Source organism: Nicotiana tabacum, chromosome 1 (genome assembly GCF_000715075.1).
Source record: "Nicotiana tabacum cultivar K326 chromosome 1, ASM71507v2, whole genome shotgun sequence".
Classification (NCBI taxonomy): Eukaryota; Viridiplantae; Streptophyta; class Magnoliopsida; order Solanales; family Solanaceae; genus Nicotiana; species Nicotiana tabacum.
In genome coordinates, this window is record NC_134080.1 from 158,592,530 (window position 1) to 158,664,618 (window position 72,089).

Genomic DNA, 72,089 nt, shown 5'->3' on the forward strand with positions numbered 1-72,089 from the left:
TTTGGGTTCATCCGCCCTCGAATAGGGTATTTTGGGTTCATCCGCCCTCGAATAGGGTATTTTGGGTTCATCCGCCCTCGAATAGGATATTTTGGGTTCATCCGCCCTCGAATAGGATATTTTGGGTTCATCCGCCCTCGAATAGGGTATTTTGGGTTCATCCGCCCTCGAATAGGGTATTTTGGGTTCATCCGCCCTCGAATAGGGTATTCTGGGTTCATCCGCCCTCGAATAGGGTATTCTGGGTTCATCCGCCCTCGAATAGGGTATTCTGGGTTCATCCGCCCTCGAATAGGGTATTTTGGGTTCATCCGCCCTCGACTAGGGTATTTTGGGTTCATCCGCCCTCGACTAGGATATTTTGGGTTCATCCGCCCTCGAATAGGATATTTTGGGTTCATCCGCCCTCGAATAGGATATTTTGGGTTCATCCGCCCTCGAATAGGATATTTTGGGTTCATCCGCCCTCGAATAGGATATTTTGGGTTCATCCGCCCTCGAATAGGATATTTTGGGTTCATCCGCCCTCGAATAGGATATTTGGGTTCATCCGCCCTCGAATAGGATATTTTGGGTTCATCCGCCCTCGAATAGGATATTTTGGGTTCATCCGCCCTCGAATAGGATTTTATTTTCTAAATTGTTGTTGAAGCCAGGCGCCCACCTGTATAACGAGAGGAATACTTTTTGTCTGTCCATTTCATATTTTAGGCGCCCACCTGTATAACAAGGGAATATATTCCACGCCTTTACCAATAGGAGACGCATTTCCTCCTAAGTTCATTTTACCCATAGGAGATGCATTTCCTCCTAAGTTTACTTTTACCCATAGGAGACGCATTTCCTCATAAGTTTAGTTTTACCCATAGGAGATGCATTTCCTCCTAAGTTTAGTTTTACCCATAGGAGACACATTTCCTCCTAAAGTTTAGTTTTACCCACATGAGATACATTTCCTCCTAAAGTTTATTTTATCCATAGGAGAGATATTTCCTCATAAGTTTAGTTTTACCCATAGGAGAGGCATTTCCTCCTAAGTTAGTATTGAAGTTGGGAGCCCGCCCATATAACAGAGGCATACATTTCTGTCCTTTCATTCTGTTCTAGGTCGCCCACCAGTAAAATGCGGGAATACTTTCTGTTCTAGGTCGCCCACCAGTAAAATGCGGGAATACATTCTGTTCTAGGTCGCCCACCAGTAAAATGCGGGAATACATTCATGTTCTAGGTCGCCCACCAGTATAATGCGGGAATACATTCAGTCTTTTTCATTACAAGCGTTGAAGTTGGGAGCCCGCCCATATAATAGAGGCATACATTTCAAGATCAAGTCAGAAAACAATAAAATAGAGGGTTACAACAAGAATCCCCAGCAGGAAACAATAAAAATCCCCAGCACCGGGAAACAGAAGGTTGCAACAAGATGTCCCAGCACAAATTCAGGCGCATGAGTCAAAAGGAAGAAATGACGCGTCTTGAAAGAAGCAGCTGGTGAACATTAAATCATGCCCAACATAACAAGTCTGATGAAGAAAGCCGTACCCACCAGAGGAACCACCGAAAAGCTTGATGAAGAAAGCCATGTCCCCAGCGGACCGAGCAAAATGATGAAAACTGGTATTCAGAAAAGCAAAGGGCCAGTATCATTCCAAAATTCAAGGAAGAAAAGCACCGAAGGAAACACAAGCCGACAAGAAAGCAAGGCAACAAGAAGAAATTTTAGTCTAGCCTAGCTTCTTGTTTTCTTTTAAGCACGGTGTAACAAGGAGATCGGTAAGCAGTGATAACAGCATGCAACAACAGTAACATCGCAGTCCCACGGTAGTCCCAGCTACCAAAAACTTCCCGAACTACATTGACCTGATTCCTGTTCAGCCCAGGATATGTAGAAAACCTTTGAAGCAAAGGTTCGGTCAAATTTTTTTCAAAAAAAAAAAAATGCTTCACACGGAGTACTCGGATGGGCAAAAATCGCTCGCTTTATCTTTGCACGAAAACCCTTCGTGTCTCCGGGCAAAGAGGGGCAGCTGTAAGCACGTGATTTTTGCCCTATATGAGAATTACTCCCAAAAAATTCAAAAATAAAATAATTTTTCTTGGTGTGCAATTTTTGTGATATTTTGTGATATTTTGTGTAACTATTTGTATGTTTGTCTATGCATGTTTATTTGATTAATAAAAAATACAAAATATGTCGCATTTTTGCATGTAGGATTTAATTCTACAATTGTTAGTAATTAAATTTGTTTACAAAAATTAAAACTTACAAAAATAGGCATCTTTTGCATTTTTAGCATTTAATGTCCAAATGAACAATTTTATGCTTAATTATTACTTAATTGTGTGTTAATTGTTATTGGAAGTTAATTTGCTTTTTTATAACTTAATTTAGTTCTTAATAATAATTTAAGTACTTTTATAATTTAGTTTTAGAAAAATAAAAGAAGAAAAGAGAACAAAAATACAAAGAAAAATCGGATTGGGCCACTTCTTCAATTTCAAACCACAGGCCCAAATAATTGCCCAACTTTCCCCATGACCCGGTCCACTTCAAACCGGGTCGACCCGGTCCGCTCCATTAACCCAACACCCCTTCTTCATTTTTGTCCAACACAAAACAAAACCAAAAAAATAAAAAATAAAAGGTGAATTATCACTATTAATAGTTTTATTTTTTGTTTTTTTTATATATAAAAAATCCGAATTTATTTTATTTATATATTTATTTTTATTTTTTTAAAAAATATATAATAATTTCGGGAATGATTTAAAAAAAATAAGAAAAAGGGAAGTATTGAATAAAAAAATATAAAAGTAAAAATAGGTGAAATTCTCTTTTTTTTAAAAAAAAAAAAAAAAGTAAAAGAATGTAGAAAATTTTAAAAAAAAATAAAAAGTTTTGTGGAAATTTTTAAAAAAATTTAAAAGTAAAAGAAGGTTGGAATTAAAAAATAAATATAAAGGTATCTGAAAATTTAAAAAATTTAAAGTAATTGAAAGTAGCATTTTTAAAAGAAAAAGAAAAGATAGTGATTTGTTTTTTAAAGAAAAGTTAAATAAAGTGAGATTCTCTTTTAAAAAAATAAAAAGTGGGATTTTAAATAAGATAAAGTAATTAAAGTTGGAATTTTAAAAATAAAAGTAAATAAAGGTGAGATTTCTTTTTCTAAAAAAATAAAAGCAATTTGTAAGTGGGATTTCTTTTAATTAAAAAATAATAAAATAATAAAAAACAAATCTGAAAATTTCGAAAATTTTGCTATAAATAGAAGAGAAAATTTAGGAAGAAGGGGAGAAAAAAAGAGGAAAAACTAGATAAGAGAGAAGAAGAAAAGAGGGGGCGGAGAGAGCAGTATACACTCGATATACACTCTGGATACACAGAATATACAGGGACAGAATTCATTTTGGAGAGAGTAAAAAAGATAGAAACAAATTTTCTGAAATATTGAGAGTGGAAGAACACCATAGAGAGTTCAAATCTAGAAAGAAAAAATAAAGAGAGATTTCCGCACTATTTGTCTTCTCCATTTTTACTAGTTTTCTCCGTATTGCTGGGATTTCTGGACTGAGGTGTTGAAGCTACTGTGTTGGGCTTTCTGCTGCTGTATGTTGCTGTGTTACATACTACTCTCCTACTTCTTTTCTTCTTGTACTGCCATTTCCAGGTACACATTTGTACACTCTTGGCTTGAAACAGAAAAAATGAAATATTAATCAGGCTTTGTTTCTGTTGAACTCCTCCTGTTTAGATTTGTGTTTGAATATTAATTTTCCTCTCTTTGTATAAAAATGTAGTTAATTGATTAATGAGTAATTAGGTTACATATGTATAACTTCTTCATATAATAATGTTCGTTTAAATTAATCGAAAAATAGTTAATCTGTTTTGATATTATGGTGTGTCAATCTCATGTTCTAGTATTATTGAATAAAAGAATATAGAATGAAAGCAGTTTTTCTTTGAACAAACTCGATCGCAATTTTCCATTCGCATTAACCGTAAACTAATAACTAATAAGTTACATCTTTTCAGCATGTAATTAATTGAGGTATTTTCTTTTGTTTTAGAGACAAACTTAATAGAAAAAATGTAGTCACTGTAGGTTTATCCTTAAAAATAAAAATGAGATGAGCCTCGCCGTAAAATACAAAAATCGCGGGGCCCTCAGTAAATATTTGCTTTAAAATTGCTTAGACTTCGGGATGGACCGTTTAGCGAAATTCCACGGCCTTCCTAAAATAATGATACGCTAGTCACTTTAGGCGCGTATTTAATAACGTTATCTCTTTAAACTCGGGTGCACATTTATGTGACCCAAATCCAAATCTCAACGGAATCGAAATGTGTCTCTAATCACGGGTACATTGATTGTGACGTGGTCTGAGATGCACTTCCATGACGTTGCAATTTTTTTTTTTTTAAATAATGGATGAGACGAGCCTCGACAAACAAAAATGCACAAGTTGCGGGGCCCTCTAAATGTATATATTAAAATACTTAGAATTCGGGACAGGCCGTTTAGCGAATTTTACGGTCTTCCCAAAATGACTATACGCTAGTTGCTTTAGGCGCGCCTTTAATAATTTATTTTCCTTAACTCGGGTGCACATTTATGTGACCCAAATCCAAATCTCAATCGAGTCGAGATATGTCAATAACCACGGGTGCATTGATGTAATGTGGTTCGAGATATGTTTTCACGACGTTGCAATTCTCGTAAAATAATAATTATGAAAGCGGTAAAAAGATAAAATTTGCACATAAGTTCACATTTGTATAAAATCAGATAATCAAGCCGAATATGACAGTTGAGCGACCGTGCTAGAACCACGTAACTCGGGAATACCTAACACCTTCTCCCGGGTTAACAGAATTCCTTATCCAGATTTCTGGTACGCAGACTGTAATATAGAGTCATTCTTTTCCTCGATTGGGGATTAAATTGGTGACTTGGGACACCCTAAATCTCCCAAGTGGCGACTCTGAAATAAATAAATAAATCCCGTTTCGATTGTCCTTTAATTGGAAAAAACTCCCTTGTACCCTCTCAGGTACGGAAAAAGGAGGTGTGACATATCCCATATCCGGTGGGAATCAAACTTGCGTAGTTCGGGAAATTTTGACGCAACAGAAAAACATAAAATATTTTTTGAAACAATTTTCCTTTTTCTCTTTTCCTTTTCTCTCTCTTTCTTTTTTTTTCAAAATTTCGGCAGAGTTTCGGTATATTTTTGACACCAGATTTTCCAAAGACGGGTAATTTGCTCTTGCATACCTCAATTTGATTTTTCCAACTTTTCTCCCTTATTCTAGAAGTCGGTCAACATGCAATCCGCAGCAAATAAGTGTACAAGCAGCAAGTACAACGCATCAAGATGGTCTTTTTATTTCAGGTACACCTGTCCTAGACGGACCCAACTCCTGTGTTGAGTCCCCAAAGTCAAATGCACGTGATGCAAACAAGCATTCCTACTAGGGATCCGGCATGAGGCTGTGTTATACTAGGTTTAAAAACCTGGATGTATTGTTCTAGACCTAGCTTACCCGAGCGGACAGCTCGAGCCGGGGGGCAGCGTACCGGGAATACAGAAGCTTCACCAGTGTTGAAACTTGTTTGAACCTCGTTCTAAAATTGGGATATGACTCTAACAGAAGAGAAGTCACACGAAGTGCACACTTCCCAGATGATTTAGAAGACTCAGAGAGAAGAAGGGTTTCGTAACTATTTATATACAGTCCAAACAATATCAAAGCTGTAAAAAGCGGCATTTAGCACATTAGGCTCAAACATGTAAAAATCAAAATAATAAATAAAGCCAAGTATAACAGTTATTCTAAGCTCGAATTCTTAAACCTTGAACTAGAGATTCTGGGTTCGATCCCCAGCATAGTCGCCAGAGCTGTCACACCTCCTCTTTACACCCGAGAGTATATAAGTGAGTTTTTTCAATTAAAGTGACATTATTCGAAATGGGATTATTTTATTTAATTTTTTAGAGTCGCCACTTGGAATAGTTTATTTTGGTGTCCTAAGTCACCGGTTTATTTTAAATCCCAAATCGAGGAAATTTAGACTTTATTTTTAAAGTGTACAAAAAGTAAAGAATTCTGTTAACCCGGGAGAAGGTGTTAGGCATTCCCGGGTTCCGTGATTCTAGCACGGTTGCTTAAACTATTAATAATTGGCCTGATTACCTGATTAAATATATGTTTTAAACCTATTGTGCATTTTTAACTTTATAACCGCTTTTATTTAATTCAACCACTTTTAGGATTTATGGATTTATTTCTTTAATAAGTTGTGATTGTCGTACACTTGTTTGTTTCGGAACACGCCACGAATCACGCTACATGAAATGCACCCGCGATTCACGACATATTTATTTTATTAATATTCGAAGTTGTTATGATCGGGTTACATAAAATGTACCCCCGATTTTGGGAATTAGGTATCATGACTATGCCACAGGAACCGTACCCATAGCCACGATGATTTATTATAAAATACGCCTAAAGCAAGTGATGGACGTTCAAGGGTGTTTTCGATACTAAGTTAATATTAATGTGAGGGCCAAAGCTTATGGATTTTTATTTGTGTATGGCACACCTCGATTTATTTTACAAGGTTTGTGTTTCACTTAAGCAAAACTAAGGATACTCATATTTTAATCTTAATTTGAAATTCACTAAGAAGCTTTTAATCAAAGACATGTTTAAGGTGAAAAACTAAGCCTTTTAATCTAACTTTGAAAAGGGGTTTGGGCTAGCAGTAGCCGATTAATTATTTATTTAAAGGGAATCAGCAATCTTAAAGTTGTATTGGGTTGGAGTTTGGCCCAGAAGAAAGGGACTCAGAGGCGTCTTGCTGAGTCCGAATCAAATGGCCCACATTGGGCTTATATTTAGGCGGGCCCAGTTTCTACATGTTTTCTAGATGGGCCTATCCATCTCTACCTTTAACCATACTTGCACATTTATAACAATTATATTTTTCAATTCGTTGTTTAAGTAGAAACAAAATTCAAAGATTAACACAATTCTAGTTTGAAAATTAATCACATGATTTGCAAGATAAAAGAAAAGCATACATTTATACAATGATTTATAATAAAAGGGAACTCCTACAACTGAATCAAAGTTTGGGCTTAGGGCCTAGGCCCAATGGCCTAGACCCAGATTCATCTGGGCTTCAAATTCAGCCCTATTTAATCAAGGAAACGGCCCTTTAACTCTATCGAGTGGGCTCAGAACCTGGCCCCTTTACACCACTATTGTTTATAAAAAAAAGTACAACAACAACATAATTAAAATCCTAATACAGTTGTTTTGTATCCTAGTTCACGAAATTAAAACCTAGTTCATTACAGCCTTAAGTGACATTAAAGAAAACAAACATTATTCACTTAAAAGAAATAAGAGAAGATAGCATGACTTTAATAAAACAGCATTCAGGATAAGCTTTAAAACCTAGAGCATTTGGCTAATAGAAACAGACCAAACAGTAAGAGTCTTGTTCAACAATGAATTCAATTTCATTCATAGTAAATCAATCAAACATCACATAAAAAACTCTTTCATTGTACAAGCTCATTATTAGTATATCATTTCAGAAAAGGAAACAGCAGTACATCAGGAAGAACTGAAGGTAGAACCTTGAATGAACAGCAATAAAAACCAGCAAGTATAAGATGAAAAACTGGTTGAAAACTCAAAAGAAAAGGAGCAGCAGCAGAAACCCAAACAGACCAGCAACCAAGAATCAAAATCAGATTTCAATAGCAGCTAACCAACAGAAAAACCCAAAAGAGAAAACCAGGAAAAACCCTTCACTTTCAAACCATATTTTCAGCTTATGAAGACTAGAAAAATTAAGGAGTTCTTTGAGTGTTTTTTGCTAAAAGAAAAAGAATCAGCTTCTAAGAACACAACAGTTGAACTTTTTCAGAGAGTATTTTTAGGGGTTTTTAAAATCTGATCTTTTCAGAATGAAATAGACTATATATATAGGCTACTTAGGGAGGGTATATTTTGGGAATATTCCTTATCCTAATTCTGAAAATAGTACTGTCCTTTCTCACAGCCCTTGGTGCAACTGTCCCTCTTATCCTATTTTCAGCATCTTTTTACAATAGCTAGGACAGTTGTACAGTTTCTAGAAACTTCCTCTTTCCTAGATATTCATTTTTAGGCTCTAAAGTTCCCTCAAGTTTTATTTTAACTCAATTAGGTCCCTATAAGTTTCTATTGATTTACAAACTAAGGCAAACAACATCAAACCAGAATTAAATGGAAATAAAGATCAAATGGCACAAATCCTAATTCAATTAAACCTTTAACTAAACCTAAATTCTTTTATCACGAACTGAAATCAGAAATGAGACAGAATAACAGAAACACTTGAACCTAACACTAGCATGAGTCCAAACTTAATCAATAATGAGCCATTTTCTAAGAATTAAACTCATTGAACCAAACTAACATCATTATATCATGGAATCAAAACAACAAAAGGAAACTAGCATGCTGATTTTAAATTAAATTAACTGGACACAAGCTAAACCAATTTTAAACAAATAATTCTGAATAAAATAAGAAACCTAAATCATGCAGCTACAAACAGAACAACAACATGAAGAAAGTCAAAAAAAAAACAGCAAAGAAAAGAAATTGAAACAGTGCAAGAAATGTGACGACCCGGCCGGTTGTCTTAAGAATTTATGCCCCGATCCCCTATTAACTACTTTCTCCAAGTTTATTTCTGCTATTTTGATTTGCTGGGATGTTCGGTTTTGAGTTTCGAAGAGTTTTGGGACACTTAGTCCCTAAATGAGAGCTTAAGTGTTGAAAAATTGATCGTAGTCAGAACAGTGTAAAGACGGACTTGAAATGGAAATTTGATGGTTCCGTTAGCTCCGTTTGGTGATTTCGGGCTTAGGGGCGTGCTCGGATTGTGTTTTAGAGGTCCGTAGCTAATTTAAGCTTGAGATACGAAAGGTCGAATTTTGAAGTTTCTGGTTCTATAGTGAGATTTTGATTCGAGGGTCGGAATGGAATTCCAGAAGTTGCAGTAGTTCCGTAGTGTTGAATGTGACGTGTGTGCAAAATTTTAGGTTATTCGGACGAGGTTTGATAGATATTTTGATCGAAAGCATATTTCTATAGTTTTAGAGTTCGTAGGTTTGAATCCGTGGTTGATTCATCGTTTCGATGTTGTTTTAGGTGTTTTAAAGATTGGTATAAGTTTGGACAGTGGTATTAGACTTATTGGTGCCTTTGGTTGAGGTCCCGGAAGCCTGGGGATGATTTTGGATGGTTGACGGAAGGATTTTGGAGTTTGGAGTTGCAGCTTCAGCTTCAGCTAGTTTTCTGTCATAACTGCACCTGCGGTTTAGGTTCCATAGGTGCGGAGTCGCAGAAGCGCCGGAGAGACCGCAGAAGCGGAAAAAGGGAGAACCAGCAGAGACCACAGAAGCGGGAGCTTTACCGCAGAAGTGGCCCCGCATCTGCGAAAGGTTAATCGTAGATGCGAAAGATAGGCTTTAAGTGAGAAAGTCGCAGATGCAACCATTGTTCCGCAAAAGCGGGACCGCAGATGCGGTAACAGTTGGGCAGAAATATAAAATTTCGAGGGTTTAGTTTCAAAAGTTGTAAATTTGATTTGGAGCTCGGGAGAGGGCAATTTTGAGAGGAAATTGAAGAGGATATCAGTGGGTAACAATTCTTTAACCCTTTCTAGTTATATTCCATCAATCTATAGTTAGCTTCATCATTTAATTTCGGATTGGAGATGAAAATTGGGGAAAAGTTGGAAGAAAGTTCTTAGACCTAGAATTCGACTTTTGACTAGGAATTTGACCTTAGATTTGGAGAATTTTGGTATGCATGAACTCTTGAGAGTATGCGGATTCTGAAAATATAAATTTTACCCGATTCCGAGACGTGTGCCCGAGGGGCATTTGGGTCATTTTACCTAATTTTGCGTATTAGCTTAGAATTTCTTTGTAGAATCAGTTACTTGAAGTGTTATTTACATTATCAAATTGAATTGAATAGATTTGGGCCATTTGGAGTTGAGTACTCGTGGCCAGAACGTGGTTTCGAGTTTATTTTGAGCCGGTTCGAGGTAAGTGGTTTGCCTAACCTTGTGGGGGGCCTTCCCCTTAAGATTTGGTATTACTGTTAATTGAAATGCCTTGTACGTGAGGTGACGAATGCGTACTTGTGCTAATTGTTGAAAATCTGGTTTTCATTTAGTAATTACTAGTATGGTTCTTTTCCTGTTCATATTACCTGCATTTAAAGCCTGTTGTGAGCTTAGGAAAGCATGTCTAAGTGTTCTAATTGCCTTATTTGCTCAAACTGCTTTACCTGAAGTCCGTGCAGCATGCTAGGCTAGAATTACTTGTTTGCCTCGATATGAAATTGACAGTTCTGAATATTTTCCTGATGTTGCTGTGTAATTACATTTGGGACTACGGATGTGGGATTCCAATAGATTCCCCTTGTCTGTTTATTTGGGACTACGGATGTGAGATTCTGGTAGATTCCCCTTATCTGTTTAATTGGGACTACGGATGTGGGATTCCGGTAGATACCCCTGAACAGTTATATGAAACTACAGGATTGTACCCGGTAGATTCCCCTAGTAGTGGGTATTTATATTTGGGACTACGGATCGGGATTCCGATAGATCCCCACGCACTGATAGTTGGACTATGGGACAGTATCATGGGAGATCCACTAGATAGATGTAATTGGGACTACAGGACGGTATCCTGGAAGGTACCCTGGTTATTATCTCTGTGTTGAGTTGTATTTCCTTTCCGTGATTATTTTGTCTCTGTTCTAGTTGTTGTTGTTCTTTCTATTCTATATTATTTCTTACTGTTGCACTTAATTATACTGTCTTATTCTACACTGTTATACCTTATATTTTATTTAACCTCAGTAGGGCCCTGACCTTCCTCGTCACTACCCGACCGAGGTTAGGCTTGGCACTTACTGAGTACCGTTGTGGTGTACTCATGCCCCTTCTGTGCATGTTTTTCATGTACAGATCCAGGTACTTTCACTCTGTCTTATCATCCTTGAGGCGAGGTGCTTCTGTAGAGACTTTGAGGTATATCTGCCACATCCGCAGACCGAGGAGTCCCTTTCTATCTTTCTGTAATAGTATAGCCCTTTAGTATTCCCCTTTTGGTTAGACATTTCTGGAGTTAGAGCTTCTTGTGTATCTTTTAGCTTGTGATTCATGGGTTTCCGGGTTTTGGAAAAATGTATTGGTTTTAAGAGTTAATATTGTGTATGCGAGCGTCACTTTTAAATGTTGTTTTATTACTCTATTTCTGTTTTAAATTATTTTCTTCCGCAAATTTGGTTTATGTTCTGCATTTTAGGCTTACCTAGTCGTAGAGACTAGGTGTCGTTACGATGGTTCACGGAGGGCAAACCGGGGTCGTGACAAGAAATTACCTATGCTAATGTAAGAATAACTGGACTCGGAGGACCTGGTCGGATCTTGAATGGATTAAGTCCGGTTTGAAAACAAATCAAACCCACATGAAACAATTGCACTTGTCAAAAGCAATTGACTCATGTAGGTTTGAGCCATTAAAACTTAGTGTAGCCTTTTAGTTTTTTTTTCTTTCCAGAATTTTGATCTGAAATTCCTTGAATTTAAGAAGTCTTTTGGGCAAACCAGTGGGGTATTAGGGGTGAGGGGAGTGGGGAGATGGCCTGGTGAGGTTTTGGGGTGATTTGGGTGAACTAGGGTTTTGGGGTTGAATTTTAGAGCTGAAATTTAGGGAATTTGAGGGTGTTTTTGGGGAAATAGATGATGGATTTAGGGAGATGAGGGGACAGGGGTTGTATGGTATCGATTTGGGGAGGTTTGGAGCACCGGAACCTCCGTGAGGCGATTTCCGGTGGTGGTTATCGGCGGAGGATTTTAGGGCGGCGGTTTCTAGGGTTTGGTTAGAGAAGATGAGAATGAGAGGGGTCTGAAGGGTATAGGGGAGGCGTTCGGACAGTTATAAAGGGGGAAGTGGTCAGTTCCCATACGTTCGATCAAAAGAGATCAACAGATGGGATTTGGTGGTCACAAAATGGGGTCGTGTGGTGCAGTGGGGGGAGCTTGGACCGGGTGGCTTGGTTTGGGCCTGGGTCGGAGGGAATTTGGGCTTAATATGAATTTGACCAAATCAAACTTAAACCAGCCTTCTTTTTTAATCCTTTTTTCTTTTTTTCTTTTTTTTTATTTTCCTTAATTAATAAAAATCCTAAATTAAATCTTAAATTAATATAATTTGTAAAATTAATCTAATTATCTAATTATAATATTTATAACAATTACTTGATCCTAAATTAAAAGAGAAAAATCACTAATCTAAGAATTAAAAATAAAAAATGTAAAAATGAGCCATTTTTTGTGATTTTTATTTTTAATAAAAAAAATAATTAACTAATTAATCCTAAAAATATAAAAACAAAATCTAAATGCAAGCATGATATTTTTTGATATTTTTTATGATTTTAGCAAAAGTAAACATGCACATAAATGCAAACAAGTAACGAAAAATCCTACAAAAATTCTATAAAATGGAAAATAATTGAAAAAAATCTATTTTCTTTGATTTTATAGGAGTATTTCATATAGGAAAAAAATCACATGCTCACAACAAGATGTCAAGTGATTAGAGTTCATGAATTGGGACCGTGATCTATGATTATGAGGTTTGGTACCTCGTGAGAATTCTTGAAAAAATCTGGTGTGAAAGCGGTTATTCTTATTGAGTTGTTAATTATTTTCCTTCATTTGGTTTCACTGGACTAATACTATGTTCAGATTAATCTACGGCGTTATTACCTGTTTTTTTCATGTTTCTATTTGTTGCTCTTAGTTTCCTATTACAAGCATTGTTTTGTTCTTGTTATCATGCTTAGCCCTGTATTGACATTTTCCTCTGCTAGTTCACATTTATATTTGTTCAGATTGTTTAGTTCAGTAGGTGTCTTGATTGTCCCTTGTCACTACTTCACCGAGGTTAGTCTTGAATTTTGATTCTTATTGGGTACCATTGTGGTGTACTCATGCTACGCTTTCTGCATATCTTTTTGTGCAGATTCAGGTACCTCGGATGTTTATCGGTCATTAGCTAGTTGATCGGCCATTTCTATGGAGACTCAAGGTAAACCTGATGTTGCTTTCGCAGGTCTCGAAGTCACCTTCTGAAATTTTACCTTGTACTTTTATTTTTATTTCGGAGCAGTTCTACTTAGGAATTTTTTATCAAACTCAGTAGAGCTTATGACTTGTACTACCGGTTATGGGATTGTAAGCTTGTATAGAAATTGCTATTTCATAGTTATTAGTTGCTCGTTGAATTTTGCTATTAACTCAGTAAGTGTTAGGCTTACCTTGTCTTAGAGACTAGGTGTCATCGCAACATCCTACGGAGGAAGATTGGGGTCGTGACACTACCATTGAACTTGCTCATCCCTAGATACTCAATTAAAATAAATTTTCAAAATACTCAATTACTGGAAAATATCAAGCACGTTGTTCACCCGCATACTTTCAAGTTTCTCATCATCATCTCTTTAATGAATAGTCATTGACAGCCATTAAAAAGTTTCAAATCTTTGAATTGAAAAAATTGAATTCTGCAAATTTGGTATTTGTTTAGATTGGATGTTGTTGTAAATAATTGAGAATATTTTTTGAAATTTATACCTCAACTTTGAGAGAACATGATAAAGATTTGAGGTGATTTTAGTTAAAATTTCATATTGAAATTCGAAGAAGAAGACATAAATAAATTGTATATATTTGTATGTCGGGTATAGAAAAGACATACAAAATATCTGTAACTAACATAATTATATACAGGTTGTATATAAAATATATTTGATAACTAACATAGGGTTCGCACACTAGGGTTGGATCACACCCCTAGTAGATATCTAGCTACTCATAGTAGAAATGGAAGAAAATAAAGAAGAAACACTAATTAAGGCCATAATATAAAATTAAAATGATAAACTAATGTATTTTTAACCCAAATTTATCACAAATTACCAAAAATGGTAAACTACAACGGCTACAACTAAAACAATTACAAAACTTGACCTAAAAAAATGATTCCCATTTATTTATAGTTACCCAAAATTCGCTAACAAAAATTCCCTTCGGGAAGTTCTACGGCTGCACAATTCCATGTGTGGTCCACACTTTGCTCGAGTCTGCAGGTTGAGGGATTTTTGCAGCCGCACAATTTGATCTACGGCGGCACTTCAGCTTCTACGGCCGCACAATTCCATGTGTGGTCCGCACTTCTAGCAAGATTTCAGTCTTGGATGTTTTGCACACTCTCTGAACTTTTTGAATTCTTGTTAGTGTGACCATGTTCTGCGGTCGCACAAATTGTGTGTGGTCCTCATTTCTCTTCAATCAACTTCTAAGCTTCAACATCAGATCTGTGGCCGCAGAGAGAATTCTGTGGTTCGCGTTTTCTTCTGCGGTTGCAAAAATATTTTTGTGGATTGCACTTTTGGTATGTTGTGCCCCTTCTTGCCTTATGAGTCGGAACACTCTTTTTGAGTTAGATTTCTTCATTAGATTCCAAATCTCCAACATTCCTGTAATTTGCGTACTTTCATTAGTTTTGGGAACATAAATCAACACTTTCGGACTAAAACTAAAGTAAACAAGTACTAATAAGTGGTTAAAATTCACACTTATCAACTCCTCTAAACTTAAGTCTTTGCTCGTCCTGAAGCAAATAGATTAGTGCCCACCTCCTCTGACTAAAAGGTCATTTCAGAGAGTCAATGGTAAGCCATTCATACTCAGTTGGGACCAACAATTACCCACACTACTCATGCATATCAATAAGATGACAAATCACATATCATTCCCATATAGTTCTAATGTAATATTTGAGCTTCAAGAATTGACTTTACTCATCAAGGACTCTTGTTCATCATGTAGATCATGGTAGACCCCAAACTCTTCCTCCTCTACCTTCCATTTGCTAAGCTCACTTCAAAAGTTAGCACTCAATCTTTAGATCAATGAAAGGTTCACTTTTCTCTCACAAAAGAATGTCACAAATATGGCTTCAAGTACCATAGGCTTGCCCCTCATGTATATCACCACTAATGTAAGCTCACTCGGTTCAAAATCAAGTAGGACTTCTTTCGAATTGTAATGAAGGCTTTTGGATTGGGGTAGGATATCATATGGGTAAGTGGTTACACCCTTCCGCAAGCACTCCACATTTTCATTTCGTGGCTCTCATTTACCAATTCTTAAAAATATTCTCTTTTTCTTGGGAGTTAGAGAGTTTTGACATCACTCTTTCTTGTTCATTTTATTCTTTTTCTCTCTTGATGCTCATGTTAGGGATAATTACCTCTTTTTGATTCCATCAACCCTTCCTTTTATTCTCTTTCTTGCATTTTCTTTTTGTTCTTTTTCTTTTCTTGCCTTCTCTTTTCATAGAGATCATTTCTTTTTTCTTTTTAGTGCCTTGATCTTTAAAATTCCTCACTCTCTCCCAAACTTATGCTTTACGTGAAAAAAAAATCCTTGCTCAAAGGATTAAAAATCATGATCTACCCTAGTAGGATTTCAACTCCACTAAACTGAGCAAACTTCAAATTACAACCTATTTCAATCTAGGAATTAAATTCTTGATCTCTCAACGTACCCCTTATAATAACTCTATTGTAATTACTTTGCAATAATTATATTATAAAGCAACACTCTTGACTAACTCTAGTCAAACAACCAAAACAATAATGGTTAAATGAAGTCCTACAAAATACTTCTAAAAAGCCATGTAGGAATGCAAGTAAAGAACAAAAGACAAAGACACAATAAACTTAAGGACTCAAGACATCTTTTGTGTTGGGATCTGGTCCTTGGTTTGTAGCAGCTTTGTTCTTGAGAGCGCCGGGATGAAACAGTGGCGGCTAGCACTTGAATGATAGGTTTTTCAGATTATCAAGTGTTAGGCCAAACCTTGTATAATGTTGTTTATATATGTGAGAGTATGTGTGAAGAGATAGGGACATTACAACTTTTGGTTTGGCCTCTACCAGTAGCGGTTGTGCCGATGCACTGCTGTCGGTCGGTACAGTGAAACAACTTTTACAACTATAGAGTTGATTGTACGACAGTGGAGGAACTGATCCCATCTGTCCCCTTATTTATTTCCTTATCTAGTTTCTTGAGAATTTGGCCAGACAACTGAGCATGTCTCAATAGGCGCAAAGGAACTAATTGTATTTGGTTCCTCCACGAAGTTTGACAAATCATCAAAACCGTAATCGCATAACTTATCAATTATGTTGTACGCTATCATGTCATATGTATGAAGCTTTTTACCAAGTTATATGGTGAAGATGACGAGTGATAAAGATGATGAGTGAAACGATCAAGGGTATGATAGAAGGAAAAAAAAGTTGAAAAAAATAAACAATGAGAAAATAAAAAAGATAGGATGTAATAGTGCTCTCAAACAAAAACATAAAATTAACGAGGACGTAAAGGTTGTTAACGAAATGAGGCCTAACCCTATCCAAATGGAAAAGGGAATTGATCGTGTTGTCAATAATTCAAAGAGTACATATGGTACATTTTATCCAAATGACATGACTTATAAAACACGATTACAAAACTTTATTCAAGAGAAATGGGCTAGAATTCATCTCGTGTCTCACTAATATTAAACATGTAACATTATTTTCTCCAATCTCCTACTGCGGAAGCTATATCACCTGAAACGCAAGAAATACAGCATGAAGCATTAGTATTTGGCACCCTAACCAGCTATGACAGATCCAAGATTTGGATATTCTGTATTATGAGCTGAAAAAACTGAGTTCTGAAATAAATATATTTAGCGCTACTTATACTTCTTTTTTTCTTTACATATACATAGATGTATAAGATTCGTTGGCGTCTGCTGAAGCACGACCCTATTATGTATCTGCCACTGACTCTACCAACAAATAAGGAAAAGAAATTGACAAAGAAGAAAAAGGTAGAGTGCTTACTTGCACTTTCTTACATGTATTGGTAACATCACAATAAGCCTCAAGAGTAATTAAAGCTTGATTGTCTAACTGCTCGGCATAACGATGGCAGGAACAGCTACGGCCAATAGTACTCTTGAATGTTGGGCAACACTCATCTATGGAGGTTGTGTTTGTCATGCAAGTCTTTATCTTTGCTTTATCCCCAGCACAACAGCTCCGTTGTGGTCGTGGACCACGTGGACGTGGTCGTGGATGAGGACGAGGGCATCGCCTCGTGACGGAGGAGGTGGAATCGGCGTCCTCTGTCATGTCTTCTTGCTGGTAGGTTTACATTGCCAGTATATAAAAATTAAACTAAAAAGTAAGAGAGGCAACCTACTATAATAGGTTGAAATACATTAATTTACCGTATATATATATATAAATTAAATCCTTCTAAAAAATCTACCAATAACTAACCTTTTCACACATGCATGGATTCTTGACATCACAATAACTAGCAAGAGTAATCAAAGCTTGGTTATCTAAGTAATTGGCATAACGATAGCAGGGACATTTACGACCAAGTATGCTCTTAAATGTTGGGCAGCAATCGTCTATGGAAGTTGTATTTGTCATGCATTTTTTCAGCTTATGTTTGTCACTATCACAACAGCGGGGGAATGGCCACGACCTACTGACCGAGGAGACTATCTCCGTGTCGGTAGTGGCCTCTTCTGTCGCCAATGCTTGGTGGCTGCAAAATAAAGTTGCAGCCACTAAAAACATGAGCAACACTAACTTTTTGCTCATTCTTGTGCTTCTTTTTCCTATTATATATCAATATTCAAGAGAATGCTTTTTGTTGAAATGAAAAGGTCGAAACCCTCTTATATAATTCGATCGAGAATGAATAATACTATAAAATTAATTAGAATTTATATCGCACATAGAAATGCTTAAGTCGTGTTCTTCTGTAAAATAAAAATGATTGGGGTTAGGAATCACGCTTCCCTATTTTAGATCTGGATCTAACAATTAATTAGTCCATACATTTTTCTACTATATTCAATTGATCAAGCAAATCAAATGCAGATAACTAAAAGAGATTCTCTTAATAGATGGTCAAAAGTGGCGTATTAATAGCATCAGTTGTTTTATGTGCATCTTTTCATTCTTTTACAGTTTCTAATACTTACTGGCGAAATGACTTTAGTACTGTCTTTACCGCTAGGCAAATGAGCAAGAAAAAGTTTGACAGAGAAAAGGACAAATTTTACTAAATATCCAATAGTACATGCTATTAAGTCATGAAAAATTTATAACTATTTGTTAAGTTGAATTAAAATGATATAAGTATCATATTAGCAAAAAATAAAATAAAAAGATACAGTAAGTTTGATCTTAGCTATAGTTTTGTTTTGTCACTTTTTTTTTTCTTGGTTACTGAATGAAGGAAAATTCTTAATTATGCTTTTTAAAACTGAAATGTTAAAATAATAGTCTAAGGTTTTTGACAACGGGATAAAATGTTAGTGTATCAAATTCAAACTAACCTTTGTAGAGTGGAACGGTTCTTTCACCATGGATAACTCATCATAATATGGGTAAAACTGTGGTTTAACCAGATTTGGAATTACCACCACGAATTGTGATGGAGTGATTCACCCTTCACTAGGGATTTCGGTTTTGGGCTTTGAAAGTGAAAAAAGTTTAATAAGGATCGCCATTCACCTTAATTAGCCTTACAAATTCAAGTTAGTCGAAGCCTCAAGCGAGTACCGTACATCGATTGGGAGGGAGAAATTCAAAAATAGCCAGATTTACAATTGGTCGTTCAAAAATAGCTCAGTTTCAAAAGTAATCGAAATTTAGCCACTTTTTATATAAAGATAAATCTGAGCGAAAACACTGCTAAACCAATATTACCAAAGCAATGGGGACCTCGAGCTCGATAATCTCAGGGGCCTCAAGGTGGGTCTAGAGCAAATAAGTATGAACAATAAAATAATAGCAATAAAGCTGAAGAACAGTTGTGGAGCACAGTAAATGAGGAAAGCAAGGTAGAATGTTCCTTTTTGCAGAGAATGAGATGATCTTTATGTAGGAATATATACCACAGCGGAAGCAATAACAGAATCTTATTCACGTGTAATCTAAACAACTAGCACGTATGGAGATTTTAGGATTACCTCTTGAAGCGTAAACACAACAAATCTATGTCGTTCCTCAGTTGAAAACACACCAGCAGATTTCCACAGTCTTCTACTGTGTTACCCAAACAATAACCGAAAATGGAGAATTTTGGGTGGACAAAATTCTAGTAGAAACCGCAGTCAGAATCTTGTCAAAAAACGTCCAGCCCTTATATCCATATATATAGTTGCGTTTTAGGTCAAAACAGTTTTCAAAACCTGTTAGGTTTCCTTCTCCCACTAAGGGACGGTTTCCATGTTTTCTTTCCCACTAAGTAACAGTTTCCACTATTTTCTATTGTTTAGGCACAATAGGGACCATAGAATTTAATTAACAAGGCTTCCTATTATGATATTAATTCCGAAATTCTGAAATTAATTTCCATCATAATAAATTACGAATTATTCCACTAAAAATTCGTAATTGCACTCCTTAGTTCAATTTCGAAATTCTTCCGTAAAATCTTATTTAACTCCCCATGTTAAGATTCAGATACTAATCAATCAAATTAAATTACTGACTATTTAATTTATTGATTACTTCCTTTAGACTTACACTTAACTTATTTCATGTGTCGGATACAAAATTCACCGGCCGGGTTTACACATGAAAACTTATAAGCTTTCATAAAGGAGTATCATCAATATCAAAATCGAGACATGGATTCCATCAACTAATTATTACTTCGCCAATGTATATCATTGTTATCCAATTTACCAGGCTTATTGACTCGCGAAAGAATCCCGCCTTTTAATAATCAAAACAATAAGTGACATACACAACTAATAATAATTATATCAGGATTAAGAGTATAAGTACATTAAATGGACTAGAGAAATTATTTTATAAAGTCAGTATAAAATACTCATCTCTACTTGATCCGTTCAATACATACAAAATGTACTAGCACAAGAAGTTGGAATTAAACCATTCTCATAATCAAGATAAATTATATTTAATCTTGTGCTACAATCATTCCGATGATTTGTCCAATTCCATCATTAGATTGTGAACATTAACTTTTATTTCTTATAAGAACCGATGATTTAATCTTCCGTGTATAAGCTAAACTCTATACACTAAATCATCTACTATGTAAGCAATGGACACACAAACCAACACATGATCTATTTAAAATGAAACTTTATTGAATTTAAACAAGTAAATAAATAATTGTTCATAAAGAATACTATAACAATACGCATGGCTTATAGTATATTTTAACAATCTCCCACTTAGACTAATAACCATGCGTCTACAATCTTGACACCCATTCCTTCTACATGCTTATCAAAAGTTTTCTGTGGTAAGCTCTTAGTAAATGGATCTGCCAAGTTGTTCTCTGACGCAATCTTGGTGACCACTACATCCCCTCTCTGCACTATATCACGAATTAAATGATATTTACGCTCAATGTGCTTTGCCCTCTTATGGCTTCGTGGCTCCTTTGAATTTGCAACCGCACCACTATTATCACAGTAAAGCGTAATTGGCACTTGAATCGAAGGAACCACACCCAACTCTCTCAGGAAGTTACCGAGCCAACCTGCCTCTTTGGCTGCCTCAGAGGCTGCCACATATTCGGCTTCCATGGTAGAATCAGCAACACAAGTTTGCTTGATACTCCTCCAACTTATGGCTCCACCTCCAAGAGTAAACACATTACCTGAGGTAGACTTTCTAGAATCTCTGTCTGATTGAAAATCCGAATCAGTATATCCAATAGGTACCAGGTCATCCGAATGGTAGATCAACATGTAATCTCTAGTCCTTTTCAGGTGCTTGATTATATGTTTAACCGCCGTCCAATGCTCTTTCCCAGGATTAGACTGAAATCTGCTAACAACGCCAACGACAAAGCAGATATCAGGCCTAGTGCATAACATAGCATACATGAGGCTCCCCACAGCTGATGCATAAGGGACCGCGTTCATCTTTTCTATCTCTTAATTAGTCTTAGGAGACTGATCTTTAGATAGAGAAATTCCATATCTGAAAGGAAGGAATCCTTTCTTGGAATCATGCATGCTAAACCTGGAGAGTATTGTATCAATATAAAGACCTTGGGACAAGCCTAATATCCTTTTCTTGCGATCTCGCAAGAGTTTGATCCCAAGGATATGAGCCGCTTCTCCCAAATCTTTCATATCAAAATGTGTGGACAACCACTGCTTAACTGAATTCAACATGCCCACATTATTTCCTATGAGCAGTATGTCATCTACATATAAGATCAAAAATGCCACTTTGTCCCCATCCCACTTTTTGTATACACAAGATTTGTTAAGACACTGATCAAAACCAAAAGTTTTAATCGCCTTATCAAAACAAGTGTTCCATGCCCTAGATGCCTGTTTTAGTCCATAAATGGACCTTTTAAGCTTACACAACATGTGCTCTTTGCCACTTTCCATAAAACCGTCTGGTTGTGTCATATAGATGCACTCATCAAGACTTCCATTAAGGAAAGTTGTCTTGACATCCATTTGTCAAATCTCATAATCATAATGAGCAGCAATGGATAAGAGAATCCTTATAGACTTAAGCATGGCTACCGGCAAGAAGGTTTCCTCATAGTCGATCCCTTCTTTCTGAGTAAACCTTTTCGCTACAAGCCTTGCTTTAAAAGTTTGTACTTTTCCGTCTACACCTCTCTTTTTCTTATAGATCCATTTGCATACAATGGGTTTAACCCCATCAGTTGGTTCTACAAGATCCCAGGCCTGATTAGAGTACATAGACTCCATCTCTGATTTCATAGCAGCAACCCACTTATCGGCATCCTTATCATGTGGTGCTTGGTCGTAATTGACAGGTTCGGCGGTAGGCTCCTCAGGGATCCTATCATATGATTCTCCCAAGAGCGTATAACGAACTGGCTGTCTTATTTCTCTCCCACTACGACTACGCACTACATCAGTTGCAACTACATCACTTTGATTTTGTGGTTGAACCACAACATCATCAGGAACCTGAGTCTCCATGCTATCCACAGGGATATCAACGACTTCTTCCTGTTGTGCAGTCTGCTCAACATGACTCCCACTAATTTGTGGTAGTATGACTGCGGGCACTTGTTCTTGTGGGACATTAAGTCTATTGACATTTCTCCCTCTACTAAAGTGCAATGGTATGTCAAAATCGACTTTCGGGGTTTGGATATGGTCGTTTTGATTTTTAGATAACTGAGTTTCCATTCCTTTGCTAAGTTCATGTAAAACGAGTTTACTTCTAGGAACATGGTTCATCAAATAGTCCTCTTCTAGAAACTTGGCATTTGTGCTAACAATTACCTTTTTCTCTTTAGGACAATAGAATAAACCACCTTTCGTCCCTTTTGGATAACCTATAAACACGCATACATCCGTTTTTGCCTCCAATTTATCCGTTTTCCCTTTTAGCACATGTGTCGGACAACCCCAAACTCGAATATGCCGCAGACTAGGCTTGCGCCCAGTCCACAATTCTGTAGGGGTCAAGGATAATGACTTTGAAGGAACTAAGTTCAGAACATAATTCGCCGTTTCTAAGGCATGTCCCCAAAAAGACGAAGGCAAATCGGAATAACTCATCATTGATCTTACCATTTCCATAAGAGTCCTATTTCTTCTTTCAGCTACACCATTTTGTTGTGGAGCTCCAGGTGCAGATAATTGAGATGTAATTCCACATTCTGATAAATAACCAATGAAGTCCGTAGAGAGGTACTCCCCACCACGATTAGATCGTAGTTTCTTGATATGTTTATTATGTCGTTTTTCAGTCTCAGTCTTGAATTCTTTGAACTTTTCAAAACATACAGACTTTCTACGCAACAAATAAATATATCCATATTTTGAGTAATCATCTGTGAAAGTCACAAAATACTCAAAACCACCTCTTGCTTGGACATTCATTGGACTACACAAATCAGAATGAATTAACTCTAATTTATCACTAGCCCGATTTCCTTTTGAGGGGTAATTTTGTTTTGTCATTTTTCCTTCTAAACAAGATTCACAAGTTGGTAGTGCCTCCACTTTCAATGAACTTAAAGGTCCATCCTTGACCAACCTGGAAATTCTGATTAGATTTATATGACCCAAACGCAAGTGCCATAAATATGTTTCACTCAATTCAGAAGAACGTTTTCTCTTACTTGGTAAATCAACATTATTCAGTTCTTTAGGTGGTAACGGTTTAGGAATAGAGTCAACAACAAAAAGACCATTAATCAATGTAGCCGAAGAGAGATAACGCTTATTATGAGTAATAACACATTTATCAACGTCATGACAATTAAAATCATAACCATCTCTCATAGCGCTAGAAACCGAAATTAAATTCCTTATAACGGAAGGTACATATAATGTGTCTTTTAAAGCTAAAACTCTACCACTACCAAACGAAATACTAATATTTCCTAATGCTAAAGCTGGGGCTGCTAAACCGTCTGCTTGATAAACATTGATTTCTCCTCTACTTAGCCACCGCGTTACCTGAAACCCCTGCAAATAAGTGCAGATATGATTAGTGGCTCCCGAATCTACACACCATGACATGGTAGAAACAGCCGCTAAAAATGTTTCAACGACAAGTAGATGTAAATCACCTGGTTTATTTTTCAGCTTGGCCAGATAAGTTGGACACTGCTTCTTATGATGCCCGGGCTGCTTGCAGTGATAACACTTGCCCTTAGCCTTTTTCACACCAGCAGTCGCGCCACCAACAGAGGGTTTTTGAGCCTTTTTCTTTTTCTGCCCGCCTCTCGGCTTAGAAGAAGAACCTGCCTCAAAATTCAATGCCACGGGAGGAGCTTGGGATTTGATAATAGTCTCTGCCGACTGCAGCTCATTCAACAATTTTGCAAGGGACAAATCCATTTTGTTCATGTTATAATTCAGGCGAAATTGCTGAAAACTGTCAGGCAAAGTCTGCAGGATCATTTCAACCTGCGTGTCCTTATCAATGTTAGCTCCAAGGACCTCCAGTTCATTCAGAAGACTCATCATCTTCAGAACATGGTCCCTGACCGATGAACCTTCAATCATTTTGGTATTCACAAGGGCTTTCATGGCAGTCTGCTTAGCTGCACGATTCTGATCTCCAAACATTTCTTTGAGATTTTCCAGAATGTCATAAGCAGACTCCATCGACTGATGATGATGTTGCAGAACATTCGACATGGATGCCAAAATGTAACACCGTGCCATCTCATCAACCTTAATACATTTCTGGTAAGCCTTTTGTTCATCATCTGTGGCATCATCTCCAGGTTTTTCTGGACACACCTCATCGAGCACAAATTTGTACTCTTCAGCAATTAGAACAATATCCAAATTTCGTTTCCAATCAACGTAATTTGGACCCTCAAGTTTGTTTTGGGTAAGAATGGCAGTAAGGGGATTGAAAGCAGTCATTGTCAATCTGGGAGACATTAAATATTTAAATAGATCAAATCAGTTTGTATTATGAACATTAAAATTTAAAACACATTATATATATACAATCTATGCACCTTGAACAACAAATTTCGATGGGAAAGAATCTATTCTTGCAATATACATATATAATGACAGATTTTCACTCCATAAACTTAAACAGGTCATACTCAGATGGAGAGTAAATTGTTAATTTAAGCCAAGTGAATATCAACATTCAACATATATTAGTCCCATTGAACCAGCATGCATACTCAGATGGAGAGTAAATACAAATAATCAATGACTAGTATAACATAGTGATTATTCATAATATTTTTATCCGATATGGAAGAAGACCTACGTCAACATGTAAAAACATTATATCACTAATTTTTTAAGCCCGGGGACCAAGGGAATTGATCCCCACAATTACTGGAATTAAAAACAACAAAAAACAATTTCAAAATTTTAGAAAAACAGCAAAAACACCATCTAAACGACCCCGAAAGCCCAAAAAACGACTTCAATCCTGAGAAATCCATGAGTATTGCCCACTGGGCCGTTTCGCATGGACCTGCCAAGTTTCAGGTGAATCGGAGTCCGTCATTTTTTTGACCTCCGATTTTCTGCCCTAATTCGGCAAAACTTGTTTTTCCGTTTTACATGATAAAATTCAACTTTCAGATTATTCTAAATCAACATCACCAATATTAAAAGGATACATCAAGTTTTCATAATAATCAACATAATCCATAACATATAATCACACCAAAAAACAGTGCAGGTTTTCAGAAAAACAAACTTTGCATGTAATTCAAAACTTGCATATAGAACATGATATTAATCCTTATGGTTTATCCTAATTATTTAATTAGACGTGAGTAGGCTCTGATACCAATTGTAGGAATATATACCACAGCGGAAGCAATAACAGAATCTTATTCACGTGTAATCTAAACAACTAGCACGTATGGAGATTTTAGGATTACCTCTTGAAGCGTAAACACAACAAATCTATGTCGTTCTCCAGTTCCTCAGTTGAAAACACACCAGCAGATTTCCGCAGTCTTCTACTGTGTTACTCAAACAATAACCGAAAATGGAGAATTTTGGGTGGGCAATATTCTAGTAGAAACCGCAGTCAGAATCTTGTCAAAAAACATCCAGCCCTTATATCCATATATATAGCTGCGTTTTAGGTCAAAACCGTTTTCAAAACCTGTTAGGTTTCCTTCTCCCACTAAGGGACGGTTTCCACGTTTTTTTTCCCACTAAGTAACAGTTTCCACTATTTTCTATTATTTAGGCACAATAGGGACCACAGAATTTAATTAACAAGGCTTCCTATTATGATATTAATTCAGAAATTCTGAAATTAATTTCAATCATAATAAATTACGAATTATTCCACTAAAAATTCGTAATTACACTCCTTAGTTCAATTTCGAAATTCTTCCATAAAACCTTATTTAACTCCCCATGTTAAGATTCAGATACTAATCAATCAAATTAAGTTACTGACTATTTAATTTATTGATTACTTCCTTTAGACTTACACTTAACTTATTTCATGTGTCGGATACAAAATTCACCGGCCGGGTTTACACATGAAAACTTATAAGCTTTCATAAAGGAGTATCATCAATATCAAAATCGAGACATGGATTCCATCAACTAATTATTACTTCGCCAATGTATATCATTGTTATCCAATTTACCAGGCTTATTGACTCGCGAAAGAATCTCGCCTTTTAATAATCAAAACAATAAGTGACATACACAACTAATAATAATTATATCAGGATTAAGAGTATAAGTACATTAAATGGACTAGAGAAATTATTTTATAAAGTCAGTATAAAATACTCATCTCTACTTGATTCGTTCAATACATACAAAATGTACTAGCACAAGAAGTTGGAATTAAACCATTCTCATAATCAAGATAAATTATATTTAATCTTGTGCTACAATCATTCCGATGATTTGTCCAATTCCATCATTAGATTGTGAACATTAACTTTTATGTCTTATAAGAACCGATGATTTAATCTTCCGTGTATAAGCTAAACTCTATACACTAAATCATCTACTATGTAAGCAATGGACACACAAACCAACACATGATCTATTTAAAATGAAACTTTATTGAATTTAAACAAGTAAATAAATAATTGTTCATAAAGAATACTATAACAATACGCATGGCTTATAGTATATTTTAACAATCTCCTACTTAGACTAATAACCATGCGTCTACAATCTTGACACCCATTCCTTCTACATGCTTATCAAAAGTTTTCTGTGGTAAGCTCTTAGTAAACGGATCTGCCAAGTTGTTCTCTAACGCAATCTTGGTGACCACTACATCCCCTCTCTGCACTATATCACGAATTAAATGATATTTACGCTCAATGTGCTTTGCCCTCTTATGGCTTCGTGGCTCCTTTGAATTTGCAACCGCACCACTATTATCACAGTAAAGCGTAATTGGCGCTTGAATCGAAGGAACCACACCCAACTCTCTCAGGAAGTTACCGAGCCAAACTGCCTCTTTGGCTGCCTCAGAGGCTGCCACATATTCGGCTTCCATGGTGGAATCAGCAACACAAGTTTGCTTGATACTCCTCCAACTTATGGCTCCACCTCCAAGAGTAAACACATTACCTGAGGTAGACTTTCTAGAATCTCTGTCTGATTGGAAATCCGAATCAGTATACCCAATAGGTACCAGGTCATCCGAATGGTAGATCAACATGTAATCCCTAGTCCTTTTCAGGTACTTGATTATATGTTTAACCGCCGTCCAATGCTCTTTCCCAGGATTAGACTGAAATCTGCTAACAACGCCAACGGCAAAGCAGATATCAGGCCTAGTGCATAACATAGCATACATGAGGCTCCCCACAACTGATGCATAAGGGACCGCCTTCATCTTTTCTATCTCTTCATCAGTCTTAGGAGACTGATCTTTAGATAGAGAAATTCCATGTCTGAAAGGAAGGAATCCTTTCTTGGAATCATGCATGCTAAACCTGGAGAGTATTGTATCAATATAAAGACCTTGGGACAAGCCTAATATCCTTTTTCTTGCGATCTCGCAAGAGTTTGATCCCAAGGATATGAGCCGCTTCTCCCAAATCTTTCATATCAAAATGTGTGGACAACCACTGCTTAACTGAATTCAACATGCCCACATTATTTCCTATGAGCAGTATGTCATCTACATATAAGATCAAAAATGCCACTTTGTCCCCATCCCACTTTTTGTATACACAAGATTTGTTAAGACACTGATCAAAACCAAAAGTTTTAATCGCCTTATCAAAACAAGTGTTCCATGCCCTAGATGCCTGTTTTAGTCCATAAATGGACCTTTTAAGCTTACACAACATGTGCTCTTTGCCACTTTCCATAAAACCGTCTGGTTGCATCATATAGATGAACTCATCAAGACTTCCATTAAGGAAAGTTGTCTTGACATCCATTTGTCAAATCTCATAATCATAATGAGCAGCAATGGATAAGAGAATCCTTATAGACTTAAGCATGGCTACCGGCAAGAAGGTTTCCTCATAGTCGATCCCTTCTTTCTGAGTAAACCTTTTCGCTACAAGCCTTGCTTTAAAAGTTTGTACTTTTCCGTCTACACCTCTCTTTTTCTTATAGATCCATTTGCATACAATGGGTTTAACCCCATCAGTTGGTTCTACAAGATCCCAGGCCTGATTAGAGTACATAGACTCCATCTCTGATTTCATAGCAGCAACCCACTTATCGGCATCCTTATCATGTGGTGCTTGGTCGTAATTGACAGGTTCGGCGGTAGGCTCCTCAGGGATCCTATCATATGATTCTCCCAAGAGCGTATAACGAACTGGCTGTCTTATTTCTCTCCCACTACGACTACGCACTACATCAGTTGCAACTACATCACTTTGATTTTGTGGTTGAACCACAACATCATCAGGAACCTGAGTCTCCATGCTATCCACAGGGATATCAACGACTTCTTCCTGTTGTGCAGTCTGCTCAACATGACTCCCACTAATTTGTGGTAGTATGACTGCGGGCACTTGTTCTTGTGGGACATTAAGTCTATTGACATTTCTCCCACTACTAAAGTGCAATGGTATGTCAAAATCGACTTTCGGGGTTTGGATATGGTCGTTTTGATTTTTAGATGACGAGTTTACTTCTAGAAACTTGGCATTTGTCCTAACAATTACCTTTTTCTCTTTAGGACAATAGAATAAACCACCTTTCGTCCCTTTTGGATAACCTATAAACACGCATACATCCGTTTTTGCCTCCAATTTATCCGTTTTCCCCTTTAGCACATGTGTCGGACAACCCCAAACTCGAATATGCCGCAGACTAGGCTTGCGCCCAGTCCACAATTCTGTAGGGGTCAAGGATACTGACTTTGAAGGAACTAAGTTCAGAACATAATTCGCCGTTTCTAAGGCATGTCCCCAAAAAGACGAAGGCAAATCGGAATAACTCATCATTGATCTTACCATTTCCATAAGAGCCATATTTCTTCTTTCAGCTACACCATTTTGTTGTAGAGCTCCAGGTGCATATAATTGAGATGTAATTCCACATTCTGATAAATAACCAATGAAGTCCGTAGAGAGGTACTCCCCACCACGATCAGATCGTAGTGTCTTGATATGTTTATTATGTCGCTTTTCAGTCTCAGTCTTGAATTCTTTGAACTTTTCAAAACATTCAGACTTTCGACGCAACAAATAAATATATCCATATTTTGAGTAATCATCTGTGAAAGTCACAAAATACTCAAAACCACCTCTTGCTTGGACATTCATTGGACTACACAAATCAGAATGAATTAACTCTAATTTATCACTTGCCCGATTTCCTTTTGAGGGGAAATTTTGTTTTGTCATTTTTCCTTTAAACAAGATTCACAAGTTGGTAGTGCCTCCACTTTCAATTAACTTAAAGGTCCATCCTTGACCAACCTGGAAATTCTGTTTAGATTTATATGACCCAAACGCAAGTGCCATAAATATGTTTCACTCAATTCAGAAGAACGTTTTCTCTTACTTGGTAAATCAACATTATTCAGTTCTTTAGGTGGTAACGGTTTAGGAATAGAGTCAACAACAAAAAGACCATTAATCAATGTAGCCGAAGAGAGATAATGATTATTATGAGTAATAACACATTTATCAACGTCATGACAATTAAAATCATAACCATCTCTCATAGCGCTAGAAACCGAAATTAAATTCCTTATAACGGAAGGTACATATAATATATCTTTTAAAGCTAAAACTTTACCACTACCAAACAAAATACTAATATTTCCTAATGCTAAAGCTGGGGCTGCTGAACTGTCTGCTTGATAAACATTGATTTCTCCTCTACTTAGCCGCCGCGTTACCTGAAACACCTGCAAATAAGTGCAGATATGATTAGTGGCTCCCGAATCTACACACCATGACATGGTAGAAACAGCCGCTAAAAATGTTTCAACGACAAGTAGATGTAAATCACCTGGTTTATTTTTCAGCTTGGCCAGATAAGTTGGACACTGCTTCTTATGATGCCCGGGCTGCTTGCAGTGATAACACTTGACCTTAGCCTTTTCACACCAGCAGTCGCGCCACCAACAGAGGGTTTTTGAGCCTTTTTCTTTTTCTGCCCGCCTCTCGGCTTAGAAGAAGAACCTACCTCAAAATTCAATGCCACGGGAGGAGCTTGGGACTTGATAATAGTCTTTGCCGGCTGCAGCTCATTCAACAATTTCGCAAGGGACAAATCCATTTTGTTCATGTTATAATTCAGGCGAAATTACTGAAAACTGTCAGGCAAAGTCTGCAGGATCATTTCAACCTGCGTGTCCTTATCAATGTTAGCTCCAAGGACCTCCAGTTCATTCAGAAGACTCATCATCTTCAGAACATGGTCCCTGACCGATGAACCTTCAATCATTTTGGTATTCAGAAGGGCTTTCATGGCAGTCTGCTTAGCCGCACGATTCTGATCTCCGAACATTTCTTTGAGATTTTCCAGAATGTCATAAGCAGACTCCATCGACTGATGCTGATGTTGCAGAACATTCGACATGGATGCCAAAATGTAACACTGCGCCATCTCATCAGCCTTAATCCATTTCTGGTAAGCCTTCTGTTCATCATCTGTGGCATCATCTCCAGGTTTTTCTGGACACACCTCATCGAGCACAAATTTGTACTCTTCAGCAAATAGAATAATATCCAAATTTCGTTTCCAATCAACGTAATTTGGACCCTCAAGTTTGTTTTGGGTAAGAATGGCAGTAAGGGGATTGAAAGCAGTCATTGTCAATCTCGGAGACATTAAATATTTAAATAGATAAATCAGTTTGTATTATGAACATTAAAATTCAAAACACATTATATATATACAATCTATGCACCTTGAACAACAAATTTCGATGGGAAAGAAGCTATTCTTGCAATATACATATACAATGACAGATTTTCACTCCATAAACTTAAACAGGTCATACTCAGATAGAGAGTAAACTGTTAATTTACGCCAAGTGAATATCAACATTCAACATATATTAGTCCCATTGAACCAGCATGCATACTCAGATGGAGAGTAAATACAAATAATCAATGACTAGTATAACATAGTGATTATTCATAATATTTTTATCCGATATGGAAGAAGACCTACGTCAACGTGTAAAAACATTATATCACTAATTTTTTAAACCCGGGGACCAAGGGAATTGATCCCCACAATTACTGGAATTAAAAACAACAAAAAATAATTTCAAAATTTTAGAAAAACAGCAAAAACACCATCTAAACGACCCCGAAAGCCCAAAAAACGACTTTAGTCATGATGAATCCATGAGTATTGCCCACTGGGCCGTTTCGCATGGACCTGCCAAGTTTCAGGTCAATCGGAGTCCGTCACCTTTTTGACCTCCAATTTTCTGCCCTAATTCGGCAAAACTTGTTTTTCCGTTTTACATGATAAAATTCAACTTTCAGATTATTCTAACTCAACATCACCAATATTAAAAGGATACATCAAGTTTTCAGAATAATCAACACAATCCATAACAAATAATCACACCAAAAAACAGTGCAGGTTTTCAGAAAAACAAACTTTGCATGTAATTCAAAACTTGCATATAGAACATGATATTAATCCTTATGGTTTATCCTAATTATTTAATTAGACGTGAGTAGGCTTTGATACCAATTGTAGGAATATATACCACAGCGAAAGCAATAACAGAATCTTATTCACGTGTAATCTAAACAACTAGCACGTATGGAGATTTTAGGATTACCTTTTGAAGCGTAAACACAACAAATCTATGTCGTTCTTCAGTTCCTCAGTTGAAAACACACTAGCAGATTTCCACAGTCTTCTACTATGTTACCCAAACAATAACTGAAAATAGGAGAATTTTGGGTGGGCAAAATTCTGGTAGAAACCGCAGTCAGAATCTTGTCAAAAAACGTCCAGCCCTTATATCCATATATATAGCTGCGTTTTAGGTCAAAACCATTTTCAAAACCTGTTAGGTTTTCTTCTCCCACTAAGGGACGGTTTCCACGTTTTCTTTCCCGCTAAGTAACAGTTTCCACTATTTTCTATTATTTTAATTAACAAGGCTTCATATTATGATATTAATTTCGAAATTCTGAAATTAATTTCCATCATAATAAATTACGAATTATTCCACTAAAAATTCGTAATTGCACTCCTTAGTTCAATTTCGAAATTCTTCCATAAAACCTTATTTAACTCCCCATGTTAAGATTCAGATACTAATCAATCAAATTAAATTACTGACTATTTAATTTATTGATTACTTCCTTTAGACTTACACTTAACTTATTTCATGTGTCGGATACAAAATCCACCGGCCGGGTTTACACATGAAAACTTATAAGCTTTCATAAAGGAGTATCATCAATCTCAAAATCGAGACATGGATTCCATCAACTAATTATTACTTCGCCAATGTATATCATTGTTATCCAATTTACCAGGCTTATTGACTCGCGAAAGAATCTCGCCTTTTAATAAATCAAAACAACAAGTGACATACACAGCTAATAATAATTATATCAGGATTAAGAGTATAAGTACATTAAATGGACTAGAGAAATTATTTTATAAAGTCAGTATAAAATACTCATCTCTACTTGATCCGTTCAATACATACAAAATGTACTAGCACAAGAAGTTGGAATTAAACCATTCCCATAATCAAGATAAATTATATTTAATCTTGTGCTACAATCATTCCGATGATTTGTCCAATTCCATCATTAGATTGTGAACATTAACTTTTATATCTTACAAGAACCGATGATTTAATCTTCCGTGTATAAGCTAAACTTTATACACTAAATCATCTACTATGTAAGCAATGGACGCACAAACCAACACATGATCTATTTAAAATGAAACTTTATTGAATTTAAACAAGTAAATAAATAATTGTTCATAAAGAATACTATAACAATACGCATGACTTATAGTATATTCTAACACATAATATACTGGAGTTTGGAGCACCGGTGCTCCAGTCTCCAGTATATTATTGGAGCCAGCAAAGTATACCGGTCCAGCATAATATGTTGGAGTTCATACACAGGTGCACCGAACTCCAGTATATTATGTTGGACCGGTCTCTGTTGCAGCAAAATAGTGGCTATTTTTCATTAACTTGGTAAACGCTAGCTATTTTTGAATGACCAGTTCGAAAACTGGCTATACCGTACTATTTTTACCAATTGGGATACTAAAAAAAGATTTGAAATTAAACAAGAACCAAAAAATTTGGTTGTTGGGGATGCAATAGCCAATAGAGAGGGTAGGTCCTAAATACACGGCGCACTTTGTGAAAGTAAATGTCGCCTTATTAGTATAATAAAAGAGGAATTGATATACTCATTTGTTTATGAATATTTAAAAGATAGATGTAGATAGGAAACCCCAAACCCTCCTAATGCTTGTCATAATTAACCGTCCGTCTCTGTGCAAGAATAATCACCCGTCATGTGACTGAATAAATGAAACCGTTAACCTTTTCGGAAACCTTGCTGCTGCTTCCCTTAAGTTTCATACAGATATTAGTCTAGCATTTGTGGTCCATCTCTCTTGCAGAGACATGAATTCAAAACTTAAAGAGTCATTGGGTCCAAAATAAATGTAATTTTATTATATGAACACTTTTCTTTTTGGCATATAATATATGCATTCATGTTTTGAGCTGAAAATAATAAATTTAACGATCCAGTAAACTTCGATTTGGATTCATGCACTCTCTCTAGTGTTGAGGGGAAAGGGTAATAGAATGAAGAACATCAAACGAGGAAAACTTTGCAAAAATAAGTTTGAGGCTTCCTTGAGTTGAACGCAAATAATTGTTATTTCAAGCATTATTATACCGAAAATTGTTCTTTTTGTTGTGGCTAATGTTGGTTCTTATCCTCTATGTGGGAGACTCGTTGTCCTCAAACAAGCCACATGTGTCTATATTAAATATCTACCTATAAACTAATCAAGATTAACGATAAGTTTAGATTAATCTTGATAAGGTCAGGCAAATTGATGAATCAATCAATCACCTTCATATCGTTTTCAATCTCGTTTTCCCACGAGTGGTTGAAAGTTGGGCCATTCTAGTACATATTCTGTTGAAGTCGATAATAACTGATCCTTGTCGCTGAAAAGGCCTGATTATTATTCGTAAATCTTGTTTCGGTGAACCTTGCAAAAGAGCTTATTTGGTTAGGAAGAGTAGGACTTCTGACTCCAAGCGCTATTGATGTAGCCTCAGTCTTCCTTTTATTCTCATAAACATTTACCGTAAGAGGTTTTTGTGGGGACATGCTAAATTCGAAGAAAGTTTCCTAAATACTATTTTCAAAACTAGGATAAATAATTCAGTTTAATTCGATAGGAGATCCAATCAAAATCACTTTCTTACCACACAATTTTCACTTTAGTTTGCCACATCCTCTTTTTTCCTGCTCCTAATGCGATATGTTTTCATTATCTCTACTGAAACTGTAGTTTTAAAGGACAAATTAGTTGAGAGTTCAGTTAGAAATGAGAAATGGACTCCCAATCAAGTATTTTGAATGAGACAGCGACTAAGGCTACTTAGTAGTATGTCCTATAAAGTTGCTTTTACTTTTTCTTTTATTTTTTGCACAGTCAAATTCAATGCATAAAACTTAATTCCAGTTGTGTCAACATGGATTGGAAACTAGGGCATACCTTAAGGCACGCTTATCAAACAGCAAATGAAAGAGAAAGGGGTTAAAGAGAATTTACATGGGTGGTGGATTAGTCCACCTTCTCTTCATTTCAGACTTCCATCGAACCTCCTTGAGTTTCCCATCCATTTCATAATCTCTTTCCATAACAAGATTCACGCCCTCGTCCGAATACCACCCGACTCCTATACAGAGGATGCCATCTTTGTTCACATCAACATAACTCGTGACACCTCCTGGAAGCCAAAGAACAGTTACATCCTGCATATCTAACATCTCTTCTTCTCCAAAGTTTGCTGGATTTTCTGGAAGGCTTCTCTTCTTCAGGTTTTCCGTGCATAGGTATACGTAGGGTACGTCGTCTGTTTCTTGAGTCACGCCCTCCTCACTGTATATAGGTGTTGCACTCATCTCAAACACCTTCCACGATCCAGCCAGCTCTGATGGTTGGAGTCTTCGTCTTTGAGAGAAAAGTTTCACGTCCAGCTCCGTGTCACTATAATATTTATAGGCAAGACATCAGAAAAATAATTAGAAATTTAATACTACCTTCATTTTATTTTATGTGAAGATGCTTGACTGATCACGGAGTTTAAGAAAGAAAGACTTTTGTAACCTGTGGTCTTAAACATTCTATAACATTTCTGTGGCTATATAATCATGTATTAAGGCCAAAATGGAAAGTTTAAAGTTAAATCATTTCTAAATATAAAAAGGTGTCATTCTTTCCGCAACAGAATAAACAAGAAAAAGTGTCACATAAAATGGTATAGAAGGAATAGCATTCATCGCGCAGAACAGTGTGTCAAATCAGGCTTTATCTCCACAATGTCATTAAATAAACTGCACTTTTATACATTGTCAAGAGAGCAATAAGAAAATAAAGGGGTAGCACTCCTTACAAAAACTTCGTTAATGGCAAGAGAATTTATATTAGAGAGAGAGAGAGAAAAGAACTCTTGCTCTGCATCGGGGAAAATATAACACTAAAGTGGTAGTACTCCCAAGAAAACCATCTCTTGGTGATAACCGTTGGTTGTCAATGCTAAAGCTTCCTAAGATGTATTAACCAATATATGTGTGCACATCTCCAATCTGAAGTTACACAGACACAAATGTCTTCACTTCACAGTTGAAAGGAAACACAGGAAGGAAGCTATATGAAGAATAAGTTTACCCAGACCTACAAGGAGATGAGTAGGTCTCCTAACCAGTATAGCCTGATTTCAATAGATTACCACAAATATCACTTATTGCAACCTTTTGCAGAGAACTACCAATAAACTGTTCTTATCATAAGATTGTCATACAAGAACATCCAGTTGATTTCATCCCTTCCCTCAACTTCACTACCATACCCACAATAATATTCAGTGAATCATGCCAACTCATCAACTACCGATTAGACCATCATTACCATTTCTGAATTAATTTTATCACAGGGTCATGATCACAAGTCTAATCACTCCATTACTAGATTGCATCTCAATAAACCAGTGCTCCTCTCACATCAAATAGAAAATGATCAAATGACCAAAATATGAAAATTAAAATACAACCTCCAAATATTTTAGTAGAACAAGCTATCAGTTCATTGCTACTGCCAATTTTTTTTTCTTTTAAACAAGTAGTGCTACTGCCAGTGTTGTCACTCTCACCAACAGAAACACAGTTAGAGAATCTTTTTTACTCCTACTAGAAAACTTATATTCTCATAATTAAATAGGTTTAACCAGGATTTCCATTTTCCTGTACCATTAACTACTACTACCTCCTTTTCAATTTAGGTGATGTAATTGGACTCCGCATGGAGTTTAAGAAAAAAAAAGAAGATTTTTGAAACTTGTGGTGTTAGAAGCTTAAATGGCAAAAGTTTTTGTGTTGCTATCAATTTGTATGGCTATAAAAGGATCTCATTAGAAGCGGAGCCTTTGAGTGACGGTAAAGTTGTCTCGGTGTGACCTATAGGCCAAAGGTTCGATCCACTGATGCTTGCTTGTGTCAGGATAGGCTGCCTACATTACACCTCCTTGGGGTGGAGCCCTTCCCGGACCCTCCATGAAGGCCTGATGCTTCATGCACCGGGCTGCCCTTTTTATAAAAGGATCTTATTAAGGGTAAAATAAAAAATTTATAAGTTAATGTTTTCAAATATAAAAATGTGTCCATTCTTTTTTATACAGATAAATAAGGCAGTCTTCGTACGCTACCCTCCCCTGACCCCACTACGTGGGATAACACTGGGTATATTGTTGTTTTACGAAATAAAGAAATTATGTGATATAAATTGAACGGAAGGAATAATAAGCAATAAACAAGCTCTTCATATATTGCTGAAGTTTGCTGAGGAGACAAGAGAGAATAATTCCGGGTTAGTCTAGAGCATGCCATGTTCTGTAACTCTTGTTTTTTGCAGCTATTCATTTTAATGCTTATTCCGAAATAGAGGGATAGTTGCCCTCTATATTATAAGCCACAAAATATATACATAAAAGTATAAATCTAACCCACATCCAAAAATATAAAATAGGATTCAGCAGAATTTGACAGATCGACATGGCTGAATTATAACCTATATAATCAAATATAAGATACAGATACCTCTCGTCAGATAGATTAGCAGGACTAATCCACTGTTCTTCATATACAGCAACCCTCAATATTTGGATGTCCGAACCCCCATTACTGAATTCTATTGTATGCACTATGCGGAGTCTCTTGTGACAACCTTTGACAAGACACTGTATGAGGAAATAAAGGAGACAAAGTAACTTTCCGTTCCTAGAGACATATAAACCAAAAGAAAAAATAGTACACTAGGACAAAGCCATTGATGGAAACCGATAAAGTAGGAGATTTTGTACACTTTAACGCTTAAGAAGGGAATCTGGTATATAGGAATGCTTTTAATATCTCCCTCAAAATCAAAATTACAAACAGAACATGAAGCACCAAGGCTTATACTTTGGTGGTGTTAATAAGGGTCTTTCACACAAAATGTGTGGGTTCAATTTCCACTGTCCCCTTCCCTCCATTTCCCTTCCCCTTTCCCTTCCTCTTCCCCTTCCCCTTCTCCTATGTAATAGAAAAAATTTCATTTAAAAAAAATAACAAAAAAAAAAAAACACAGCACATGAAGCTAGATAGGCAATGGTGCTAGTGTTGCTTCCAATTTTGAATTAAGGGAACCAATGAACTCATTCACTCATCCTAAAGGCGGGTTATGACAATACCAGTTGGCTTAAAGCGCTGTTTAGGTTGCGCTGACTTTAAGAATGCAGATTAAAAGCATCTCGCTCAATCCCATCTCCCCCCAAAAAGAATGAGAGAGCAAGCATGAAGTTTAGACAGCCAATGGTAGTAATAGATCTTCCAAGAATTAATTAAAATCAAAGAGCACTTACGGAAATGAGCCCATTCATCAAATCAGAGAAGCAGCTAAAGAGGTCAGTTTAAGTTTATAGAGAGTGTGGTTTTAAGAGCTAGTTACATTACCTAGATTGAACTTCAAGAGAGCATATTGCAAGCAACTAGTTGGTTACTGCATAACAGTGATGCAAAAAGAAAATCCAGTCTTTGGAAAGCCACTACTGGTCAAGAAGTACATGGACCCTGCTAGCAGTTGCCTTCATGCCTTTAAGCCAACGTTGCCAAAGGTGAAGAGTTAAATACCAAGGTTTCTTTAATCGCAAAGCGCATAAAGCGTGGTTTTCAATAAAGAAAGACGATGGTGAAAAAACTAAAAAATATGTATGTAATGCAGGAAGAAAATAATGATAAAAATAATTATCTGGAAAATAATTGAATAATCACAGTTATGTGAAATATAAAAAATTAAAATAATTTAAATCAAGTTCAAAAACGTTTTAGAATTGCTAACAACATGTTTAATTTTTTACTTCAGACTTCTTCACTAGTTTTCTTATACAAAATTTTGTTCCTGTTCTTTATCGCCAGATATTCATTCACGACATACTTTTTAACAATCTTTGTATCACTTTTCCAATTATTTTTATTTTTCCTTTCTATTTAAGACAAAGCACATAGGTGATGAAACGCACAACTTGAGGTCTTAATGCTAGTCTTAATGCTAGCTCTGAAACGCCAACTGAACGAGACAAAGCGCCTAACTTGGGTTTTACATAACTTCGGCACTTAAACACACCTTACATGAGCCTTGACAAAATTGTTTGGCACTCTATACCTAAATTAAAAACCATCTCTGAAACCCAGGTCCTTGTTCCCGGAACTAGATAATATGGACATGATCCAGAACTGAAAAGACAACTTCAATGAAGTTTTTTTGAAAATTTGATAACTCTATTTTTCCATTTTTCCATAGTGTTTGTTTGAGTTCTTTTGGAAAAGGTTAACTTTTTTAACATTTCCAACCGGCTTTTTAAATCATCAGTTTTTGAAATATATGAAAAACTGAATTTCAAAACCTGTCAAAAGAAAAAAGTCAATTTTTTTGGCAAAAAAGCAGCTCAAACAAACACTTCTTCAAGAAAGTTTTAAAAATTAAAAAATAAAATAAAATAAAAACTGAATATGAAGCTCATATTTTCAATTTTTCCAACCAAATGCCGCTTTATGATTATTGAGGTGGTTGGAGAAAACCTGCATACAAGGTATAATAGATATAGAGAATTTAACAATGTTTAGTTACAATTGCAATTGGACGCCTTTCATATAAAACTCTAGATGTTTAGTTTGCAAATGTAAATCAATGGCATTTCCAATTGTTATTGAAGATTGATAATGAGCAGCTAAAGGGGATTCTTTCATTCACCATCATAGAGAATAACAGATCATGCTTCACAAAGAAAAAATATACCTTTTCTAGTAACGAATAGGAATTACATGCTTGGCAAGAGAAATTGTGCCTCCATGTCCATTTAAGTAAAGAAATAAAATGTAAATATTAGTTCATCAATATAGCATATCCATCATTTGGCAATGTTTTCTAGATGAACTAAAAAAACTTTCTGATTCCTTTTCTTTTCTACCTGTTGTGTTACTAGGTACCATAGTCCTAAGAGCATATGCTATAATGAAGTTAACCAAGATGACATGTGGTACTCACTTGCTCAAACTTAAAAGTTGGCGAAATGTAATACTTAGACTCATCAAGTTCACCAACTGGAATATCAACTGGACCTCTTGAGAAAGAGCCGTCCTGCAAATAGATAAAAGCTTTTATTGAACTCTCCTTACTGAAGAACTAGTATGGAATTGACCAAAAGCACAAGATTCCATAATCACCTTCAATGGCATCACAATAAACAATTAAGCAAAAGAGTAGCTTTACCTCAAAGAAAACAAGACCAGGTTCCATTCCCATAATATCTTCCTCCATAATATCACTCTTCTCAAAGTCAAAAGATTCAAATTTTGGCAGTTTTTGATGTCTTGATTTTCTATCAGGTGTTTCATGCATATGGAAAGACAGATCTGCACCTGTGCGCTTCTCTATGCTTCTGTCGTCACCTCCATTAGGTTCTGGAACTTCACCATGGGGATTCAGTGTTAGCCAATTCACTTTCCTTCGGATTTGAGATTTTTGACTGGCAGAAGAAGATGGCACTACCTCAACACGAGAAGAAGTATAGCAGTCAAAGAGGTGTTCATTCTTGTTGCCGACCTCGATAGGTTCCATTTCTGCCGTGATAGGAGAAAATACAGCTCCGACTCCCTTCCATATCCCACTGAGACTACTAGCAAATGTATTCCATGCAGGTCGGATTACAGGTTCCTGAGATGAAAATGTATATCGATGAAATTGGGAAGAGAACAAAATGTTATATCCCGCATTTTCATATGTTAAAGTTTCGTCGAAAGTTAATCGACGTAAGTTCGGGAATGGGACTATTTGAAAATTATAGGTATTATGTTATTTCAAACAAGTTAGGAGTAAATTCATGAATGTGAGGGGGGAAGCAAGTCAAAGAAAATAAATTTTCGTCCAAGTTTGGCATGTCGGAATAAAATACGGGCCGAGTGTTAATACCCAGTATTTATGGACTAGTACTATACAAGGTACCATATGACCATGATAGTATGATGTGTAAAGGATATTAAAAATGAGTAAAATTTTAAGTAATTTGAGACAATCCATAATTATGCGGGTAATTGGTTAATTATCGGGTAGCGGGATATTCCCTAATTAGTTAATTAATTATTAGATAAGATCAAAATACCCACCCCACCCCCATGTGGCAGCAAGCCACCAAATCAAACAAATGACTCCCCATGTGGCAGCAAGCCACCAAATCAAACAAATGACTCCCCATGTGGCAGCAAGCCACCAAATCAAACAAATGACTCATAGTCATTGTTGATTAGGTGGCAACTTAGCATAGTGGTTAAAAGACACATTTCACTTTATTAATTTAAAATAACCAAAAATAACATTTCATTCTCAAGACTCCATAAAGAGAACGTTACCAATTCGTAGAAGTTCCAACTTTTTCATTTCCTTACAAATATTTTCCATATCAAATATTACAATCAAAGGTGACAAAGGACGTTAGCAATTCAGATGAGAGCTTTGCCATTAGGAACATAAAATGCTTACAAATTCCTACAAAGAAATACTACAACAGAAGACGTGAGAATTCCAACATGTTTCAATAATTCCAACAAAAATTATTTACACATTAGCAACGTAAAATTTTGCGGTTCTAAAGAAGTACAGTGCAACCTTTTCCAAGAACATCATATGGATTTTTCCCTACTCCAGGTATGTTAAGGCTAAACTCTTCCTTCATTTTGCATGATCTTGTAATTACACAAGTTTGATAACGAGACAAAGAAAAATTCATGTCCCGGAATTTACGTATATTTTTCCTAGTCTTGTAAGTACAAGATTTCATTGAGTATTTCCTTCTTCCAGTCAAGAGAGAAGAGAGTCTATATATACTGTATTACAATATTTTCATTACTATCGAGCTATAATCGATGGGCAGGCCCATATTGGCAACCTCTGATCAGATGGTAAATTATATACCGAGCCTACTGTGGCTGAGCGCCTATGAGCGAGCCTAGCGGCCGAGATACAGAGCCTAGTATGGCCGAGCGCCTATGAGCGAGCCTACTACGACAGAGCAGTTATATATATATATATATATATACCGAGCCTTATAGGGTCGGACAGCTATTTTACTTACTATATTGAGAGAGTTAAGTCAGCATCAGCAGGTAAGCATATCTTCATATTATCTTTGACTTCCAGTTACTTGCAGTTATTATATTATCAATTCAGTTTCAACTTTCAGTATATTGCCTTACATACTCAATACATTATTTTGTACTGACGTCCCTTTTCTGGGGGCACTACATTTTATGCGTGCAGGTTCAGACAGACAGGTAGGTAGACCTCCTCATTAAGTGTTGCCCGAGTCCAGCTTGATCGGTAAGCTCCATGCCTTTTTGGAGTTGCTGGGTCTAGAGCTTTATGTACATCTTGTGTATATATGTATATATGGTATGAGTAGGTCGGGGAGCTGTTCCGATCACAGTATATCCACCAGTAGAGGCTTGTAGACATATCATGTCAGTTAGTGCAATACGTTGGGCTTGTAAGCCCTGTATGTATATTTGTTTGGTTTGTCAGCTGTAATAATTACGGCGGCCTTGTCGACCCAGCTTTATATTGACATTTAGTCTGCATTCGCAGTTGTCTTGCAATGTGGCCCATAGACAAAGTATGACATCATATGTGCAGAGTCCCTTAATTGCAAGTTGGTACGCAAGGATAGGTAAGGCACCGGGTGCCGGTCTCACCCCCATGTTCGGGGCGTGACAGAAGTGGTATCAGAGCAGTTCTATCCTAGGGAGTCTACAAGCCATGTCTAGTAAAGTCTTGTTTATGGGTGTGTCGTGCACCACACTTATAAGCAGGAGGCTACAGGGCATTTAGGACTGTCACTCTTTCTTCTTACTCTAGATCGTGTGGTAGAGCTCACTTATAAAAATTCAAATTCCGAACTTTTATTTTATTCGTAATAAGACGATGCCTACATTCAGAAAGATGATCGATAAGAGATATAATTGTGGAAGTGTTGAATTAGAGGAACTCAATTTTGCATCTTGCTTATGATGAGTAAATGTGAGGTCTTCAGTAGTTCATGCGTGCACTAAAAGGTCTTGATAAGGAGCTTTTAGGAAAGAATACTTATCCACTCTTACGGTAAAAAGGAATAACGGAATCGGAAGTTAGACACAAGTTGTAGCAAGTAAAAAAAAGCAAGGTGAAGAAGGGTACAAGGTACCCAGTTAATAAAGATTATCATTATTTATCATTCAGGAAGGGAGATATAAGCATTTTGAATTACCTTCAACAGTAATAGATGTACGTACAATCGGCCACACCTATCTCAGTGGTTAGAGTAACGGATATGGTTTAAGAGAAGGACAGGAAAGTAGGATCCGGCAGGGGTTAGAGTAACCCAAAATGATGAACGGATGGTTTGCGTTAGTTGACATTTCCGAAGGATATTACAAAGGTGCTAATAGATCTCCTTGTGAGATACCTAGGTGATGCACTCTAGAATATTACAATTTGATGTGAATACTAGCATGATCAAAAAAATTCCGAAGATAAGCACTGAAAGCCCGGAAGGGATAAATATTACCTTAGTGTGACTCTCGTCCCTAATAAAGCAAGGAGGTTGAGCAACCCGAAGAACCGATGAATGAAGCAAGGAGAGCTAAAAGCAAAAGGATATCTTGTTGAAGTTTTCAGAATAGAGTGATAGACAGATATGTTAGCAGGAAATAAGAAGAGAACTAATGAAGCATTAAAAGTAAGATGTGATACATGGATAACGACGGTAGGTCAAAAAGATGACAGTATTACAGAATCTATAGTCAAATGAAGAAAGAGACGAGGGGTGATGGTCCTTAAGACAACAAAAGAGTATAGGCCATACAGTCACATCCTCATTTCGAGAAATAAGTTTGCAACTCTAACGTGATTAACAGAAGGAAATGTTAGACCCTAGAGTAATAGAAATCAGCATGGGGTGGTGAACAAGATAAACTAAACATAAACTGGGAACTGAATGATTTGACAATAGTCAGCATCATGAGAATTTCAGATTGCAGTCTGGCATTAATAGAACGGACAACAGAGAATGGTCATTCAGGGAGACGCTTCCCTAAAGCAAGCAATATGAGCAAAGTTAAGCTTAAGGGACTGTATGTGCCAGTTACACTAAGTGTCACCATCGCGAGTGAGGAATTTTGTTATCCTTGGTACGGAAGGATTACGGCAAGGCGAGTAAGGATCATTGATGATGCGAAAGGACGCCAAAGATGGAGAGGAAAACATCTATATGCAGGTCATCGTAGCTCCAAGTCTTAGTACTCCCCTAAAGGGGAATATGGAATGATAAAGGAAAAATGCGATAAAAATGAAAAAGGGACGAGATTGCACTTATCCAAAGGTTACAGATATGCTATGATTCCAGAACGTTATGTAAGCACGACGTCAAAAAAAAGGAAGTAAAGGTTCCTGCCCGGGATGTTATTGATAGATAAGGAGCCAGTATGTGAGGTAAGTTAAGACAAGGAAATAACCCAAGAAGGATTACGCGGAATATGGATATGAGAATGGGCCGACGAGCAGTTAGTAGTTGATTCAGGAAGAGCCCAATCATGACTAGACAAGAAGTTACAGACAAATCAGCAGATCATGCAAGATAAAGGTAGTGAACCCCAATATGGAGAATTCAGCCTCGCAGTAACATCATTATAATACTTGAGATATATTCAAATAGGAATCGGGGTAGTTAAAGGTATCGTATGCATGTTACGTGGATAAAAGAAAGTGCCACTGGGAAGGCAGTCAAAATATCAGTTCAGAAGCAACCCTACAAGCACAAGGGCACAAAGGTAAGCAACTACGGATGATTATAGGCAAGGAAGGACATCAAAAAGGTCCGTACTAAGCTCATAGCTTTTCGAGAGTCAAGGGTTCTCCCTAAGTACTACAACAGAAAACTAGATGAGGAAATAAGGAAGAAGGCTTCAACCTAAGCACAACGACCTAAAGAGGAAATGGTCGTATAACAACAGTCCTGCAACAACATTGTAAGCACTCCAAAGGAAAATGGCATCTATCGTGGCTAATGAACGGGAAGTAAAGTTAAAAGTACTATTCTAGACCATATGAGCTGTATGAAAACTCTGGCATGTGTGGGCACTAAGATAAGCTAAGTATAAACGCAACAAGGGGCAGAAAGACCAGGAAAAGTAATAGCTTACGTTGAAAAAAAGCTAAGGTGGAACGAAAGAAATTATTCGATCAATGATCTAGAGTGGTTACATTATGAACACACTTAAGGGTTCGGAGTTTATACACGCAGCATATACAGCCGTATAAGATTCTGGTATGCATTAAAAGAAAGAATTGAGCCCAGGTCATAGACAATGGATTAAATTGTTAAAGGATTGTATCAGGCATATTCCTCAACGCCCATAAAAGGCTAAACAGAATAACTAATACCATGAACCACAGATCGGGAGAAAACTTAAGCCTACATAAAGGCCGATCAGAAGAAGGAGGAAACTAAAGAGTTACATCGATGAGGTAAATCGGGAATCTGATTATTGGACCCAGAAGTTATAGGAGTCATGATTGAGAACATAGCAGAATCACTCTTAATATTAGAGGTGCAAGAGAGATAGCACAACTATATTCTATAACGGCTCTACGATAAAGCCAGTTAGAAGAAGTACCAGCCTTATAAGAAGTCAGTATGGAGCTCCCACCGAATTATATAGGCACCAGAGGTGGGAGTATTATAATAGAGCTTCAAATGGTGGATGTGATTTATACCTATGTGATAGGAAGGTTATGAAGGAAAGATAGAAGAATGTAAGGTGATATTTTAAAGTAAGTAAGGTAAAGGTAAACAACGTGCGAAATACTCAAGTATAGAAGGATGAGAGTGGTCCATACTTCAGGTAAAAGACTAGAAGTGCTGGGATTCAGTATCCAGGAATGATAGCAGCATCATCAGTGGCATACCTTCCAGCCTATGGTTTCTAAGTACCGAAAGGTTTAATTAGAGGGTAAAAGGAGAGTTAGAGACAGTGCGATGTCTCGCTTGATGTTCCAGAAAAGCATAAGAGAATCGATCGCAAGCTAAAGTACGATAGAACGACAAGATTTTAGAAAGACACGAGTAGGGATAAGAAGAAGGCAAGTGAGAAGGTGACAACAATGGATAAGTCCTCGAGATTAAACCCGTGAAAACAAAGAAGCTGATGGTCCCTCTAAGTTATAGAAAGCTCAATATAGCCTGAATGAACTCAAAGGAGTCTAAGACTAGTAGCATTTATAGCCCATTTGGCCAAGCTGCAAAAATCAACTTATTTTGAGAAGTGCTTTTTTTCAAAAGTGCTTTTCTCAAAAGTACTTTTGGTGAGAAGCAGTTTTTGTTTGGCTAATTAGTTTGAAAAGCACTTCTGAACATCAATTAGCGTTTGGCCAAGCTTTAAAAAACTGCTTCTAAGTGTATTTTTCTCAAAAGTGCTTTTGGAGAGAAGCTACTTTTTTCTGCTTCTCCAAAACTACTTCTGCTTCTCCCCAAAAGCACTTTTTTTCCTTCCAAAAGCTTGGCCAAACACCTCAATTTTTTGGCCAAAAGTGCTTTTGGCCAAAGAAAAACACTTTTGGCCAAAAAAAAGCTTGGCCAAACAGGCTATTAGAAGAGATGGAATGCTGCTCTGGTAGCAGATAATAAAGGATGACGTTTGGGCCTTCGTTGGAGTAATGATTTGAAGAAGAAAAAAAGGAAGGGGAAGGAGGATTTCATGAATTGTAAGGGACTAAAATACCCATAAGGTGAGTCACATTGGGATGCTATAAAGTACGGTAATGGAAGTATAGCATCACCCCCAGGTGGATCAATCTAATTACTCCAGATGTTCTCGATGAGACGCGAGCCCTAGCGGGATGATGAATCAACATTAAGGTGAATCAACAATAGATGGATAAAAGTTCAACAGTATGAGATGAGATTAGACCATCAGTCTTAAGGATAAACAACGAGAGTAACCTGGAGTTGGTTGCAGACCTTAGTAACGATAAATCAAAGTAAGAGTTATGGTATAGTATGACTTACCTAGGTGCAGTAAAGTCATATGGATAGTTAACCAGGTCTATGAAATAAGATATAGCCATATTCGCAAGTTCTACAAAGTACCGAGCGAAGAACTTCAGTACACTTATAGATGCCCAGAGAGGCATCCTATTAAGCCTTGTATATGTTTACAAAATAAGGCCTAGAGATTGGCTAAAAGCTGGAGGAAAAATGAGAGAAGCGTCGCATAGGCGTACTTACAAGGTCAGTATCGTACAGGCTGCATGATGAAGGTAACAACAACTACGAGATTGGAAGGATTCCGACTATAAGCCGTGGTGTGAGAAAAAGCCTAAAGGGGGAATGCCCTGACCTTTGGACTTATTCACAGAACAGTTGCCTAGATGGCAAGAGGAGCACTAAAGTATTCGTAAGAGCTATGGGTTATGAGAATGATAAATGCATCAGTGAACATTCGAGTACGAATGTTCCAAAGGGGAGAATGATGTTATATCCCGCATTTTCATATGTTAAAGTTTCGTCGAAAGTTAATCGACGTAAGTTCGGGAATGGGATTATTTTGAAATTATAGGCATTATGCTATTTCAAACAAGTTATGAGTAAATTCGTGAAGGTGAGAGGGGAAGCAAGTCAAAGAAAATAAATTTTCGTTCAAGTTTGGCATGTCGGTGTAAAATACGGGCCGAGTGTTAATACACGGTATTTATAGACTAGTACCATACAAGGTACCATATGACCATGATAGTATGATGTGTAAAGGATATTAAAAATGAGTAGAATTTTAAATAATTTGAGACAATCCTTAATTATGCGGGTAATTGATTAATTACCGAGTAGCGGGATATTACCTAATTAGTTAATTAATTATTGGATAAGATCAAAATACCAACCCCACCCCCATGTGGCAGCAAGCCACCAAATCAAACAAATGACTCTTAGCCATTGTTGATTAGGTGGCAACTTAGCATAGTGGTTAAAAGACACATTTCACTTTATTAATTTAAAATAACCAAAAATAACATTTCATTCTCAAGACTACATAAAGAGAACGTTACCAATTCGTAGAAGTTCCAACTTTTTCATTTCCTTACAAGTATTTTCCATATCAAATATTACAATCAAAGGTGACAAAGGACGTTAGCAATTCAGATGAGAGCTTTGCCTTTAGGAACATAAAATGCTTACAAATTCCTACAAAGAAATACTACAACAAAAGACGTGAAAATTCCTACATGTTTCAATAATTTCAACAAAAATTATTTATACATTAGCAACGTAAGATTTTGCGGTTCTAAAGGAGTACGGTGCAACCTTTTCCAAGAACATCATATGGATTTTTCCCTACTCCAGATATGTTAAGGCTAAACTCTTCCTTCATTTTGCATGATCTCGTAATTACACAAGTTTGATAACGAGACATAAAGAAAAATTCATGTCCCAGAATTTACGTATATTTTTCCTAGTCTTGTAAGTACAACATTCAATTGAGTATTTCCTTCTTCCAGTCAAGAGAGAAAGAGTCTATATATACAGTATTACAGTATTTTCATTACCATCGAGCTATAATCAATGGGCAGGCCCATATTGGGCAACCTCTGATCAGATGGTAAGTTATATACCGAGTCTACTGTGGCCGAACGCCTATGAGCGATCCTAGTAGCCGAGATACAGAGCCTAGTATGGTCGAGCGCCTATAAGCGAGTCTACTACAGCAGAACAGTTATATATATATATACCGAGCCTTATAGGGCCGGACAACTATTTTACTTACTATATTGAGTGAGTTGAGTCAGTATTAGCAGGTAAGCATATCTTTAGATTATCTTTGACTTCCAGTTACTTGCAGTTATGATATTATCAATTCAGTTTCAACTTTCAGTATATTGCCTTACATACTCAGTACATTATTTTGTACTGACGTCCCTTTTCTGGGGGCGCTGCATTTCATGCGTGCAGGTTCAGACAGACAGGCGGGTAGACCTCCTCATTAAGTGTTGCCCGAGTTCAGTTTGATCGGTAAGCTCCATGCCTTTCGGAGTTGTCGGGTCTAGAGCTTTATGTACATCTTGTGTATATATATGGTATGAGTAGGTCCGGGAGCTGTTTCGATCACAGTATATCCACCAGTAGAGGCTTGTAGACATATCCTGTCCGTTAGTGCAATATGTTGGGCTTGTAGGCCCTGCATGTATATTTGGTTGGTTTATCAGCTGCAATAATTACAGCGGCCTTGTTGGCCCAGCTTTATATTGACATTTAGTCTGCATTCGCAGTTGTCTTGCAATGTGGCCCATAGACAAAGTATGACATCATATGTGCAGAGTCCCTTAGTCACAAGTTGGTACGCAAGAATAGGTAAGGCATCGGGTGTCGTTCTCGCCCCCAGGTTCGGGGCATGACACAAAAGATAAGTTTAACAGACATAATTTTGATTGTCGTTTCATGAATTCATGAACATGAATATCAGTTTGGGTCAACCTATGTTGCTCGGACTCTCCGAAAATGTCAATGTTGCGTGTCGGACTCTCCAAAAGTAGTGCAATTTTGGAGGATCCAACATGGGTGCGGCAGCATTTTGGAGAGACCACGCAACATAGGAGACAATTGGAAGTAGATGTGAAGTATCCTTTCCAGGCAAAATGAGAACTCCAAAGTAATAAGTTTGATATTAGAACGTTCAGTTCCTCATTTCAAGCTAAGCTCAACCTTTCTAAACTTCAAGATACTCTTTAAACAATTTGGTAACCTACCAGTCATTAAACTTGAAAGGCTTGAAGTATCAAGTTTACAAAAAATAAGCACAGGAGCTGCATCTTAATATTTATAAGTTCTATACTATGTTCTTTCAGCAGAATTTTGATTCTTGACTGTACAATTATAGTTCAATCAAAACTTTATCATTATAAACTGTACAACCCAACAGAAAAGAAAAAAAAGAAAAAAAAAACTGTACAATATGAGTGAGCTTGCTCACATTGTTGATCTCAAGCCTGGAAACGGAAGAGGATTGTGATAGGCTGACAGCCAGTGTAAACTAGCCAATTTATAATAAATCCTCACAATACAAAATACATCAGGACATGCTCATCTGAGCACGCATTTCACCAAACTCAGGTGTGGTTGCCTCAACATGAGAAGCATAAGCAAGGGTCCCTACAAATGTCGTAAAGAGTATTAATGAAGGAGGCATCACTAGTGTGACGAGAATAGTGACAGAAAATACAAAGGAGTTGGAGGAGAGGGAAAAGAGAGGAAGGAAGAGGTGAACGGAATAGTGGTAGGGACTACAATGAGCCCATACTTGTTTAGCCTAGTTATGAATGAGCTAACTAATAGCAGCTTTGGCTCAGTCACTGTATATGTGTCAAAACACTCACTAAATAAGTACAAATAAGTGATTTGGAACCCAGTAAATCAAATGAATTGCATTAGAATACCGAACTGGAAACCATAAAGTTCAAACTCGGTATGTACCTTAATAATGTACGTTTTATAGGACTACACTACCGTTACAAAGCAATAAATAATCAACTATGCCTCAAATCCCGTATCAGTTCAGTTCGAGGATATGAATCCTCTTCATCCACTCAGCTCTATTCAAGTCTACTACACCAGTCATCACAAATTATGCTTAAACTTGCTGAAATCTTATATTTAGTCATAACATACTCAAATATCATCATTGAATCCAGATATATAGAGGTTACAAGTTACCTGAGTCTGCAAAACGGTTTCGACTTCCATTAACATAGCACCAGAGACCATAACTTTTTCACCTTTACTCTTCCTAGCAACATTTCTCATCCTTTTTCCACCTCTATTCCTCCTACTCCTCGTCTTATCTCCTTCTCTCGCAATTTCGTTGTCAATGCTCCACACATTTTCCTTCCCCTTCACTTTTACTCTCTCCTTACGATCGAATTTTCTACTGCAGGAAACGCAAGGATAGCGAGAATTTGGCTTGCTGATAGAAGGTGAAGTAGTGGAAGGGTAAGTACAAAACCCTAGGAATTGGAATTGCTGTTGTTGAAGGTTAAAGGATTTGGAAGCGTCTAGAGATGGAGATTGCATGATTGTGTGAAGCTATAAACTAATAGGTTTTTGGTTATGGAGATTGATATCAATTTGGTAGAAAATTAGCTGAGAATTTTTGGTAATTCCATTTCAGAGCGTTGGATAAACACTTGGAGTGCTACTGAACATGAAACATTTGGGATTTAGATTTTAGATTTTGGAGGATGAACTGACACGTCAGCACTGGATTAAAGTGAGAAAACGCCTTCTCAGTCCCTAAAATTCTAGACTACAATGTTTATAGCACGTGCAGGTTTTAGAAACAAGTTACACTATGTATGATGGTAATTTATTGTGCGTTTAATTTATTATATTAAAATTTTGATATATTACTATATACAATTTAAATATTTTTTATTTAAAACTGTGCGTTTGATTTATTATATTAAAAATTAGATATATTACTATATATAATTTAAATCTTGTTTATTTAAAATTGTATAAGAGCTTGAAAGAGAATTTGTGACCTTAGATTAGATGAATCATTTATATATGTATATTGATTTTATGGTATTACTAATACGATTATAACACATTAGATCTGGTAAGTTAAATTGGGGGTTATTGTTTTTTTTTTTTGCTCTTTACAAACTTGTTTTTAGTTTTATAACCCTACCTCTTTTTTTTACACATGGGAGATTTACTTTTACACGTAAGAGATCTGTCTTTACACATAAGAGATCTACAAAGGTCATTTTCTTAAATTTAAAATTGTAAAGGGTCATGATGTACAAATAGCACGTTATTTTATATATTATAAATTGAAAAAAGTTGCCAAATAACTAATACAAAATTTAGAGAGAGAAACTCTACCTTCTCACTAACCTACAGAACATCTTTCATCTTCTCAATTCAATAGCTAAATGGCTACAAACATCAACCGCCATATCCCCCTTAAACCACCTGATAAGGGCATTACCACCCAAAAAGAAGAAATTAAAAGCTTCAAAGAAAAACTGATCGAGGGAATACAGCATTCTCTAACTATTACTGAGACCCCTACAATTATGGATACTACAATTAAGGTCCAAGAATCTTTTGCTATGCCAAATTGCCAAATGATAATAGATGGCAATACAATTCAACTTAGAGAGGAAGATCAAGCACGTATATATCAACCCTGGAAGTATTCTCTCATTATCAAGCAAATTGGTAAGAAAATTCAACACCATATTCTAAAAAAGAAAATCCAGGAAGCCTGGAAAATTATAGATAATTTCCCCCTTATTGATTTGGGAGCAGACTACTACATAGCCAAATTAAAATGTGAAGAACACATGATTAAGTTTTAAATACTGGCCCATGGTTCATATTCGGCCATTTCCTCTCTATTCAAAGATGGAAGTCAAACTTTGTGGCAACAGAAGTTAAAAGCTCCCTCACAGCCATTTGGATCCGTCTGCCCCAGTTACCAATTGAGTTTTATGATGGAATCATCTTGGCAAAAATTGAAATGCCATTGGTAAATTACTAAAGGTTGATGGGTGCACCTCTTCCACTCTAAGGGGTCGCTATGCCAGATTATGCATAGAGCTTCCTCTAGAAGTTCCAGTAATCCCTTTCATCAACATTGGCCATCTTAAATAAATTATCCAATATGAGGGAGAGAATACCCTATGCAAGCAATGTGGAAGATTAAGCCATGTTGCATTGAAGTGTTTCTATGCCAAAACATCTCTGCCACCAAACCACTCTATGGGAAATAATGGTGTTATGCCTGAAGAGGTGAGCAACGACGATGTAGTAAATGAGCTAGCATGGCAAACGGTTAATTTCCAAAGAAGAAAAGGACCAATGGGAGAAATTCTGGAAAAAACCAAAACCCAGGTATTCAAGCAAAATCTTTTCATCCAATGCCAGGTAAGTATTCTTCCCCTTCCCCTAATACTAAGTATATCCCCATTAACACTCAATCGTTGAACAACAGTTAATCTACAATCAATGATTTCTATTCTTCTCAAGAAAATCTTGTGGACTGCAACAACAAATTTTCCACCTTGGTTAGTCCGCCCACAGAAATAAAAATAAAGGAAAACTATTTACAAAACCCTAATAATTCTTCTAAGTTAAACGATGTCAACAACGTGTCCTTACCTGGCTCTCCTACTCACAACGTGGATGACATGGAGATCACTAATTTAAATAACATGCAAGCCCTAAGTAACGCTATTAATCAAATTATGGTAGATAACATGGCTACTAAAAACAATATTACCCAAAATCCAATAGATATTCCTTCTGAAAAACTTCCTCTAAACCTTCATATCACTACTAATTCTCACACTAACCACTGCATGACAAGAGACCAGACCCCACAACACTTGTCCCATATGCCCCCACCTCCTAGCCAAATGGCCAATAGCGATCAATACGTGTGTATCTCTACCGATGTACCAAATTCCCTTAAAATCTATTCTCCTGCATGCAAAGAAAGCATGAAAATAGATCCAATCATTGGCACCCTAGATAACCAAACGACTACTGAAACCCTTCTATCTCCCTCTGTACAACTCATCACAAAAAATATAAATCATCCCCTAAGTAATCAAAATGCCAAGAATTCCACTATCTCAACGAAGGAGATACAGCCTTGTCCAAATCCTAAGACATCAAAGAGCTCACTTAATGGCAAATCCACCCCCATATGTGAACAACCCACAGGGAAACCAAACAGTGTTCTTCATCCAACCACCACTCCCTCAAGATCACCAACCCCTTTCGTGGTTAGAACAGGCACTGATGGGTCATGCAGTATCATTCAACATGATACTAGATGGCCAAGATATTGTGATCATCCTCCAAAACTCTCACTTCCTAGCACAACTTGTTAGCGAGGGAATGCACATGGCCATGAGCAATTACCACAATCATGTTTGGCTAAACAATATACTTCAACCTTTGGCACCCAACTTGAATGCTCAACAAACCCAAGCCATGAGGAACCAGTGGAATCTCCCCCACCACTTCAACCCTCTCCAACCTCAGAACATGAATCTGGATGTCCCATTCTTTCCTCTAGGAGAGATTCAAAACTTGAACCCAATCTTCATGCCATGGGCAGCAACCCCCCATTTTCAACAGAACCAAGCCCAAGCAGCCCCACCAGCAAACAATCCACCTCCACAAGCAGCGAATCCCAATGTACAAGAACACGCAAAGCCTATAGTAGAGAATGTAGAAGAAATCAACTTACTAGGGTCAGAAGAGATAATAGAATTCTCAAGTCTAAACAAGGTAAAGGTCTATCTCTTCAGGGAGATGCAAGAGAAGAGATATATGCTCAACTGCCCTCCAATATTGTACAAGTTCTCAATGGACATCAGACCCCCTCAAGATCCCACGGTTGGGAGCCATGCAATGATACTAGTTTCATTCATGAGGAGGAACCCAGTGCTCAATGCAAGAATGGAGAACAAATCAATCAACAACCATGTATCAATGATGTATAGGCCTACTAGTATTATCATTTGGAATATTCGTGGTGGCAACAATGACAACTTTCGTATTAACTTTAGGTAGATGGTTGATACTCACAAACCCTGTATGGTTACCTTGTAAGAAACTCGTATGGAAAACCATACCACCCTTCTTAATGATTTTTCCTTCACAAATATGGTCGAGGTGCCAGCTGAGGGCCAAGAGGGGGGTATGGTCATCACGTGGGATGCCAGTATAGTTAAAGTGCATGATTTTGTGAGGAGGAATCAAGAAATCCACGCCAATATAGAGGTAACTCCCTTTAACTCTGTTTGGTTATTTTCTTCAGTTTATGCGAGTACTAGCTTAGGGAAAAAATGTACGCTTTAGAATAATATAGAACAAATCCATTTAAATAACTCCAAGCCTTGGCTCCTAGGGGGAGAGTTTAATGATATTTTTTGTGCAAGTGATAAGTTTGGAGGGAATCCTATAAATCGTAGAAGAAGTAACACCCTTTGGAATAGTATCAACAAATGCAATCTCTTAGACCTAGGATATAAAGGTTGTAAATATATTTGGACTAATAATAGAAAAAAATCTAGAGGCCTTATAATGGAAAGATTAGATAGAATTTTTGTTAATAATGATTGGCTATCTATTTTTCCAAAAGCTATGATCACTCATTCGCCCAGAACGCACTCCGACCATAGCCCATTATTAGTTGTATTAAATCCTAGTAATATCAATTTCTCAAATAAACCATTTAGACTTGAGACTATTTGGTGTAGGCATCCGGATTTTATCAACATAGTTAAAAATTGTTGGTCCAACAAGTGTTTAACAGAAGTTCAAACTTCTTTTAAAAATATGGTAGTAGACTAAAAAATGAAACATTTGGCGACATCTTCAAAAAGGAAAAAATCCTTCTGGCCCGACTAAATGGAATTCAAACCTCTCCCTCTTACCATAAAAGTTTCTTCCTGCAAGATCTAGAATCTAAGCTTCAATTAGAATATAATAATATTTTAAAAATGGAGCAAGACTTTTGGAAATTACGATCAAGGATCTCTTGGTTAAATGATGGAGATGCAAATACAAGGTTCTACCATGTTATGGCCTCTAATCGTAAGCGTCATAATGTCATCATGTATTGTAAAAACAACAATGGTGATTGGATCACTGACCCCCCCTTCCATCTTAAGTCATACTCTTGACTTCTTTAGGAATGTTTTCACAACTTCAAAAACCTCCTCACACAGGAAGGACACCCTAGGGATCCATCAAGCCTAAATAAAATTGATTTAGCTAGCCTTGACAAGGTTTTAACAAAAGAGGAAATCACAAATGTTGTTTTTTCATTCAAGCCCTTTAAAGCACCTGGGTAGGATGGAATCCACCCCTTTTTTTATCAAAAATACTGGTGCATCATCAATAACTCAATATAGTTCTATTGTCACAAGGTTTTTAATACTCAAACTCTGCCTAGTGGTATAAATGAGGCCTATATTTGTCTAATCCCTAAATTTGCCAATGCAAACAACCTCAAAAATTTTAAACCAATTGGTCTTTGTAATACTTCCTATAAAATTATTGCAAACAGGATAAAGCCTTTCTTACCCTATCTCACTAGCCCTCTCCAATCTAGTTTCATTAAAAATAGGAGAGCTAGTGACAATGCGATTATTGTCCAACAAATTATGAATAATCTTCGTAAATATAAAAAATCTACCACTGATATGCTTATTAAAATTGACCTGGAAAAGGCTTTCGATAGATTAGAGTGGTCTTTTGTCTACAGAACTCTTAGATTCTTCAATTTCCCCCCAAAAATCAGTAAATTATCATGCATTGCATCACTACCAGCTCTATGGGAATCCTGGTTAACGGGACAACTATTGAATTCCTTAGTTCTAGTAGGGGTATCCGCCAAGGTGACCCCCTATCACCCTATATATTCATCCTTTACATAGAATTACTATCAAAACTCATCAATTATCAAACAGACATTTTAAATGGGATTCCATTAAAATCTCTCAAAAAGGCCTCTTTTTTTTCTCGTGTCCTATTTGCGGATGATATAACCCTAATGGGTAAGGCAAACAAAAAAATTGGTCATTGTATTAAGGCTAGTATGGATTTTTTCTGCTCCCAATCAGGTTTATCCATCAACTACACTAAGTCGAAAATTATCCTTCCAAAATTCAGTCCACCACAAACCTCCTCCTACTTCTCGAACCTCTTTGGAATGAAAGTTACGCATGATTTTGGAAAATACCTAAACTTCCCAATTTTGAACCATAGTCCAAAACCAAGAGATTTCCAATTCATAATTGACAATCTTCATAGCAAAATGTTCCACTGGAAATGTTCTTTTCTAAATATAGCCCGTTGTGCAACTCTTGCAACTAGCACTCTAAATTCCATCCCTTCCTACTCCATGCAATACACTTATCTTCCAAATAAAATACTAAAGAAGATTGATAAGATTCAAAGGGATTTCATTTGGGGGAGTACTAGCTCTACTAAAAAACTCCATTTAGTAAATTGGAATCTCATCACTAATAGTAAGCGGGAAGGAGGCCTTGGTATCCATAAAGCTTCCTCCAAAAATATTGCCTTACTAATAGGTCTTTCGTGGAGGCTATTACAAAATTCAAATACTCCTTGGACTCAACTCATCTCCTATAAATATGCCAATAAAAGAACAACAAATGCTTCTTCTTTTATTTGGAAATCCATCCTTAAGGGATGGAATTTCTGCAATAAGGGTATCTTATGGCATTCTCACTCAAATTCTAATATGAACATTTGGTCTTCAAATTGGATCCATGACTCCAGTTCTTTGAGAAAAAATTTATATGGTCCAATAGATAAAAAGGACCTTAATATTCCCATTAAGGATATTATAAAAGACGGGAGTTGGAACCTCTCTAATATCTCCTTTGATATTCCTATTACCCTTATGAAAAGCATTATGGCTACCCCTTTACCTAATAAGTTTATTAAAAAGGATACTATGACATGGGGTATTGCCTCTAGTGGTCTTTTCAGTACTAAATCATGTTACTCCCTCATAAATCCTTTTACCCCTCCTAAATTAGATTTTGAATGGATTTGGGAGTTTCAATGCCCAAACAAAATCAAGTTCTTCTTCTGGAAATGTATGTATAATCATATACCTTGCAGAGCTTACTTATCCTACATTGGTATGAACATTGATAAGGCTTGCACCATTTGTAGAATTAATGTGAAAAGTGCTGAACATATCTTCCTAAACTGCCCTATCACTTAATCATGTTAGGAGAAATTGGGCATCACAAATTTAAATTTAAAAGATGGTAACCACTTGCTATTGAGATTAAAAGATATTTTTATTCAAAAAAGGCTCTATTTAAATAACTGGAAGACCATTCTCCCTTTTTCCATTTGGAATATATGGAAAAATAGAAACAACAATAATATAAATAACCTTAGTAATAAGGTCTATCACACGGATATCCTCCAACAAGCCTGGGAATACAACTTCTTCACAGAAAAGAATCCCTTGAAAGAGAACAGGATTCAAATTGAGATCAGATGGAACAAACCTCCAGAAAATACAATCAAACTAAATATTGATGGAGACTTCTCCAAGTTTACTCTGGAAGCTAGACTGAGTGGAGTTTTCAGAAACAAAAATGGCGACTGGATTTTTGGGTACTGCAGATTAACTGGGTCATCACTTGTTTTAAAACGAAATTCTGTGTTCTGAGGCCTTGAAAACCTCATTTAGAGTTACCTCGATTTACGTACACAGTCCGGACGCGTAGCCGGAAAGCTTAAATATGATAATCTGTGAAAAATGATAAGTTTTGATTATAAAATGAGCTAATTTGACTTCGGTCAACATTTTGGGTAAACGGACCCGGACCCGTGATTTGACGGTCCCGGAGGGTCCGTAGGAAAATATGGGACTTGGGCATATGCCCGAAATTGAATTTCGAGGTCCCAAGCTCGAGGAATGAATTTTCAAAGAAAATTGTTTTCTGGAATTGTTTAAAGAAATTTGAAATGAAATTTGATTAGAACGTGATGGTATCGAGCCCGTATTTTGGTTTCGGCGTCCGGTACAGGTCTTATATATGATTTAAGATATTTCTGTGGAATTTGGTAAAAACGGATGTCATATGACGTGATTCGGACTTAAATTGCAAAATTTATGTTTAAAGAAGTTTTGAGAAAATTTCATTGATCTCGAAATTTAATTTGATGTTCATGATGTTATTTTGATGATTTGATTACACGAATAAGTCCATAGGATTTTTTGAGGTTTTGTGTGCGCTTGGGTTGGAGTTCCGAGGGCTCGGGTGAGTTTCGGGTAGGTTCTAGGGTGTTTTAGGCTTAAAACTGAGTTGTTGCAGGCTCAGAGAGGTGGAGGACCTCTGAATAGGGCAATGCAGTCTGCACGATATAGACTACGGCCGCACTAGTTTTGGTGCAGTCCGCGGTGAAGAGCAATTCACTGGTTTGACTTCGGAAGCCTATATCTTTTGATCTACAAGGAATTTTGAGATAATTCAAAAATGGAAGTTGTAGCCCTTCGTGTCTGGTTTCCAGAAAGGTAAAAAATCACAATTTGGATATCTGTAGAGAAAGTTATGGTCAAATACTAAGACCTGTCACTGCAGAACACAGGAAGCCTGTGCGGCCATGGTTGATTTTGTGCGGTCCGCACAGGGCATCCGAGGGCAGTATATTTAGACGAGATTTTCAGTTTTTTTTTTCATTTTTAAGAACCCAAAAATATAATAGGCGATTTTTCAAACAACCTTTCTTCTCCAAATCAATTGTAAGTCGTTTTAACTAGTTTTCTTCAATCATTAACACCTTTCAACATGGATTCAACTTAAAATCAAAGATTTTCATGGAAAAAATTGGGAGTTTTGGGTAGAACCTAGGTTTTTCAAAAATTGGAGATTTGGACCTCGATTTTAGGTCTGATTTCAAAACAAATTACATATTTGAGCTTGTGGGGGAATGGGTAATCGAGTTTTGGTTCGAACCTGAGGTTTTGACCACGTGGGCCCGGGGGCAATTTTGACTTTTTGGGTAAAACTTTGGAAAATTCATTTTCATGCATTCAAATTGATTCATTTAGCGTTTATTAATGTAATTAAGTAAATTGTGACTAGATACGAGCGAATTGGCAGTGGAATCAAGGGGTAAAGCTATAATTGAACCTTGAGTTGTGTTCGTAGCATCGAGGTAAGTGTTTGGTCTAACCTTAGCTTGAGGGATTAGGAGTTGAGTCTTATTTGCTACGTGATAATTGTTGAGTACGACGTATAGGCATGGTGACGAATATCTATACGTTGGTGTATAGCATGACCGTGGGTCTTTAAATTTTGAAGATCTTGATTTCGTTGTATCTTTCATGCCTTGGTGATGATTTCTAATTAATGTGGAAAGTTTGTGGAAGGAATTGTAACCTTTGAACATCGAGGAGCATTAGCTCAAGTTATATTATGAATTGTGAAAGTATATGAGATGATTGAACCCTTTGGAGCATTGGCTCAAGTGGTAAAGTGAGTTATGAAATAAAAGTGAAAGAAAGATAAAGAGTTAATAAATTGTCCCCTTGTCGGGATATTGTTGCTTTGTTAATTATCTCTCTTGCCGGGATGTTGAGATTATTGATGTTGTTCCCTTGCCAGGATCCCTATTACTATTTTGTTTATTCCCTTACCCCTTTGCTTATGATTGTTGTTTGGGTGAGGAAGAGTGTTAAAGCACGAAGGGTGATGTCGTGCATTATTTACTATTGTGAGGAAAGAGTGTAAAGCACGAAGGGTGATGTCGTGTCGTACGATGTACCATTCCGTACCGATTTTCATTGATTATATTGTGAGGAAAGAGAGTAAAAACATGAAGGGTGGTGTCATGCACATCTTTATTATATGATTGATTTGGTGAGGACGAAAGTAAAAGCATGAAGGGTGATGTCGTGCATACTTTTATAATAAAATTGCTTTGGAGAGGACGAGAGTAAAAGCATGAAGGGTGATGTCGTGCAAATTATTGATTTTTGATTCTTGTTGATATTCGAGTTATGTTGTTTCTTACCTTACTTGATGCTTTCCATTCATAACTGTTATCTCCCCCACAACTTGTTTCCCCCTCCCACATTGACTGGTTATTTTCTGTATTTCTTTTCCGATGTATATACATTTGAACTACACAGGTTTATTTGGTAGTCTGGTCCTAGCCTCGTCACTACTTCGCCGAGGTTAGGCTAGACACTTACTAGCACATGGGGTCGGTTGTGCTGATACTACACTCTGCATTGTGTGCAGATCTAGGAGCAGCTTTCGGACAATAGTTGGAGTGCTTCCTTCAGTCCACCCGGAGACCCAAGGTAGACTGCAGGCGTCCGCAGGCCCTGGTGTCTCCCTCTATCTCTACTTCCTGTTTCATTTTCTTTTATTCAGAAACAGTGTACTGTTATTTCTTCAGACTTTGTATGTAGAAATCTTAGATAGTCTGTGACACTGTGATACCAGGTTTTGGGTATTTGAGGTTTTAAAAGTTGTAATAGACGTAGACTTAAGATATTTAATTGTTGACTTCCGCTTAATTATTTAAAGTTCCGATGTTATCATGTTATCGCCTTGTGTTTGTTAAAATGAAACAATATGGATGCGTAGCAAGTAGTTAAGGTTTGGCTTGCCTATCTCCCATTAGTAGGCTCTATCACGACCCCCGAGGTTGGGAAATCCAGGTTGTGACAAGTTGGTATCAGAGCTCTAGGTTGCATGGGTCTCACAGTTCACAGAAAAGCTTAGTAGATTCTGAGGGATCGGTACGGAGACGTTTGTATTTATCCCCAGAGGCTACAGAGTTAGGAAAAAACTTCACATGTGTTCTTTCTCGTAGTGCGGTTTTGTTTCTCAATGCTAATTGAACTTCTACTCTGTTCTTTCGTAGATCGCAAGAACACGCACTTCCTCATCCTCCGCTCAGCAGCCCGAGCCCCCAGCAGCAGCTCCTACGAGGGGCAGAGGGCGAGGCTATGGCCGTGCTAGAGGCCGGGGTAGGGGCAAATCTTAGCCCCAAGCAGCAACCCCAGTGACGGAGCCTCAGGTTGATTTTGATGAGGAGGTTCCGGCTCCAGCAGTTCCGGTAGGCCCAGCTCAGGTCCTAGAGGGGTTTATTGCTACCCCAGTTCTTCAGGATGCCTTGGTCCGATTAGTGGGCCTCATGGAGAGTGTCACCCGAGCAGGCTTTCTTCCTGTAGCACCAGCCGTCTCTCAGGTTAGAGGAGGGGCCCAGACTCCTGCTACTCGCACTCCGGAGCAGGTAGCTCCTCAGATTCAGACTCCATCGGTTCAGCCAGTTGGAGTAGTACATCTGGGTGTGGTACCTCAGACCGGTGATGGAGCGGCTATGTCCGCTGATGCTTTGTGGAAACTGGATAGGTTCACCAAGCTTTTCACTTCTACTTTTAGCGGTGCATCTACTAAGGATCCCTAGGATTATCTAGACAGTTGCCACAAGGTTCTCAGGAACATGGACATTGTTGAGACCAATGTGGTCGATTTTGCTATATTTCGCTTTTCTGGATCCGCCAAGACTTGGTGGAGGGATTATTGCTTAGCGAGACCAGCCGGATTGCCAGCCTTGACTTGGGAGCAGTTTACAGTGTTATTCCTAGAGAAGTTTCTCCCCGTTACTCAGAGAGAGAGGCCTATCGGAGGCAGTTTGAGCGCCTCCAACAGGGTTCCATGACTGTTACCCAGTATGAGACCAGGTTCATCGATTTGGCTCGCCATGCTCTCATTATACTCCCCACCGAGAGAGAGAGAGGGTGAGAAGGTTTATTAACGGTCTTATTCAGCCGATTCGTCTTCAAATGGCTAGAGAGGCTGGGTGTGAGATTACTTTTCAGGAGGCGGCCAATGTGGCCCGTAGAGTTGAGATGGTTCTATCATAGGGAGGCGGTTATGGGTCAGACAAGAGGCCCTGTCATTTAGGCTGATTCAGTGGTACCTCATCCAGAGGTCGAGACTCGTATGGTAGAGGCCATCCTCCTAGGCCCTTTCAGTCAGCGCTCCAGGTTTCTCACGGTACTTCAGGTGGTCGTGGTCCCCAGATGCAGTATCCTGATCAGCAGTCCTATAGTGCACCACCTGCTCCTATCAGTGCACCGCCGCTTCAGAGTTTTCGGGGTGGTCATTCAGGTCGTCAGGTCCAGCAGTCTCAGTAGCCGAGGGCTTGTTAAAAGTGTGGTGATCCGGGTCACATTGCCAGGTTTTGCCTTTGAGCACCAGTAGCTTTCAGCATTAGAGTTCTCGTGCTATGGTACAGGCACCAGGTGTTCCATAGCCCGCCCAGCCAGCTAGAGGTGGGGGTAGAGGTGCTAGAGGTGGATGTAGAGGTACTAGAGGTGGAGCTCATGCTGCCAGAGGTGGAGGCCAGCCAGCTGCAGGTCGTCCCAAAGATGTAGTTTAGGGTGGTGGAGCCCAGTCCCGATGTTACGCCCTTCCAGCTAGGCCCGAGGCTGAGGCTTCAAATGTAGTCATTACAGGTACTATTCTGGTTTGTGATAGAGATGCTTCAGTGTTATTTGATCCAGGGTCTACCTACTCGTATGTGTCATCTTATTTTGCACCATATCTGGTCATGCCTAGTGATTCATTGAGTATTCCTGTTTATGTGTCTACACCGGTAGGTGATTCTATTATGGTAGATCGAGTCCATCATTTTTGTATTGTGGTGATTAAGGGTTTTGAGACTCGTGTGGATTTGTTGCTTCTAGACAGGTCGATTTCGATGTTATATTAGGGATGGACTGGTTATCACTTTACCATGCTATCTTGGACTGTCATGCCAAGACCACACCTTAGCCTTACCGGATTTGCCCCGTTTAGAGTGGAGAGGGACTCCTGGTCATTCTACCCGCAGTGTTATCTCGTATGTGAAGGCTTGCGTATGGTCAAGAAGGGGTGTTTGGCCTATTTGGCATATGTTCGTGATTCTAGTGCTGAGGTCCCTTATATTGATTCTGTGCCCGTTGTTCGAGACTTCCCTGATGTTTTCCCTTCAGACCTGCCGGGTATGCCACCCGACAGGGATATTGACTTTTGCATTGATTTGGTTCCGGGCACTCAACCCATTTCTATCCCGCCGTATCGTATGGCCCCGCTGGAGTTGAAAGAGTTGAAGGAACAGTTGCAAGACTTGCTTGAGAAGGGTTTCATTAGACCTTGTGTTTTGCCTTGGGGTACGCCGGTGTTGTTTGTTAAGAAGAAGGACGGATCGATAAGAATGTGTATTGATTACCGGTAGTTGAACAAGGTTACAATCAAGAATAAGTATCCATTGCCGATGATCGATGATTTGTTTGATCAGTTTCAGGGTGCTAAGGTGTTTTCAAAGATTGATTTGAGATCTGGCTATCATCAGTTGAGGATTAGGGCATCCGATGTCCCCAAGACAGCTTTCCGCACTCAGTACGGGCATTATGAGTTCTTGGTGATGTCATTCAGGTTGACCAATGCCCCAGCAACTTTTATGGATTTGATGAACTGAGTATTCAAGCCTTATTTGGACTCGTTCGTGATAGTCTTCATTGGTGATATTTTGATATATTCCCACAGCTGGGAGGAGCACGAGCAATATCTTAGAGTGGTTCTTCAGACCTTGAGGAATAGTCAGTTATATGCTAAGTTCTCGAAGTGTGAGTTCTGGTTGAGTTCAGTTGCATTTCTGGGTCATCTTGTGTCAGCAGAGGGTATTTAGGTTGATTCGAAGAAGATTGAGGCAGTCAAGAACTGGCCTAGACCAGCATCAGCCACAGAGATTCAGAGTTTCTTGGGATTGGTAGGCTACTATCGTCGGTTCGTTAAGGGGTTTTCATCTATCGTAGCCCCGATGACCAGGTTGACCCAGAAGGGTGCCTAGTTCAAATGGTCGGACGAGTGTGAGGCGAGCTTTCAGAAGCTCAAGACAGCTCTGACTACGGCACCGGTGTTGGTTTTGCCCACAGGTTTAGGGCCTTATACAGTTTATTGTGATACTTCTCGTATTGGACTTGGTGCAGTGTTGATGCAGGATGACAAGGTCATTGCCTATGCTTCGCAGTAGTTGAGGATTCCTAAGAAGAACTATCCAGTTCATGATTTGGAGTTGTCAGCCATTGTTCACGCGTTAAAGATTTGGAGGCATTATCTATATGGCGTAGCATGTGAGGTGTTCACAGATCACAAGAGTCTTCAGTATTTGTTTAAGCAAAAGGAGTTGAATTTGAGACAGAGGAGGTGGTTGGAGTTGTTGAAAGATTATGATATCACTATCTTATATCATCCGGGAAAGGCCAATGTGGTGGCCGATGCTTTGAGTAGGAAGTCAACCAGTATGGGCAGTCTTACTTATATTCCGGTCGGTGAGAGATCGCTTGCTTTAGACGTTAAGGATTTGGCCAATCAGTTTGTGAGGTTGGATATTTCTGAGCCTAGTCGTGTATTGGCCTGCACGGTCGCTCGTTCTTCTTTATTGGAGCGTATCCGTGATCGGCAGTATGATGATCCCCATTTGTGTGTCCTTATAGACACGGTGCAGCGCGGAGGTGCCAAGCAGGTTACCTTAGATGATGATAGAGTTTTGAGATAGTAGGGTCGAGTTTGTGTGCCTAATATGGATGGGCTCCGAGACTTGATTTTAGAGGAGGCCCATAGCTCCCGGTACTCTATTCATTCGGGCGTCGTGAAGATGTATTAGGATTTGCGGCAGCATTATTGGTGGCGGAGAATGAAGAAGGATATCGTTGCATATGTAGCTCGGTGTTTGAATTGTCAGCAGGTTAAGTACGAGCAGAGGCCTGGTGGTTTATTTCAGAGGATTGAGCTTCTTGAGTGGAAGTGGGAGCGGATCACTATGGATTTCGTTGTTGGACTCCCGCAGACTCGGAGGAAGTTCAACACAGTATGGGTCATTGTTGATAGGCTGACCAAGTCAGCGCATTTCATTCCTGTGGTGGTCTCCTATTCATCTGAGAGGTTAGCTGAGATCTATATCCGGGAGATTGTTCGTCTTCATGGTGTGCCTATATCTATCATTTCGGACCGAGGTACGTAGTTTACCTCGCGTTTCTGGAGAGCAGTTCAGCGAGAGTTGGGCACCAAGGTTGAGTTGAGTACAACATTTCATCCTCAGACGGACGGGCAGTCCGAGCGGACTATTAAGATTTTGGAGGATATGCTCTGAGCTTGTGTCATTGACTTTGGAGGCTCGTGGGATCAGTTTTTGCCTTTAGAAGAGTTTGCCTACAACAACAGTTACCAGTCGAGTATCCAGATGGCTCCTTATGAGGCTTTATATGGTAGGCGATGTCGATCTCCGGTTGGATGGTTTGAGCTGGTAGAGGCTCGATTGTTAGGTACGGATCTGGTTCAGGAGGCTTTGGACAAGGTCAGGATTCAGGATAGGCTTCGTACAGCTCAGTCCAGGCAAATGAGTTATGCAGACCGCAAGGTTCAAGATGTGACTTTTATGGTTGGAGAGCGGTATTGCTCCGAGTGTCGCCTATGAAGGGCGTGATGAGATTTGGGAAGAAGGGCAAGCTTAGCCCTAGGTTCATCGGTCCATTTGAGATTCTTGATCCTGTGGGAGAGGTGGCTCATAGACTTGCATTGCCACCAAGCTTATCAGCCATGCATCCAGTGTTTCATGTGTCCATGCTCTGGAAATATAACGACGATCCAACCCACGTGTTAGATTTCAGCACTGTCCAGTTAGACAAGGACTTGTCTTATGAGGAGGAGCCGGTAGCTATTCTAGACCGGTAGGTTCGTCAGTTGAGGTCGAAGAGTTTTCCTTCTGTTCGTGTTCAGTGGAGAGGTCAGCCTCCTAAGGCATCGACCTGGGAGTCCGAGTCCGATATGCAGAGCTGCTATCCCCATCTTTTCCCCGACTCAGGTACTTCTTTCTTCTGTCCGTTCGAGGACGAACGGTTGTTTTAGAGGTGGAGAATATGGGTCATCACTTGTTTAAAAACGAAATTATGTGTTCTGAGGCCTTGAAAACCTCATTTAGAGTCACCTCGATTTGCGTGCGCAGTCCGGGCGTGTAGCCGGAAAGCTTAAATATGATAATATGTGAAAAATGATAAGTTTTGATTATAAAATGAGCTAATTTAACTTCAGTCAACATTTGGGTAAACGGACCCGGACCCGTGATTTGACGGTCCCGGAGGGTCCGTAGGAAAATATGGGACTTGGGCGTATGCCCGGAATCGAATTCCGAGGTCCCAAGCCCGAGGAATGAATTTTCAAAGGAAATTATTTTCTGGAATTGTTTAAAGAAATTTGAAATGAAATTTGATTAGAACATGATGGTATCAAGCCCGTATTTTGGTTCCGGCATCCGGTACAAGTATTATAAATGATTTAAGACATTTCTGTGGAATTTGGTGAAAAACGGATGTCATATGACGTGATTCGGACTTAAATTGCAAAATTTATGTTTAAAGAAGTTTTGAGAAAATTTCATTGATCTCGAGATTTAATTTGATGTTCATGATGTTATTTTGATGATTTGATTACACGAATAAGTCCGTAGGATGTTTTTGAGGTTTTGTGTGCGCTTGTGTTGGAGTTTCGAGGGCTCGGGTGAGTTTCGGGTAGGTTCCGAGGTGTCTTAGGCTTAAAAACTGAGTTGTTGCAGGCTTAGAGAGGTGGAGGACCTCTGAACAGGGTAATGCAGTCCGCACGATATGGATTGCGGCCGCGGAGAAGCCCATGCGGCCGCACTAGTTTTGGTGCGGTCCGCGGTGAAGAGCAATTCACTGGTCCGATTTCGAAAGCCTATATCTTTTGATCTACAAGGAATTTTGAGATTAAATAAAAAATGAAAGTTGTAGCCCTTCATGTCTAGTTTCCAGAAAAGTAAAGAAATCACAATTTGGATATTTGTAGAGAAAGTTATGGCCAAAATTCTAAGACATGTCACTGCAGAACACAGGAAGCATGTGCGGTCCGCACAGGGCATCCGAGGGCAGTATATTTAGATGGGATTTTCTGTTATTTTTCATTTTTAAGAACCCAAAAACATAAGAGGCGATTTTTCAAACAACCTTTCTTCTCCAAATCAATCGTAAGTCATTTTTAACTAGTTTTCTTTAATCATTAACACCTTTCAACATGGATTCAACTTAAAATCAAAGATTTTCATGGGGGAAATTGGGAGTTTTGGGTAGAACCTAGGTTTTTCAAAACTTGGGGATTTGGACTTCGATTTGAGGTCCGATTTCAAAACAAATAACATATTTGAGCACGTGGAGGGAATGGGTAATCGGGTTTTGGTTTGAACCTCGGGTTTTAACCACGTGGGCCCGAGGGCGACTTTGACTTTTTGGGTAAAACTTTGAAAACTCATTTTCATGCATTCAAATTGATTCATTTAGCATTTAATGATGTAATTAAGTAAATTGTGACTAGATACGAGCGAATTGGCGATAGAATCAAGGGGTAAAGCTATAATTGAACCTTGAGTTGTGTTCGTGGCATCGAGGTAAGTGTTTGGTCTAACCTTAGCTTGAGGGATTAGGAGTTGAGTCTTATTTTCTACGTGATAATTTTTGAGTACGACGTATAGGCATGGTGACGAGTATGTCTAGCATGACCGTGAGTCTTTAAATTTTGAAGATCTTGATTTCGTTGTGTCTTTCATGCCTTGGTGATGATTTCTAATTGTTGTGGAAAGTTTGTGGAAGGAATTGTAACCTTTGAACATCGAGGAGCATTGGCTCAAGTTATATTATGAATTGTGAAAGTATATGAGATGATTGAACCCTTTGGAGCATTGGCTCAAGTTATATTATGAATTGTGAAAGTATATGAGATGATTAAACCCTTTGGAGCATTGGCTCAAGTGGTAAAGTGAGTTATGAAATAAAAGTGAAAGAAAGAGAAAGAGTTAATAAATTGTCCCCTTGCCGGGATATTGTTGTTTTGTTGATTATCTCCCTTGCCGGGATGTTGAGATTATTGATGTTGTTCCCTTGCCGGGATCTAATTGTCTAACTGTTGTTCCCTTGCCGGGATCTCTATTACTATTTTGTTTATTCCCTTACCCCTTTGCTTATGATTGTTGTTTGGGTGAAGAAGAGTGTTAAAGCACGTAGGGTGATGCTGTGCATTGTTTGCTATTGTGAGGAAAGAGTATAAAGCACGAAGGGTGATGTCGTGCCATACGATGTACCATTCCGTACCGATTTTAATTGATTATATGGTGAGGAGAGAGTAAAAGCACGAAGGGTGGTGCCGTGCACATCTTTATTATATGATTAATTTGGTGAGTACGAAAGTAAAAGCATGAAAGGTGATGCCGTGCACACTTTTATTATAAAATTGCTTTGGAGAGGACGAGAGTAAAAGCACGAAGGGTGATGCCGTGCAAATTGTTGATTTCTGATTCTTTGTTGATATTCGAGTTATGTTGTTTCTTTCCTTGCTTGATGCTTTCTATTCGGAACTATTATCTCCCCCACAACATGTTTCCCCTCCCACATTGACTGGTTATTTTCTGTATTTCTTTTTCCGCTGTATATACATTTGAACTGCACAAGTTTATTTGGTAGTCTGGTCCTAGCCTCGTCACTACTTCGCCGAGGTTAGGCTAGACACTTACCAGAACATGAGATCGTTTGTGCTGATACTACACTCTGCACTGTGTGCAAATTTAGGAGCAGCTTTCGGACAGTAATTGGAGTGCTTCCTTCAGTCCACCCGGAGACCCAAGGTAGGCTACAGGCGTCCGCAGGCCCTGGTGTCTCCCTCTATCTCTACTTCCTGTTTCATTTTCTTTTATTCAGAAACATCTACTATTATTTCTTCAGACCTTGTATGTAGAAATTTTAGATAGTCTGTGACACTGTGACACCAGGTTTCGGGTATTTGAGGTTTTAAAAGTTGTAATAGACGTAGACTTATGATATTTAATTGTTGACATCCGCTTAATTATTTAAAGTTCCGTTGTTATCATGTTATCGCCTTGTGTTTGTTAAAATGAAGCAATATGGAAGCGCAACAAGTAGTTAAGGTTTGACTTGCCTAGCTCCCATTAGTAGGCGCCATCACGACCCCCGAGGTTGGGAAATCCGGATCGTGACATTATGCATCTTCAGTCATGCACTGTGAGCTAATGGCTCTACATGAAGGATTAAAGATTGCTCAGCAACTTGATCTTCCTAATATCGAAATAGAGACAGACTCAACGTATACCATATTAATGCTTAATGAAAATAACCCTAACTTTTACAATCTAATTTTTGAATGCAGGTTGTTAATGCACCAGTTGAAGCACCCAATCCTGAGGCATAACTTCAGGGAATGAAATGTGATAGCCCACCTCTTGGCAAAGGAAGCAGTGAAAAATTTCAAAGTTCCTAAATGTGTTCACCATGCACGTCCACCTTGTTTTGTTGAACCTCAGTTGCTCAAGGACAAGCATGATTTTAGTATTAGGTCTAAGTTTGTTACTACTACTGTTTGTGAAAAACTAGCCAAGTTTGGCAATGAAAATGTCCTACGGGACTATGTAAGAACTGTGTAATGTTTGTGTTAGTAATATAATATTATCGTTTTGCTTTAAAAAAAACTAAAAATTTATACAATAATTATTTCTTCTGACACACAATATCATGTGTAAGTTATGTTTTTTTTAAAAAAATTGCATCCTATTTCTTATCTTTTTACCATTTATCTCTTAACCGAATTATTTCTTTTTAAAATCATAACATAGTTCATTTCATAAAAGGCATAATAAGAATTAAATATTAAAATAGAGAAGGGTCGGCAATGTTATTTTAATTCTCAAGGTTTATTACTCTAAATATTTGTATGCAAATGCAGAATAATGCTACTCAACGTCGTGAACTCAAACAAGTCTCTAAAAACCAGGAATACCATTATATTATGGAGATGTCAATAATTTTGTGTCAAAGCGTCCGTTGTAGTTTGCACTCTTAGAGCCTGTTTGGCCAAGCTGCCAAATATGCTTATTTTGAAAAGTACTTTTTCCGGAAGTACTTTTGTAAAAAAAAAGTTTGTGTTTGGTCAATTCATTTAAGAAGTACTTTTTGCAACATTTGATAAACAAATTGCGTTTGAAAAATGAACTTAAATATTTATTGTAAGAGATTTTTATTATTTTTTTACTTTAGTTAATTAAGATATAAAACATGAAGTAAACAACATAATAAAGATTTAACTCAATTTTACATATATAGTTATACGAAAGCATATAATATTATCCAATATAATTACTTATTGTTACACAATGATTTGAATAATCAAAATACATCATTTAGTATGAATTAGAAGTCTATTCCACAAATTACTACATACTGATAATCCACCATGAAATAATAGGTAAAGTCACTCACACATGATAATATTTTTCAACAATTTTATCTCTACTTCTATCACACAACACCTCCATATTAATAGAAGACTTGCCTTGCATTTCTAAAGGAATATCTGAAGACTCATCTCTTTCCTCAATCTTTACAGTAATGTCTTCATTAGCATAATTGTCACGACCCGGATTTCCAATCTCAGGGGTCATGATGGCGCCTACTAATGGGAGTTAGGCAAGCCAAACCTTAACTACTTGCTACACTTCCATATTTCTTTATTTTAACAAACACAAGGTGATAACATGATAACAGCGGAACTTTAAATAATTAAGCGGAAGTAAACAATTAAATATCTTAAGTCTACGGCTATTACAACTTTTAAAACCTCAAATACCCAAAACCCTGGTGTCACAGTGTCACAGACTATCTAAGATTTCTACATACAAGGTCTGAAGAAATAACAGTACACTGTTTCTGAATAAGAGAGAATGAAACAGGAAGTAGAGATAGAGGGAGACGCCAGGGCCTGCGGACGCTTGCAGTCTACCTTGGGTCTTCGGATGGAGTGAAGGAAGCACTCCAGCTACTGTCCGAAAGCTGCTCCTGGATCTGCACAGAGTGCAGAGTGTAGTATCAGCACAACCGACCCTATGAGCTGGTAAGTGTCTAGCCTAACCTCGACGAAGTAGTGACGAGGCTAGGACCAGAATACCAAATAAACCTGTGCAGTTCAAATTTATATACAGCGGAAAAGAAATACAGAAAATAACTAGTCAATGTGGGAGGGGGAAACATGCTCTGGGGAGATAACAGTTCTGAATAGAAAGCATCAAGTAAGGAAAGAAACCACATAACTCGAATATCAACAAAGAATCAGAAATCAACAATTTGCACGGCATCACCCTTCGTACTTTTACTCTCGTCCTATCCAAAGCAATTTTATAATAAATGTGTGCACGACATCACCCTTCGTGCTTTTTCCTTCGTCCTCACCAAATCAATCATATAATAAAGATGTGCACGACACCACCCTTCGTGCTTTTACTCTCTTTCCTCGCCATATAATCAATGAAAATTGGTACGGAATGGTACATCGTACGACACAACATCACCCTTCGTGTTTTACGCTCTTTCCTCACAATAGCAAATAATGTACGGCATCACCCTTCGTGCTTTAACACTCTTCCTCAC

General features: G+C 37.7%; 4 protein-coding genes across 5 annotated transcripts; all 4 read right to left on the bottom strand.

Moving 5' to 3' along the window:
- Positions 1–16,571: 16,571 nt before the first annotated feature.
- LOC107827846 (uncharacterized) lies at positions 16,572–17,915 on the bottom strand. 2 transcript variants are annotated; one of them, XM_016655060.2, is made up of 3 exons: positions 17,507–17,915; positions 17,080–17,365; positions 16,572–16,786 (listed from the first exon to the last, which is right to left on the bottom strand). In XM_016655060.2, exons 1-3 carry the CDS (start codon positions 17,837–17,839, stop codon positions 16,749–16,751), a joined length of 657 nt encoding a protein of 218 aa, XP_016510546.1. In that variant the 5' UTR covers positions 17,840–17,915; the 3' UTR covers positions 16,572–16,748. The 2 variants fall into 2 exon arrangements, with proteins under 2 accessions (XP_016510546.1, XP_016510547.1); XM_016655061.2 differs by having other exon boundaries at positions 17,066–17,365; positions 17,507–17,912.
- Positions 17,916–20,457: 2,542 nt separating this feature from the next.
- On the bottom strand, positions 20,458–21,156 carry LOC142164231 (secreted RxLR effector protein 161-like). The gene has a single exon (XM_075221729.1). It carries the CDS (start codon positions 21,154–21,156, stop codon positions 20,458–20,460), a length of 699 nt encoding a protein of 232 aa, XP_075077830.1.
- A 5,704-nt stretch (positions 21,157–26,860) lies between these two features.
- Positions 26,861–27,652, bottom strand: LOC142164232 (secreted RxLR effector protein 161-like). The gene has a single exon (XM_075221736.1). The coding sequence runs from the start codon at positions 27,650–27,652 to the stop codon at positions 26,861–26,863; it is 792 nt and encodes a 263-aa protein (XP_075077837.1).
- A 7,151-nt stretch (positions 27,653–34,803) lies between these two features.
- Positions 34,804–51,294, bottom strand: LOC107820933 (uncharacterized). The gene is made up of 5 exons (XM_016647299.2): positions 50,726–51,294; positions 40,210–40,653; positions 39,985–40,077; positions 37,500–37,639; positions 34,804–35,394 (listed from the first exon to the last, which is right to left on the bottom strand). Exons 1-5 carry the CDS (start codon positions 51,080–51,082, stop codon positions 34,953–34,955), a joined length of 1,476 nt encoding a protein of 491 aa, XP_016502785.2. The 5' UTR covers positions 51,083–51,294; the 3' UTR covers positions 34,804–34,952.
- Between the last annotated feature and the right edge of the window lie 20,795 nt (positions 51,295–72,089).

Excerpts from the sequence above, each read along its gene's own strand:
- LOC107827846 (XM_016655060.2), bottom strand. The coding sequence starts at position 17,839 with ATGAGCAAAAAGTTAGTGTTGCTCATGTTTTTAGTGGCTGCAACTTTA. Across the intron at positions 17,366-17,506 it reads ATCCATGCATGTGTGAAAAG|CAAGAAGACATGACAGAGGA; the intron begins GTTAGTTATTGG and ends TAAACCTACCAG. Across the intron at positions 16,787-17,079 it reads TTGTGATGTTACCAATACAT|GTGATATAGCTTCCGCAGTA; the intron begins GTAAGAAAGTGC and ends CTTGCGTTTCAG.
- LOC142164232 (XM_075221736.1), bottom strand. The coding sequence starts at position 27,652 with ATGCATGATTCCAAGAAAGGATTCCTTCCTTTCAGACATGGAATTTCT.
- LOC142164231 (XM_075221729.1), bottom strand. The coding sequence starts at position 21,156 with ATGAACGCGGTCCCTTATGCATCAGCTGTGGGGAGCCTCATGTATGCT.
- LOC107820933 (XM_016647299.2), bottom strand. The coding sequence starts at position 51,082 with ATGCAATCTCCATCTCTAGACGCTTCCAAATCCTTTAACCTTCAACAA. Across the intron at positions 37,640-39,984 it reads CAACTTTTAAGTTTGAGCAA|TGTCTTGTCAAAGGTTGTCA; the intron begins GTGAGTACCACA and ends TTCCTCATACAG. Across the intron at positions 35,395-37,499 it reads GCTAATCTATCTGACGAGAG|TGACACGGAGCTGGACGTGA; the intron begins GTATCTGTATCT and ends TAAATATTATAG.